This window comes from Dermacentor variabilis, unplaced genomic scaffold (assembly GCF_050947875.1).
Source record: "Dermacentor variabilis isolate Ectoservices unplaced genomic scaffold, ASM5094787v1 scaffold_17, whole genome shotgun sequence".
Taxonomy (NCBI): domain Eukaryota; kingdom Metazoa; phylum Arthropoda; class Arachnida; order Ixodida; family Ixodidae; genus Dermacentor; species Dermacentor variabilis.
In genome coordinates, this window is record NW_027460335.1 from 4,048,619 (window position 1) to 4,120,304 (window position 71,686).

General features: G+C 47.5%; 2 protein-coding genes and 4 non-coding genes across 8 annotated transcripts in view; all 6 read right to left on the reverse strand.

Annotated features, from left to right (window-relative positions):
- Positions 1-29,498: 29,498 nt before the first annotated feature.
- On the reverse strand, positions 29,499-29,570 carry TRNAC-GCA (transfer RNA cysteine (anticodon GCA)). Its single transcript has one exon. It is a non-coding gene; the product is annotated as a tRNA-Cys (tRNA).
- Positions 29,571-32,241: 2,671 nt separating this feature from the next.
- Positions 32,242-32,313, reverse strand: TRNAC-GCA (transfer RNA cysteine (anticodon GCA)). Its single transcript has one exon. It is a non-coding gene; the product is annotated as a tRNA-Cys (tRNA).
- A 4,751-nt stretch (positions 32,314-37,064) lies between these two features.
- On the reverse strand, positions 37,065-37,146 carry TRNAC-GCA (transfer RNA cysteine (anticodon GCA)). Its single transcript has one exon. It is a non-coding gene; the product is annotated as a tRNA-Cys (tRNA).
- Positions 37,147-40,237: 3,091 nt separating this feature from the next.
- TRNAC-GCA (transfer RNA cysteine (anticodon GCA)) lies at positions 40,238-40,309 on the reverse strand. The gene has a single exon. It is a non-coding gene; the product is annotated as a tRNA-Cys (tRNA).
- A 4,209-nt stretch (positions 40,310-44,518) lies between these two features.
- Positions 44,519-52,922, reverse strand: LOC142568125 (uncharacterized). 2 transcript variants are annotated; one of them, XM_075678194.1, is made up of 6 exons: positions 52,277-52,922; positions 52,058-52,143; positions 51,176-51,268; positions 49,610-49,657; positions 45,975-46,022; positions 44,519-44,615 (listed from the first exon to the last, which is right to left on the reverse strand). In XM_075678194.1, exons 1-6 carry the CDS (start codon positions 52,392-52,394, stop codon positions 44,538-44,540), a joined length of 471 nt encoding a protein of 156 aa, XP_075534309.1. In that variant the 5' UTR covers positions 52,395-52,922; the 3' UTR covers positions 44,519-44,537. The 2 variants fall into 2 exon arrangements, with proteins under 2 accessions (XP_075534309.1, XP_075534310.1); XM_075678195.1 differs by lacking the exon at positions 49,610-49,657.
- Positions 52,923-60,188: 7,266 nt separating this feature from the next.
- LOC142568143 (uncharacterized) overlaps positions 60,189-71,686 on the reverse strand; it is a 23,019-nt gene continuing 11,521 nt past the window's right edge. Inside the window, exons 5-6 of one of the 2 annotated variants that reach the window (XM_075678217.1) lie at positions 71,105-71,152; positions 60,189-60,400 (exon numbers count right to left, since the gene is read on the reverse strand). In XM_075678217.1, coding sequence (XP_075534332.1) covers positions 60,257-60,400; positions 71,105-71,152 — 192 coding nt within the window. In that variant the 3' untranslated portion in view covers positions 60,189-60,256. Of the gene's footprint in view, positions 60,401-68,834; positions 68,990-71,104; positions 71,153-71,686 lie in introns of those variants that run through there. The other variant, XM_075678218.1, reaches the window with a different exon arrangement.

A 71,686-nucleotide genomic window follows, 5' to 3' on the forward strand; every position in this document is an offset into this window, starting at 1 on the left:
TGTTTGCGTCAAGTTTTTGGTGTCTTGCCGCTTACATTACCTATTTCGAGCTGGTTTCCCCCCTTTTCCTCCACTTTGCACTTTTTTGCTTCCCTTTTCCTTCCTTTCTCCCTTTTTTGTTTGTGCTTTCCTTTTGCTTTTCATTTCTTTCTTTCGACAGGGAATGCGTGTGGAAAGCTCGCGGCAGCGTTGAATGCAAAGTCGAAAGTGCGTGCAACGAAAGTTCGCGAAGCTGTAGGATACAAAAGCCGCGGGCCAGAACACCCTGAAAGGGGTTGCGCTCAAGCGAGCCCGTCGCAATTTTACAGTCGCCTAGCTGCCCCAGTTGCTCCACGCTGCTATGAGAAGTTACAGAGTGATCGAACTTTAAAAGAGATGGAACTTTCGGTGCATGCCGAGAATGTTATCAGAGCCAGGCGCCCGGTTTTTCTTTTTCTCTCTCTCCCTCTTTCTTTTTTTTTCTGTCGCTTATAGAATAGGGTGGGTAGTGCTGTTAAAAAGTACGCGGTTCCTTGTTTGCTTGCTTGCTTTCACGGTGCGACGATCCAAACTTATATATGCAGCATTGTAAAATGTTTTTCTCTCACTCTCTCTTTTTCTAGAGGAGCATGCATTTAGTATTCTGTGGCCAAGGTATCTGACGTGAATTTTCGTTCGCTGAGGGAAAAGCCCCAGCCGCAATGTATTGCGGGAAACCCCGAGCTTCACAGAGTGGCTCTGTATGCTTATCTATAGTGGCCCGGTTAGCCCGCGATGGGAAGCAAATCTCTCGCAAAGTTTGCGAAGCAGAAGCCTCGAGTCGAGGGGAAGTTTTCATACTGTTTTCTTAGACGTCAGAAGCTATATTCCAGTCGGTCGTCAGTCTTAAAGAAAAGTCGCAGCGTCCGACTGTTCCCTATTAAGTTGCGTAAGCTGGAAAAATTTACCACCTCAAGGGACCGCCATCCACAAGTAAACAATAGTCAGCCATTATAGGCTTAATATAGCTGAAGAAAAAAAAGAACAAGAAAAAAAGAGTATGGAGTTTTAGGTGCCAAAACCACGATGTGATTATGAGGCACGCGAAATTGGAGGACGATAAGGTGCGCATAAATCGAAGCACAGGAGCGCTTTTGCGTTTCGCCCTCATCGGAATGCTGCCGCCGCGGCTGGGATTCGGACGCAGGACTTCGAGCTTAGCAGCGCAAGGCCATAGCTGGTACAGGCCACCGTGCCAGGTCGAACCAAGACAAAGAAAGAAAAAAAAAGAAATTAACGGCAAAAACAAAGCTCAGGAGTGCAGAATATGGGATGGTTTTCTTCGTGGTCAGCTGTAGTCGGTTAAGAGGACATGCAAAAGAACTATATCTAGGCTTGCCGTTTCATTTGACTTGCAGAATTTGCCCGAGCTTTCCTAATTATTACTTATTGTTTAGATTCTTCATCAACCCTTGATCGTTCGCTGATTTATTTTGTTCGTTGCCTGACACCATGGCACCTGTTCATCTGTTGTGCTCTCTGTTTTCTTTAATGGCTCGGGTTATTTAATTGTTACATTGAATTTCGTTTATATATATATATATATATATATATATATATAATGCTTGGTGTTTAAGTATTCACTTGTTTCTTCGTCAGAGCTTCCAGTGCATACTAACCCGTAACGACGACAGCGTGCGTAAGAATGACAACAACGGAAGCTATTCCTACAATTCATCCTTCTGCGGCTACGCCTGCTAACCTTTAGAGCAGTAGCAACTGCTACTACTACTACTGCTACTACTACTACTACTACTACTACTACTACTACTACTACTACTACTACTACTACTACTACTACTTCTGCTACTACTAACTGCCTAACTACTACTATCTATTACCCCTCAAGCGGCTTACTGCTGCTATCTGATTGGCGCACTGTGTGCATATCTTACGCATTAGGCTTCCTTCGGTGTTCGGAGCTCCACGTCTTTGTCGTGCTTTCACCGTGCCTCCAGCACTGCCCGCGGCAGTGATTTCCGTCACCCCCGTGCAGGTTCGTTAAATCACCCTGGCTTTGGACACGACCCACGCGGTGCTGTCAGCATGCCGGCGCCGAAGAACTCGCGCTGGCCGAAAGGATTGGTTCCGGATAAGTCCGCCAGATTACGGGGGAGGATTAACGGTCGGCAGGATGGATCCCGACGGCTTTCGACGGGGATTAATCGAAACTGTTTGCTGATCGAGCGCGTACTAATCCGGCTGCGTGGCGAGAGCAGGCTGACGGACGGTAATGTGCTGCAGCCCGTTCGGGTGTCGCTTCGAACGCTGGGGCACGCGCGGAAATTCGCGGCGTCTCCCTTAAGCTTACAACCATCGATCGCGCACCTACGTCGTCTTCCTTATATATGATGAGTGCCACCAGACAACGAGAATTCTGCAAACATAGCTATGCCTGTCGGCTCGTGTGGTGCCATGTTATTTCGTTCCTAACGCATCCTTGCTTCGCTTGGGTGCGTAGATGTCACAGGCGCATTTGTCGTGCAGCGGTAACGCAGTACACACTCGGATAAAGCGAAATATTCGCGATGCGGTGTTGAACACACGAAACTTGCTAATCGATTCTCATGTGAGACAACTCACTCGTAACGAACTGGACATTGGATGTATCAAGCTTTCGCGCCGGCGCCGTGAACCGGCATGATGCGAACGCACCGTTTAGGGCAGTAAATGTTTATTCTTGCCTTTATTTTCTGTCGTGCTTCTTTCTTTCTTTTTTTTTTGTGCATTCAGAAACCAACTGTAACCGTATCGAAGCGAGATGACGCAGCTTGGGGCCGTGCGTGGCTGGGGGAGGGGGAAGGGGTCTTTGGTACGCAGGTACTGTTTTTCCCAAATGAAAAGCAAACCATCAGCAAGCCTTGTCGCTGAAGAACAACAAACATATCGCAAAACCTCTGTTAGCTTCGTTGTAGGCTAGTTTAGTTGTATTAAAATTGCTTGTAGAGCAAGCTATCTTTAGCATTGTTGGTGGAGCTCAACAAATACGCGGACGCAGAGAAGAACAGGACACACACGCAGCGTTGAGTCAGTGTGTCTTGTTCTCTGCGTCCGCACATTTATCACGCTCCACAAACCAGCATTCAAAATGACATGCCAACGTGCCCTCATCTCCATATGTGGTCGACTAACTTAAGAAGACATGCCGGTTCGTTATTGCGAGTTTCGAGTGCATTTACATTTCGGCTATCCCCACAACCGCGGAAACATTACATGCGCGTCTACGGAGCGAGGCAGTTTTTAGTGGATGGCACACGATGCTATTGCGCAAGCTATCGAACGTAGTACCACTTGTCGCACAAGCAATCGCACCGAACAAGTATCGGACAGGATGCAGCAGTCGGAGCAGGGATCTTTCGGACGCGTCGCACGCGGTATTGGACTACGCGTGCCTTCCGCTTTCCGGTATGCGGTGCGGCGTCCCGATTTACTTAAACAGCAGCTGCAACAAAACTTTACTCCGTCTGAATTCGTTATAAGAAAGTAATGTATTATGTGTTGGATGCAGCCGTGGCAAAGCTGCAAGGGTGTTATTTGTTTAATCGTTTTTCATTGTGAACGTATACATATAGCACCAATGAGACGGCTCGTGCACCTGGTGGTTAGCGGCTATGACACGAGCAGCATTTCTTTAGGCCGTCGGAAAAATTAATTTGCAGTTGGCCTTCAAAGCAAGCTCCTCAGCCCTCGACTCTCACACCTTCATGTCCGCTGCCGTCTTGAAAAGAGGCTCACTGAAGCCCTACGCAGTTAACAGTTGTCGTAATGGTCTTTGGCGCCACGGCCCGAAGGCAGTAATGAGCCTAATGATAAAGTGCCGCAATCGGAGGCACCTGTTAGCAACGTGTGCAGGAACTGCATCAAATAGCGCCGATTACGGTTGCGAAATAATCGGCCGGGCCGGCACACAGGCATAATTGGATCTTACGGCATTCTTCTTTTATTCTTTTTTTTCGTCGCGCCGACACATAGCTACCGCTTGCTGATGGCCGGTTTAACTGCACGAATAGCTCACACACGCCACGCGGTAGCGTGCTCCCGGCGAGCTTGGTCTCTTTACGGCCATCGAATGTGCCATTCTATGCTGTAGACCGAAGAAGCCGGGTCGCCGGGAAGGCACAGTGTGCCCACAGCCGACGGCAGCGAAGTGGTGGAGTTGGACCGGGATGGATGGCGCCCGCTCCCGACAGACCCCGCGCGTCTTGTGTACTACGATACGAGCCCGTGGTGGCGAGGGCGGCCGCGTAATTGCGAGGCTGCCCCAATGGCGCCGGGAGGGAGTCGCACCACCCCATAAACGCGCGGGAAACGCCGGCGCGCGTCGAACACAGTCTCGCGGAGGATGAGGCTATACTATGTGTCGCCGTGGTCTCCCTGCGAGGGCCAGCACGGAGGATATATGCCTTCAGGAAATGGACAGACGGGGAGCACGATGTACGCGTAATCTCTGGCCTTCCCTTTTCGAAGGCCGTAAAGAGAGCCCGGCGCACCCCGTACGACGAGCACCCCCCCCCCCCCCATTCTAACGCGCGAAGCAGTGTGCGCACGTGCAGGAAGTTACGTGCAGCATACACCAGGCCACATGCCGGTTAGGTACGTGTTCGTACCGCCCGCGTGTCGTAAGCACGCATGGGGCGACGCGGCAGGTAGCGGAAGCAGGCTGGGCGCTGAGGAATTAGCCGGCGAACGCGTAGCGCTTGCGAAGGGTTGTGAGGGATGTGAAGATAAAGGGTCGTGCGGAAATGAGCACGCACCGAACTAATTGTAAATCATCGCCGTGGCCTATAGCCGCGTGTATCGGCGAAGGAAACGTTCGTGACTCAATTGAGGGAACTCGTAACGTTTTGACTTGTTCCGTGTGTTTATTTTCGGCCTGTGAGCAGGGTAGGCATAGGGAGACAACTAGAGCGTGCGCCTCATGCGGTTACATTACGCAAGGGGTATGTCCCACACACCATGCTTCTTTCGGCTGTGAAACGCCTTTCTGCAGGTATATATCTGCTAGCGCTCTGTTCTCATTTCTCTGCGATAAGGCCACGCCACTATAATGCATTAATATAAATTATGAACTGGTCCGCGCAACACGCTTCAGGCGGTAAAATAGCCCCATGGCACAGCGTAGGCGTGCTACCGTAAAGTGCGCGAGCCGCAGGTAATAACAGCGTTCTTATGGTAGTGTCTGAAAGTGCTCCCTGTATTCAAGTAAGACGTGCAGAACTTGATGTATTCATCATGTTTGTTCCACTTTCCTGTTGCCGTAGGCATGCAGGAACAACCTAATGATGGCTATCGTACTCGTACTTTTGTCTTTCTTCATTGTTTCTAATCCCAACAGAGTTTCTAAATACACTGCATAGATAAACATAGAGCTGCAAGATGCAGAAACTGCGCTGCTACTGTTCCCCTCTACGTTTCCCGTTGTACGCCTTCCCTTTGCTAAAACGATGCATTGCTGAACAGGGACCAAACACTTTCTGACACAACGAAAACCTTCGTACCTAGCTTTACAGTCCGTGTACTGGCTTCTGTCTTGGTGGACGATACTCTGCTTTACGTACGCCTCATCCCGGCTCGACACAAAATTCTCTGCACCAAACATGCGCGAACAGCTCACTGTTCGTCGGTTGTAGCGCGTCGTCCAGAACAGCAGCAGCAGCACATCAAACTGCCGCGCTGCCGCGAGCACTCCCCACCGCACACGATATGGCCCGACCCGTCGTTTTGGCCGAAGTATAGAACCGGGAGGGTAGGATATTGCTGTAGGCGGTGGAATCACCCTCCGGGGATAATAGACTTGAGGATCTTCAGGTAGGAGGACGCGTTCGCTCCTTGCGTGCAAACGAAGGCGCGCTGTTATTTCTTTTTTTTTTTTTTTGCCTTTTCCTTTATTGCGCCTTGGCCACACTTTATCTGTAGAGCACGTGATCAATCTTAACGCTTGCCTCTTACACTTCTCTCATTCGCTCTCCCACTGTCCTCCCCACGTGAATGGTAGCCAACTGGATATGGTTATATATCCAGTGACCATTGATATGGTTGACCTCCCTGCCTTCTTTTCCTTTACGTTCTGTCATATAGCCGACAAGAAAGCTTCCACGCGTGCTATAGCTTTCCAGAAGGACACTGATTTTCATGACTTCTGGTAACATATGCCTCAGGGCCATTGCAAGAGACTTTCAGTCGGGGCTGTCGCCATCTCGTATCGACAGGACGAAGCCGCCTGTAGCCACAATCCAACAATACCAATACGTTTCCTTCATTTTTCGCCTTCTGGTTATTTCACTGAGCCTACCGCGGCTTCGTCACCCATCCACGTGGAAGTGCAGCCTTCGATGCCGTGATTTGCTTCCTCACCTCTTAGGCAGGCTGAGAGGAGCGCGCACTCAGAGTACGGAGATCATCGCACTTGGGCCGTTCGGTGCACTACAGCCCTGCGCACTTATACGATCAGGTAAATGGGACCAGAGGCAAGCGGCAGATGGCGGGTGCCGAGCATAATTCTGCCTGAGTGGTCTTACCCGCCCCAGCTCGACGCTTGTGACTGTACTACTGATCGGCCTAGTGGGAGCAGGTGAAAAAGAATGACAGATGCGAACTGCCGGGGTCCGAAACTCAGGTGAACCGTACAGTTGCATGCGTCAATGGGTCAGGTCGATAACTTGATAGCGATCTGCAATTTCTTAATGTTGTCTCTCGTATTTACGGCCTTGAATCAGATTAATGAAAAGCAATCTCAAAGAGAAGCACACAGTTCGTTTAGTTCGATTAAATATTTTATTGTGAGGTATATTTTCATTTATTTAGCGGGAAGTGGGTGCTCAATAGCCGAGAAAATGGAAGTTTCGCGTTTTGAATTTTCGCATGCGAGCCATTGAGCATACACGTTTGTGTGATACCATGAATGTCGGTGGGCTAGCGCGGGTTTTGTCAATATATGCCCATGACAAGTTATCGAAATTAACCTGGCCTAGTGTTTCGCTCGTTTAGATTGCAATGACATCATTGTTAATTTAAATCAACTAACTTTTGATTATCCCCGAGCAGAGCCGGTTCAGATTTCATGACGTCACGACAAACTACATTACGTGAGAACTTCCAAGACAGTTCTTGTTACTTTCGCCTTTTCCGTGCTGTATACCAAGACTCCACCGGTCACAGTGAGTCTGGCGTTACGCGCATTCTTCAAGCTTCATTATGCGTTCCAGCTTAAACTTAGTATTCGTCTTTAGCGTCGCTTCGAATGTGCCGCGCTGTTGGGGAGTCCTCGCGCTTTCATGCATGTTGCTGTCTCGCTGTCGAAGTGGCTGGCGACGACCGCTGTTCTTTCCTGGAAGAAATGTGGCGCAGTGTCTCGAGTTCTTGGCTGTCGGTCCTTTGCGATTGTTCAAGGGTCTTGCGTGTTTGTTGTATCCCCTCTTTTGAGTGGCACAAGAATTACACAGACACGCGTAATACACCAACGGCTCCGCCCTGCAGAACAGCTCTGTCACAGCTGTCGTCATTCCAGCAAAAGCCGCCACTATCAAGTTGAAAACGAGTGTACTTCCTCCGCTGGGCTCTGTTCACATGTTAAGTGTTGCTGACATAATACATAGAATAATAAAACATCATCACCCTCTCCCACTAAGCACCAACTGAACAACTGTTTCAATTTACCGGTTGCCAGAAATGCCTACGGTCGAAGGCTAATAGAATTTCACGGCGCTCTCATTTGGAATGCCATGCCGACTGATGTGAATGCTGCACATAATTTTTGCGCAGCCATGAATCGTTTATTTTTCAGTGGATAAGTGGTATAATTGGACAAATGGTCAACTTGCTCGCTGTTATCCTCTGTATGATTGAATCATTTGTATTCTAATATTTGTATTCAGCTTTGTGTTCCTTTTGGCACTGTGGTAGCCTCTTGCCGAATTACGTAGGTACGTCGAACAATTGGTCCCGTTACTAGCCAGCCAGGCTATGGGAGCAAACAAGTTTCGCGAAGTTTTCTGTAATGTGAAGATCCAAGTGAGAACAATAAAAAAAAACGTCTCACTTGGTAACGCCCACGGCAGCATAACTCGCAGCGCTCCGAGATGCACTGCGCTTTACTGATGACGAACCAAATGAGCAATTGGTGTTCGAAATTACAGAGGCCATACAGCACCTGACTGAGAAAGGACACGAAATCATTTTTCTTTTCAGCGGCTAAAATGTCGCCGTGGTCCTATCGGCAATGAACATGCCGATAAAGCTGCTCGTTTGGCTCGTGCAGCAGACCGCCGTTTATCAATGCCGCTGTCAAAGGCAGATGCCGCAACGAAGCACCGCATACTTGCACGGCGATGCACCACATTGGAGCGGAGGGAACCACATTTCATGCATGCCCGTTTGTACAGCCTGGATCCAACCTTAAGAGGAAGCTTTAGCTCGGGCGCTCCTATCTAAATACATGTAAAAGGAGAATCCGTTTTTCTCGGCAACCACTGCACCAAATTTGACGAGGTTTGTTGCCTTTAAAAGAAAAACTTAAAATCTAGTGACTGTTGGTTTCCAATTTTTGAGTTCGGTCTTTAATTTTTTATTAAGAACTGGCAAAAATCGCAAATTTTCAAAAAAAGGAACTATCAAGTTTACAACTCTGTAACTTAGAAACGAAAAACGATAATACAATTCTGTGAATTTTATATAATAAGAAATCTAAAACGGACAAAAGTGATATGCTATACATGAATCTAAAAAAATTTAGTAATATGTAAATACAGCTTTTGCATAACCTTTGTAAACAGCGTAACAAATTCACGTAAGATATAAAATGACAAATCAAATTTGTCCGCTTTCAACGGTCTAATGGATGCCGTTTACAGAACTGCGATATGTGTTTTTGATGCAGAGTTATGAATTTGTAAACTTCGTTCTTCTATTTTTTTCGAACATCACAATTTTTGAAAATTTGTTTAACAAAATCCAGGACCTAAATCAAAATTCTGCTTCCAAGAGTCGCTAGAATTTGACTTTCTCTCACAAGTGCAACAAATTTTATGAAAATCGGTCCAGGGGTTATCTCAGAAAAACGTTTTTGCGTTTTACACGTATTTGAATAGGCCGCGTCGGAGTTGGGCCCGAGCTAAAGCTTCCTCTTAAGCCTTCAACTTCCTCCAAGACTTCCTCGAAGAGTCCCGACCATATTGCGTAGGCTATGGGCTGGGCGTCGCGATCACCAATGCCTACGCGTTATGCACAGGGATGACCGACACCGCAGCAAGTGGCCATTGCGGCGACGAGGAAACAATTCGTCACGTTCTGTGCCAGTGCCGGTGGTACAGCGTGCAGAGGCGATCACTTCGCGTCGTGCTCAACCTGCTGGACCACCAGCCTCTGTCGGAAGAAACATGGGACTCGACATCGCATCAGAGGGGCGTGCAAGCGCTGCTGCGGTTCTTGAGATCGACCGGCCTGTGTGAACGTCTTTCCTGTTACCTGTTCCCGTTCCTTTCTTTATCTCCCTCTCTTTTTGTCCTCTTTTCAATCCCTATTTCTCCAACCCCAGTGCAGGGTAGCAAACAGCAAGCTGCTATCTGGTTAACCTCCTTGCCTTTCCTCTGTATTTCTCTCTCTCTCTCTTTCTCTTGTGTAGCCTCTCATGTTGGCGAGTTCTCGTTCTTCGCGATGGACATTTTACGACGCACATTGAATTATGTTCAAGAGGGGGGAACTTTGGGCCAGTTGGTCCGACATGTTTAAGGATTATGTGACATGTTTAAAGATTATGATTTTAGAATTATGTGCTCCCACACTACTTGCCTCCGTCTTACAAACTCGTGGTGCCCTCCGCACACTCTTTCAGTGTATAAGCTCCGCGAAAGACTTCGGCTTTATGGCTGCTCCCGTTGCGCTCTGGAAAAAAACTGTAATACGGCTGTCACTCACAGAAGTCCATTTCATCTACAGGATGTTTTCGTTGATGTAAGGAAATTCGCTTTCGTTTTTAACCATTTCCGTCTCGAAGAAACTTTTCAAAACGGCGGTTCTATATACCATTGTCTGTGCAACAACAAAGTTCCGCCCGGCTTTCAGCCGTGATTGAGCATCCACGCTCCGCTCTCGGGCTTCTCCGAAGGCCCCCCCTTAGCACGTAGGCCTAACGTGTGGTCTGAGCGAGTCGCGCAGCACCTCCATCAAGTAGCTCGTTTCCAGCCTTGCCTTCAGCGAAGAAAAAGGATAAAACGCGGCGGTACCGGACCGCCTGAGGCGTAGGACCGGCATAGATGGGCGTGATGGGTGCCGGGCCTCGGCAAGAGAATCTTTTGCTCGTCGAGAGAGCGGGGAGGCAGGGATGATGCTGGCGCGGGAGAGATTTGTTTCTCGCGACGATTCGGTGTGGTGTTCCTCCTCTCCCCGTCTTGTTGCGGTTGTCCGGGGCGGTTTCGCCCTCCGCGTTGTTGCGCCTCGCCATTGTTCGGGCAACGCGCACAACGAGCGCGCCGCAGTAATGACGGTAGCCCCTGCAGATGGGCGGTGGCTGCGGTGATTGCGAGGGTGAGTGAGACAAGTAGCCTGATGGGGATACCAACACTTTGAAGGGTAGAGCGGGGACGAGCGGAAGGGAGGCGGGGAACTAACGTAAGAAGTTTGACAGATCTTGAAGAGACACTAATGAGATAAAGATAAACGTACATTGAACGAAAAACGGATGAAGAAATAAAAAGCAACTCCTGTGGAGCCTTCGTTCGAGCGCCCGCGTTAAATCTATTGTTTCGCTCCTCAGCGGGTATAATAACAAGTTGTCGTATATGGTTCCCGGTGGACAGTGGTCCCTTTTGGCAAGGTCCAGTCGTTGAATGTAGCGAATGAGGAATTACGAATATGAAGTTTTAACGCGAATTAGTATATTAAGTCACTGCAGTAGCAAAGCAACCACTTTTACCGTAAGAGTAGAAACGATGCTAAAATAAAAGTGGCGGTGCTCCTGCACAGCCTATAGCTGTTACCATAACCTCCGAGATCTTGTTGTGATTCGTACACAGCAAGCAGAAATGGGGAGGGGGGGGTGAGGGGGCTTGAGCATGATTTTTTTTTTTGTATCAGCCTCTGACGTAAATGAACGTAGCTGGCACATTTCAGATACTTTCAGTTCATTCCACAACGCGACTGCGATAGCGAGCTTGCGAAAATTGAGAGTTCTTCCCTTCAAATGTAACACTTGGATGCTACCTCGGCATACCGGCATTGCTGGCAATGACCTCGCCAACGAAGCCGCCCGGCTTGCCCACCTGGAAGCCCGACAAATTCCAATTCACTTATCCAGATCCGACGCTGCAAGAAAGCTTCATATCGTCGCTAAAGCTATGACACACAAATACTGGTATTCTCCAAACCTCCCGAAGTGACATCTTTATAGGCTTGATCCATCCTTAAAACCACAAGTGCCATCAAAGGTTTCCCACTCTGAGGCGACAGTATTGTGCCGCCTCTGGCTCGGGGTGGCATTTACGAAAGCGTACTCGCTCCGCATTGGAATGCAGGATACATTGTTCCGTACTCCAGGGTAGCGTATCGTACTGCTGCCGAGTTGTAGCGGCGCCTGCCTATCGAAGCTCGACCGACATTACTTATTGCGTAGCGTGGCGTTGTCGGCGGGCTGCAGGCATCTGGTAGACCATGGCGACCAAGCAAGGGCGAGACGATTTCTAGTGCGAAACTTGCACGGTTTATTCAAAGGGTGGTGAAAGAACATGAGAAGAGCATGACGATCAAAAGTACATTTCGGAGCCCCTTAAATAGGCTCTCTACAATCGTGGGAGGGATCTTGCTTCCGTCGACGTCACGTCACCGGCAGAGAAAGCCTGCTGCAAGAAGGAGGGCTCTTGCTTCCGTCGACCAGAAAGGCTGCTGCAAGGAGGAGACCATCCCGCCTCCTGGAATTGTAGACGCTTGTCCGTCTCCCTTGCGCGTTGCTGGTTCGTGGAAGTTCTCCTTTTGGCCGTTCGAAGAACGGGTCCCTCTAAAGTCGCACACACACACACACACACACACACACACACACACACACACACACACACACAAACACACACACACACACACACACACACACACACACACACACACACACACACACACACACACACACACAAAAGAGGCCTGTACAATGCGGGGCTTCCGCCAGACCGGCAGACACTCGAAATGGTCATGGCGAATTAGAAAGTCACGCTTCATTTCGACGAGTCCTGGTGGAAGAAGGTCGGGTGAGAGAAAGTTCTTTCTGCATGAGGTGCGGGACGCCAACCATATCAGGCGAAGTCACGCCTCATTTCGACGAGGCAGGGTGAGATATAGTCGGTTGAAATTCCTTTCTGCACGTGGTGCCAGACGCCAACCCTAACAACACCCATGTGCGTGTCTTGTGGAACGATAGGAATGATTGAACACATCCTAGGTCTCTGTCCTCAGTACGACGTCGAGCGTGAAACTCCCCGCACAGCATTGAACCGACTGGACTCTAGACCATTTTGGGAAATTAAAATCCTTGGACCATGGCCGTATGCGTCGATGGCACAGAGAGCCAAGAAAGCGTTTGGGAAATACCTAAAGTCGACAGGTCTTGGCAACCGGGTGGCAAATGTGCGCGAAAGTGTGCTCTCTCTATCTCCGCTCCGTCTCTGCTTCCCCATGCCCCTTCCCCTGAGCAGGGTACTAGACCGGACGCGCGTCTGGTTCCTGCCTTTCCTTACCTCTCTCTGCTCTCTCTCTCTCTCTCTCTTGGTAAAATCGACCTGATGGGCAGCAATGTGGGCACTTACGTAAACAGAGATGTATCGGGGAAGTGCGACACTCTGTGTTAATACAAGGTTATACGCTTCTACCGTATTCACATAAACGACGTTTATGCGCTAGACTTGCACGACTGAACTAACCCAAAAGCTCGCCAGGAGCCACCATACCGCGTTGAACATCCATGTTCAGTGTTGCCGGAACAAACGCGGACAAGTTGTGAAGCATGCCACGAAAATTGTTGCAGTTCCCTCGATTGCGAGTTCCGAGTCATGGGTGTTCCATGCTAGAACTATGTCGTGGTTTACTCGTAATCGTGTCGTCCCATTGGAAGTTCAAATAATGTGCGACTTCCTTCAACCATTAACTGGTGTTTGGATCGGACTGCTGGTACGATCTGTTGGGAACTCGGCGCTGACGCCCGTGGTTGTACCTGGGTCGCAAGCCCCAAGGGTAGCGTTGGCCTGGCGGCCTGGGGTACAACTGGAAGCATCCGAAGGTCCCGGCAAAGCATGAGTCGACTGGTAACAACGAAACAACTTGTTTATTTTAACATCGCAAAGAGTTGGCGGTCAGGTTGACCGAAGTAGAGAGACGGGAGAGCACTTCACTCAACAGAAGAAATCGGAGCCCTCCCTTTTGCGTCCGGGGCAGCTGTTTTTATACTCTCGCAGTTGAGGGCAAGAAGGAACCCCTCAAAAGACGAGCACGTGAATGTACAATGGGCTAATGGTGACGCACACTGTCGTAGCGATGCCGTAGCACCATGACGAGCACGATCTCGTAGCACCCTGTCGAGCACGATCTCGTAGCACCCTGTTGTAGCGCTGCCGGTCGGGCACAATGACTGTAATGAGAGGATGGTCCCTGCTTTGGCATCGCCTGTTTCGGGCACAATGACTGGAATGAGAGGATGGTCCCTGCTTTGGCATCGCCTGTTTCGGGCACAATGACTGGAATGCGAGGATGATCCCTATGCGGTCGCATCGCCGCAGTCGCGCTTGGAAACACCTGGCGATGAGCGTTGCGGCGACGACGATCGGGCCAAAAATGTCTGCCGCCCCGCCGCAGTCGCGCCGGCAAAACCACGTGTCGCAGGCGAATCGCAACAGACCGCCCCGCCGGGGGAAGGAGATCCCGATGGACAGGGGACTGCATCCGCTGTCCGGAGGGATGTCGCTCGATGATGCTCATAACCGAAGTCGGGCGTCCCTCGACGTTTCTTGAGCGCAGCGCACAGAGAAGGCCTCGTTCTCTTGTTCAGGTTCGCACGGGACACTGCAAAGTGACTTCGGGAGAGTTCACATTTTTGTTCTCGTTCCCGGTAAGCGTTAGAACTACGCTGAAACTCAACCGCTCAGTCAGCAAGCACGGCACAACCCTCACTAAGCCCTGCCAGGCTCTTTCCCCTTTTTATACCACTGCCTAGTTCCTTACAGTAGTCTAGCCTCACTCAGAACGCGTCCACAAATTGAAAACTTGCACTAGAAAGCATATCATCACTTTGAAACACTAAACAAAAGCAATATGTTAAAAAAATCCTGCCTCAGGAAAAAAAACATCAGTAACAAACAATTTTGAGGCTGATTCCTACGTTAGGGGCTTCGACTTAAGCCATCGGCGTTACCGTTGAGACTCCCCTTTTTGTAACGCACCTCAAAGGAATATTGTTGTAAAGCGAGGCTCCAGCGCAGGAGGCGGCCATTTTTGGGAGAGATGGTCTGCAGCCATTGGAGAGGGCAGTGATCCGTCTCAATGATAAACCTCGAGCCGGCTAGATAGCATGACAATTTCTGAACGGCCCACACGAGACACGCACACTCTTTCTCGGTGGCGCTATACGCCTGCTCACGACTGGTCAGCTTACGACTAGCATACAGGACGGGGTGTTCTACTTCTCCATTTTCCCGTTGGCACAGTACAACGCCCATGCCTCGCTCACTAGCATCGCACTGAACAATGAACCCTTTTGTATAGTCTGGCGATCGTAGCACAGGCTGGCTTGTTAGGGCACTCTTTAGGGCGCTAAAAGCTCTTTCCTTTGTCTCGTCCCAGACGACTGTTTGAGGCTCTGTCTTTCTTAGAGCATCCGTCAGGGGAGCCGCGATATCAGAGTACCTAGGGATGTACCTCTGATAGTAGCCGGCGACACCTAAGAACGACCGAATATCGGTCTTCGTGCGCGGTTGCGGAAAGTCTCGCACAGCGGCCACTTTTATCTCAGAGGGGCGGCGACGACCCTGACCAATCACGTGACCGAGGTAGACAACCTCGGCCTGTGCTAACTGGCACTTAGGAGCCTTTACTGTCAAGCCTGCTTCGCGCAGGCGGGTTAGCACTGCCCGCAAGTGTGTCATATGCTCAGACCAGGATGCGGAGAATATCGCTACGTCGTCTAGATACGGTAAAGCGAATTCTTGCTGTCCCCGCAACACTTTATCCATGAGGCTTGAAAAACAGTATGGCGCGTTCTTCAAACCAAAACTCAACACTTTAGGACGGAATGTTCCCATTGGTGAAATGAACGCCGCATACCTACTAGCCTCTTCTGTAAGTGGAACCTGCCAATAACCCCTGACAAGATCTAGGGTGGAAATAAACTGAGCGCTACTAACTTTCTCAAGGCGCTCCTCGATGTTAGGGATCGGATAAATTTGATCCTTAGTGATGGAATTAAGCCTGCGGTAGTCGACGCAAGGACGAGGTTCCTTGCCCGGTACCTCAACTAAAATCAAAGGGGAGGTATAATCACTCTCACCTGCCTCAATAACACCGAGCTGTAGCATTTTCTTTACCTCAGCCTCCATAATATCGCTCTGGCGGGGTGACACCCGATACGCCTTGGATCGTACTGGCTCTGGGGAGGTAAGTTCTATATCATGAGTAAGTACCGAAGTCCTACCAGGCCTCTCAGAGAACAGACCTTGAAACTCTTGTAATAGCTGGTGTAGTTCGGTTTTCTGCTCAGGCGACAGCGGTGCTTTACTGATAAGGTCACTAATGACTTGACCGGTGTCTTCCCTGTTCGTCACTGAGCCTAGTCCCGGAAGCTCGACCGGAAGCTCTTCAGGAACGTTTACCATCATGCACACCACTGCTTCCCTTTGTCTATAAGGTTTGAGCAGATTACAGTGGTAAACTTGCTGTGCTTTCCGCTTTCCTGGCAGACTTACCACGTAGTTAACGTCCGACAGTTTCTGAACAATTCGCGCTGGGCCCTCCCACTGCACGTCTAGTTTGTTGTTTAGCGATGTGCGCAATATCATGACCTCATCGCCAACCTCAAAACGACGGGCCCTGGCTGTCCGATCATAATAAACCTTGGCCCTCTGCTGGGCCTTTGTCATTGCTTCACCTGACAACTCCTGTGCCCTTCTTAAGCGTTCGAGGAGCTTAAGCACGTACTCCACCACGACTGGGTCGTCGCCCCTACCTTCCCATGATTCTCGAAGCATGCGAAGCGGAGATCGAAGCGAGCGACCGTACACCAGTTCAGCTGGCGAAAACCCCGTAGCTGCATGCGGCGCGGTCCTTAAAGCAAACATCACCCCAGGCAGACACACCTCCCAGTCAGTTCGATGTTCAAAACACAACGCTCTCAACACGCGCTTCATGACGGAGTGGAGCTTCTCAACGGAATTCGACTGTGGGTGGTACACTGAGCTGTGTAACAGCTTTACCCCACACCTTTCGAGAAAAGTTGTCGTCAAAGCGCTAGTAAACACGGTGCCCTGATCTGATTGGATTTCCGCAGGGAAACCAACTCGCGCAAATATGGACAGTAGTGCATTAACTATCTCAACTGAGCTGAATTCTTTAAGCGGCACTGCTTCAGGGAACTTTGTCGCTGGGCAGATCACAGTCAAAATGTGTCTGTACCCCGTGGCTGTTACCGGCAGAGGTCCCACTGTATCAATAACGAGCCGTCTAAAGGGCTCCGTTATGATAGGTACCAATTTCAACGGCGCCCTTGATTTGTCCCCTGGTTTGCCCACCCGCTGACAAGTGTCACATGTCCTCACGAAATGGTCTGCGTCCCGAAAACACCCTGGCCAATAGTACTCTTGCAAGAGACGGTCCTTAGTTTTCTTAACTCCTAGGTGTCCGGACCACGAACCCCCATGCGACAAGCGCAACAGATCCTGACGATAGCATTGAGGCACGATCAGCTGATCGAACTCCACTCCTCTTCGGTCTAGATACTTCCGGTACAGGACTCCACCTCTTTCCACAAAACGCGCAGTTTTCCTGGCGATACCTTCTTTGACATTGCAGCGCACGTTTTCCAGGCTGCCATCCTTTTTTTGCTCGGCTATCAAAGCCGTCCGGCTGACTTTTAGCAACCTATCAAGTCCGTCTGACGTAGGCGCGATGAGCAAATCAGTAGATAGCTCTTCTAACTTTCCCGCGTCGGGCGTTTCCTCTCCAGTATCTGGCGCCTTTAACGTTACAGACTCTAGTTTATTCAGTTCGGGCGTGCTCTGAATATCAGCTTGCTGCGCCTCTGACCCTTTTTCGTTGTTTGATAACGTCGGCCCCGCAACTACCGCCTTTGCAGCGAGCTCCCGAACCTTCGATCTGGTTAAGGCCTGAACACTAGCTTCACCAAACAAAAGCCCCTTCTCGCGCAGGAGGTGATCGGACCTGTTTGAAAATAGGTACGGGTACTGGGGTGGCAGCATAGATGACACTGCCGCCTCTGTCTCAAGCGCTCCGTGAGGTCCTTCAATAAGCACCTTTGCTACGGGCAGACACACGCTATGAGCTTCCACGGCTTGCTTGATCCACGCGCACTCGCCCGTGAACATATGGGGTTCTACGTAAGATGGGTGAACTACATCCATCGTAGCTGCGGAATCGCGAAGCACTCGGCACTCTTTCCCGTTCACGAGGAGGTCTCGCATGTAAGGCTCGAGAAGCTTCATGTTCTCGTCAGTGCTGCCTATTGAAAAAAACACAACCTTTGGTGTTGTTTCCGGACACTGCGCCGAAAAGTGACCCGGCTTCTGGCACGTATAACAAACGCCCGCTCGCCTCATCTCGAACCGCTTTCTGCGTTTGGCTGCCGCCGTCTCTTTACGTCTGGTCGGACTGCTTTCGCTCGCATCCGCACTACGCGTGTCCCCCTTTAATCTCATGGTTGTGAACTTCGGCCTCTCAAACTTCGAGCCAAATTCACCCTTTTGACCGTCCTTAGCTCCGCGAGCTCGACGCGTCACAAACTCCTCGGCTAGCTCAGCGGCTTTAGCCACCGTACAAACGTCTGGCCTATCCAAGACCCAGTATCGCACGTTCTCCGGTAATCGACTATAAAACTGTTCTAGCCCGAAACACTGCAGAACTTTATCGTGGTCACCAAACGCTTTCTCTTCTTTGAGCCACTCCTGCATGTTCGACATAAGCCTATACGCAAACTCTGTATATGACTCACTTCTGCCTTTCTCATTTTCCCGAAACTTCCGACGGAACGCCTCCGCAGACAGCCGGTACTTTTTTAGCAGACTCGATTTTACTTTGTCGAAATCCTCTGCTTCCTCTCTATCCAAGCGAGCGACTACGTCGGCCGCCTCGCCGGGTAACAAAGTGAGCAAGCGCTGTGGCCACGTTTCCCGAGAGAACCCCTGCTTCTCGCACGTTCGCTCAAAGTTAACCAGGAACAAACCAATGTCCTCTCCAAGCTTAAACGGCCGCATCAGGTCAGTCATTTTGAACAATACGCGTTCTCCTGCACCGTGTGCCTGACTTCCATTACGAGCGCGTTCCATCTCTACCTCAAGACGCTTCATTTCCAAAGCGTGTTGACGGTCACGCTCTTCTTTTTCTTTCTGCTCTTTAAGTTCGCGCTCCTGTTTCTCTTTTTGCTCTTTAAGTTCGCGCTCCTGTTTCTCTTTTTGCTCTTTAAGTTCGCGCTCCTGTCTTTTTGACCTCTCCTCAATAGTCTCAAGGCATTCCGACAGCTCGTCATCCTCAGCCTCTAACTCAAGAATAGCCTTTAGCAGTTCTGGTTTTCTTAGTTTGTCTGAGACATCCAGACCCAACTCTCTTGCAAGCTCCAACAATTTCGGTTTGCGCAACGACTTCAAATCCATGGCTGCTCTGAATGCTGCTTTCTCTACTGCTTACTATTGTCTTGCCGCAAACTAACCCGGCAGCAACGACAACCACAATTACCAGCTCTGTTTCTGACACTAACAAAAACCTGGCAAAGCTCAGAAGAAGAAAGTCCCGCACTCACCAAACCTCGCAGGCAGGAATTCCGCGCAGTCGTTCCGCTGCAGGCAACCAGTCGTCACACAGGGCTCGTTGCACTGCTCCCGGATCGTCGTTGAGCTGCTCAGCATACAGTCAACTGCATCTCTTCGCTGCTGGCCTCCGTTGTCGCGATCTCACCGCTGGCAGACAGTTGTTTGAAGTCGGAGGCGATCTCACCGCTGCCAACCAGATGTTTTGATCGGACTGCTGGTACGATCTGTTGGGAACTCGGCGCTGACGCCCGTGGTTGTACCTGGGTCGCAAGCCCCAAGGGTAGCGTTGGCCTGGCGGCCTGGGGTACAACTGGAAGCATCCGAAGGTCCCGGCAAAGCATGAGTCGACTGGTAACAACGAAACAACTTGTTTATTTTAACATCGCAAAGAGTTGGCGGTCAGGTTGACCGAAGTAGAGAGACGGGAGAGCACTTCACTCAACAGAAGAAATCGGAGCCCTCCCTTTTGCGTCCGGGGCAGCTGTTTTTATACTCTCGCAGTTGAGGGCAAGAAGGAACCCCTCAAAAGACGAGCACGTGAATGTACAATGGGCTAATGGTGACGCACACTGTCGTAGCGATGCCGTAGCACCATGACGAGCACGATCTCGTAGCACCCTGTCGAGCACGATCTCGTAGCACCCTGTTGTAGCGCTGCCGGTCGGGCACAATGACTGTAATGAGAGGATGGTCCCTGCTTTGGCATCGCCTGTTTCGGGCACAATGACTGGAATGAGAGGATGGTCCCTGCTTTGGCATCGCCTGTTTCGGGCACAATGACTGGAATGCGAGGATGATCCCTATGCGGTCGCATCGCCGCAGTCGCGCTTGGAAACACCTGGCGATGAGCGTTGCGGCGACGACGATCGGGCCAAAAATGTCTGCCGCCCCGCCGCAGTCGCGCCGGCAAAACCACGTGTCGCAGGCGAATCGCAACACTGGACATGGCAGGAGAATTGGTGCTATTCTTTCCGCGGAATGGTGGCGCCAAGTTGGGTTTTACCAGGAGTGTTCAAAGGTCCATTGCGCGGTCATGGGAGACTGTCGGCATTGGAAACGCCTTTATGCCCATTGGAACAGGTTAGCTGAGCAGCACGCGGACTTCTTGTGGAGGATGAAACTTCCAGAGCTTCAACAAAGTAAGAGATGTTCCACAACCTCATACTGGTGTTGATTAATCGGGTCGTCAAAGCCATTACAGACTTTCACATCTCACTCGGGTATCTGTATTTTCACTTCTCCTGTGTTTAACAAAATGTTCTGACTTTCCAGGTTGACCTTGCTAAAGATGTTGCGAATTGTCATACTCTGGCGTTAATATGAAGAAGCCAGTCGGCTTGTCTTGTGCGCCTGTGTACGTACGTGTGTGTGGGGGGGGGGAGGGGGAGAGGTTCCGTGCGTGCGCACACACGTTGTCACTCGCTTAGTCTAAGCGTTTCCCACATGAAAGCCGCCTACCTTGCGGAAGTGCATTTTCGCACTCGCCAACATCGCGCTGATTTGTGCGAAAGCTCATTTACGATACGCCGCATAAGCACCGTGCCATCGGGAACACTGCTCTAAGCACGCGAACCGGCGAGCCGTTCCACGTGTAGCGCACAACGGACACTTCGCGCGCGCTGGCACCGCGGCCTCCGCCGCTGCCCATAAAATTCCGGCTTCGTCCCCGCTGCTTGCCTTCGCGCTATAAGCCCGCTTCGGGAAATCGCTCTTCCACTGTTCCCCCTCCCCCGCCGTCGTGTTCGATGAATAACTGATGGATCCCTAATGACTACGGCGACGCCCCGAGTGGCTGGAGCGCGCACGTCCGGTGTACTTACGGCTAACCGAGCGAGTCAAGCGCTGGGGTGGTTCGGGCACGTCGGGGGATCCACAGTGTTTACTGCAGCGAGGAAGGGAAACGGCGTCGCGCACGAGTAGAGGAGCGAGGAAGACAAGGACCTTAGAACGCTACGCTCGAAGAGTCTGCGGCTAAGTGGCCCGAAGCGACCGAGGGCATTGAGTGGCGGCCCCCTCCGACGTCAGGCGCATCTTCGCGACGCGCCGTGACGTTGACGAATGAGCGTCGCCGGACCGCGCCGTAGTGTAAGCAGGATTAATGGGGATCCGCGCTTTCCCGGAGGGGCCAGCTCGCCGTTCGGAAGTGTCTCCGGCCGCTCGCTGGCCGCTGGGATAACGAGGAAAGACGGCGCGTCCACCCCGCGCGCAGCGTGGCTTCTTCCTCGCAACGGCCTCGACCGTCGCGTGCTTCCCGCTGTTCCCGCGCGTATGGAGAGACGCTCCCCTAACGAAGAGGACAAAAGGGATGTAAGGAAACGGTGTACCTCTCCCGCCGAAGGTGTCGCCCGCGGGGTGTATTGACTCGCCCGAGGAGGCGAGAGAATGCGCGTGTTGGAGGCTGGGCGTGATAATCGCTTCCGGCCGTGCGCGGACAAGGGCGCGCTTCCAGGATGTCCGCGTTGTCACGGCGGTGTTACTTCGCTGTTGTTTCATTTTTTTGTTTTATTTTTATTCTGCGCATCGACGGTGGTTTTCCTTCCGAGTGTACGTGCGATGGCATAATCAAGTTCGATGAACCCCGGCGGCTGGGACTCCGCTCAGTCAACAGAGGCGTATTTAGAGAAGAGTACTTATCCAGCAACGGCAGCACTGCTGGTGACATCTTTCGACGCTGGGATGAACCAAGATGTGCTCGAAACTACACACGGGCGAATGCGAAATTTCATTTCATTTCATTTACGTCACCTCAGAGGCCCGTGAGCGTTACATAAGGGGAGGTTTACATATACAGACGCGATATGCAGGGTGTTTCAAGTAACTTGAATCAAGCATTAAACAAAAAAAAAACTGGTTAGCTGCAGCTGAATGAAACCAACGGCGTATTGTTTGCCCTCATGTCGCGCTCCTTACAGTATCATATATATATATATATATCGCTTAATTAGTTAATTGACTGAGATAAACATACAAAATGTTTATGTTCACTTTATAGCCAAGTGCGTTTCGTTGCGTTGTAGAGGAGATTCAGAAACGACCGATCCGATTTTGTTGTGACAGCGCACATGCTGCCTGGCGATCTTTTTCGGCGTTCAAAGAAAGGGCGCGAAATATGAAATAAAACCACGTGACTGCGCTCATGCGTAATCGTGTCGCAGCGCTCTCAGCCGCGCTTCGTGCGAGAGGACCCTGCGCGCGGACCGTAAGCGAGCGGCCGTGGCTTTAGGCCTCGGCCTCACGGTGCGTCAGCATCTTTAGCGGCGCCACACGGAAAAGAAGCGTTGTCGTCCCTGATAAAGGATAGGCTCGAAGCACGGTTGAGAGCGCTGCAATATGATAGCACACGAGCGCAGTCACATGGTTTTATTACATACTTTGCCGGGCTGTCTGTAAACTCGGTAAAAATAAAAAGACGCCGCGGGGCATGTACGATACCACACACACGCACAAAAAAAAACTGTATCGGTCATTTTTTCGTAAGTGTGCCCCTTCGTTTCATCAAGTACCTATGCACCGGACCTACAGAATGTTTCCTTGATATATATATATATATATATATATATATATATATATATATATATATATATATATATATATATGTATTGCCGTGTTATGTTATATTATGATTACCGTGTTCTGGAGTATGACCCCGCCTATTGCAATTTTTCGAATATTACTCGAATACTAATAGTATTCGAGTCGTATTCGAGTCGTTAGTACTACTAATAATAGTAATAATACGTATAGAACATCGAATCCTATATCGAATAGTCAAACGTTAATACACTGAACGGGCGCGCTAAAGCTCACTAATGTGGCGCATGTGTAACAAGACCCGCAAGCTGATTGCATTTTGTCGGAAACATATAGTCAGTCTGGAAGCCGGATGTTGCTCTCATCTTTTGCTATTCGCATCACATTGTGTACATGACTTGCGTCGTGGGCGATGAAGCGAATCCTAAATTTCATTATGTTCGGGAAATAAGCACAGAGGAAGAACAACACACACATCATGAAAATTAGGATCAGAATAACTTGCCAATTTCACGTCCGCTGTATGACGAGTGCTTCTGCGAACTATTTCCACCTATTGAGGTGTCAGTGAAAGTAAAACGACTTCTTTATAGATAACAGAGAAACGAAAACGAACTGCGGTCTCGCAAAAGTTCGTAAAGGGCCACGCAAACGTATGAGCAAACCACGTATGCGCTGAGCATTGTTCTAGCCTATGCATACCTCAAAGCGGGAGCATGATTAAAAAAAAGTTGTGTGTTCTTGTAAGGTAATCAGTATGCACACAAGACGGAGCAAGTGAGAAAAAATAGCGACGCTATCTTTCTCAACACACATCAGTGCTCAAGGTCTAATGAAAACAACAACACAAGAGGAACCAAGAACCTCTTAAGCCATTCCTATGAAAGATAAGTTCGGAAGAACTAGCTCTCGCAAGTTGTGATTGGGAGTCGCAACTTGCTTGCGGATCACGGACAATAAGTTATTAACGAATGATTCTTTCTGTGTATCCCACGTTCGCTTAGACGTTCGCTTAGTAAAACGTCTGCAGACTGCCTCGTCGTCCAAATACAAACAACGAAATGGAGCTTATTTGCCCAGTGAGTGTCCCTAAATGTTGTTTTTACTGCCACGTAGGAAAGAAATGAAGGTGAGAATACACCTGCCTACAGAATAAAAAAAAAACAATAATACAGGCCACGTAGTGCCATCACGCGTGCATTATTAGGACGCAGTGCCCACTGGCCTACTTTTTGATTAAATTTTTGCCGCCGGCAGGAAGTAGCGGAAGAAATCGCAAAGCAGGTGCCTAATTACCGCCCTCGTTATTGCTTAAAGCGTGAACTTTCGTACTTTTCTCGGCATCCTGTTTTCGTCTGCGAATAAGGCAACCTGCCCTCGTACAGTATAAGGGTATACGACATTCGTTATGTAACGCTGCTAAAAATGAGCCGCCCGTCCCCGACAACTTCCTACCAAGAAAGCATTTGTTTACTGCGAACGCTTGTAACGCGCTTCCCACTTTCCCTCTGCGGAAACAAAACAACTGCGCCAACTTTATAATTGGAGTAATACGTGAGACAGACCGCGTGAAATCCAGCTGCGTTTCGTTTCTCTTGTCTCGAGCCACTTCACACCTGCTTAGAGGCTCGCGAATAGCGCGCGGAGGAGGACACCTGCCCCTTTTACATGTCTGCATGCGCCCGGAACGGGAAAGCGGATGTGAGCGCGACTCTTTTCTCGCTGCCTTTTCCTTCCTCACTTCCGGTGGGGCGAACGAATTAAACCCTTCCCCCCCCCCCCCTTTTCCGGAAGTGCCCAGTGCAACACCCGACTCGTGCGAGCTGGGACAATTGGCCCAACGACGACGTGCCCGCTTGGTGACGAACACGATCACGCTCCGGTGACGCTTGCAGCGGTCTTACCTTGTCGTGCCTTCCGTTTCAGTAGCGCTTTAATGTCGTTCTTCTTCGTTCGCTCCTTCTCGGCACTTCCCTTAATTTAGGTTACATAAATTTAGTGTAAGGCTGTATGCCTTCCATAACACCGGCAACCCCTCGTTGCACGGGAAAGAAAGAAAAAAATAAAGAAAGCATGGGAAAACGCTGATTACCGTCCTAAGAACACGAACGCGTGTGATGTTTCGCACGTGAGTAAACGGTGACTACGTATACTTCTTTTATTTTCATCTCCAAAAAGATAGAGGAGAAAAGAGGGAAGTCACAGAAAGCTATCTCAGCGCAAGAACATAAGCAGATAGTCTCGCAACGGCCACACGCACACTATTCAAAGCAGGTGCTGTCCACGCACTGTCAAATTAAAAAAAAAAACTGCTGAGGGCGCTAATATGCCTCTTTTTTATTGTTTTTTCATTGCATGTTTCTTGCCACTGCAGCGATAATTGTTTTTCATGCTTCTTCACAACATCCCTTGCGCTTTCTTCAAAAAAGAGTAATGGTACCACGGCATGTTTGTCGAACTTGCGAGTTCCTTGGTGCGGTCTAACAATCCTTCAAAGGAGAAGAACAGCGTTGCTAATTTCAACTTAAGGGCAGGGGGACATATACAAATAAAACACAATTTACCGTTCCCTAATGGTTCATAATCTATGGTTGATACTCGCATGTGTTCATTATAGAAATAACTCGCACTCACGCATTTTCAGCCGCTTTTGTTCAACGTAATGGTAAACCGCACCGCTGCTACTACGAAAAAAAAGCTTATATATATATATATATATATATATATATATATATATATATATATATATATATATATATATATATATATATATATATATATATATATATATATATATATGTATATATATATATATATATATATATATATATGCGTGTGTGTGTGTGTGTGTGTGTGTGTGTGTGTGTGTGTGTGTGTGTGTGTGTGTGTGTGTGTTTGTGTGTGTGTGAAGCGGTCTGCGTTGGGTGCATGAAAGAAAATGAAGTGGGCTAAGGGAGAAAGGAGAACGAAAAAGTTACCAGAAGAAGACACCCATCTCACTGAGACTGCCTTTTCTGCTGTCGTTCTACTTAGGCACCCTAGATTTTGCCGCATCCGGCAGCTTTTTAAAAACAGATTCGGGTGACGTTTTTCGTCGACTAGGCGTGATCGGGGTCTATTGTTTTCACCCGATACAAAGTGCACGGTGAAACAGCGACGAACCTTCCTCTCGAAGTTAGTTCTACCACGCTGCTCAAGGTGGTGCTGCAACAAGCTGCAATCAGCCACCAAGGCCTGGTGCAAACAGGATCGGTGGCAGTGAATCTACTGCTGCAGACAGTGAGCGAATTCGTTCTGGAATTCATACGACGTGGCACCCTCAAAGAGGAAACGCCTGTCGGGAAGGTGAGCCTAGACTTGACTGTAATAGAGCTGCAAAGGCACCTTATGCAACATAATGTAATAACGAGAACTTTGGTCCAAGCGCTTAATCGAGAACAATCAGCCCGAGGTGTTGCTGAACCGGGTATTTTTGAAGGAGACTCACTAAGCGCGCACTGCTGGCTGTGGTTTTTCAAGTACGCCTGTAACAAGAATATGTGGCACTCCGGCGACACAAAGATTTTGAATATGCGCCTGCTATTTGGGTGTTATCGCCAGAAAACAGTGCGATGTGCAACTCATGGATCGTGAACCAATACGTTGGGAACTGTGGAAAATAAAATTTTTAGCGGTTTTTTAAGGCAATGCCATAGAAAGGCGGGATGCTGCACTGTGGTTCAGATATACATGTGGCTCTCTGCTTGAGAACTGTCTTGAGAGGCGTCGGTTATTTCTTTCTGCATAGCCGAAGCTGTCGTCTCCTGCAGTTGTAGTGTTGGTAACGCAAGGGCTGTGTATAGAAGAAATCCGTGGTCATGTCCAACTGAAAGGTCCAAGAACATTTGGTGACCCGCTGAATTTTCTACAGACCTCATTGCCAAGAATTACGTTGAGGAGACAGCCAGATGGTAAAACAAAGCAACTTGATTCTCGTCAACTGAGTGAACGTCTAGAGTCGTTGCCGTCATTTGAACGTGAAGATAGCTTCATAAACAAACCCCTCGGAAGCGTCAATAATGTCTGTGATGATGGTGAAGAAACAATTACCACTTTTCACGACAAACTACTTCTTCATAATCTGACTACCGTGGATCACAAGTTCCAGAAAAATAGCTTCAGTGAGACAGTGTATTTGGTGTCGTCAAGCTCAATGTGTGCCCCTTTTAAAGTAGATGGCGTTGAAGTGCAGGCTGTCGTTGACAATGGAGCTTCTGTATCAATTATCAGCAAGAATCGAGTGGATACCGGTCATTTGCATGCTGGTAGAACGTTGCGCGTCGAAGCTTATGATGGGTCAATGACCATGCATAGCGAATGCATAGCATTGGCTATTGAATTCCAAGGGAATTGTCTTACTAGTGACGTATTGGCAATTCCCAATGTCGCCTATAATTTTCTTTTGTCTCGCCCAGACATGAACAAACTTAAGATGAACCTCTATTGGTAGGACCAAGCAATGGTCGAAGAAAACAAGTGAACAGAAGATCCTGGTGAAGAACCTAGTGCGTCAAGGCTAATTTTTCACAAGGAAGACATCAAGACAAAGTACCCAGAGCTTACATGCATTGGGAGCTACCCTCCAGCAATGAAATCACATGTCGTTCCTTACGAGCTCGCAGATAAAACAGTGGTTCGTAGAACCCCCTATAATATGTCCAGAGATACAAAGGTGTGGCTGAAAAAGGAGTTGTAAGATATGTTGGACGCAGGTATCATCAGGCCTCCTGTATCCCCATTTTCTTCTATATCTATTTCACCAAAAGAAGACGGAATATTCCGCCTCTGCACAGACTTCCGGGCTTTCAATAGTCAAGCTTAATTGATACCTTATTCAATGCCGAGAATCGACGGCATTATGGACGAAACTGGTCGTTGCGATTGTTTTTCACGAATGAATATCCTCAACGGCTTGTGGCAGATTCCACTAACTGAAAAAACGAAAAAGAACACCGCGTTCATAACACCATTTGACTTGTTTGTGTACAACTGCCTACCATTTGATTAGGAAAACTCCCCTGCGTGGTTTTAGAAGATTATGACCGACATTCTGAAACATTCCTTGGGCACATTTTGCAATGTGTGTATCGACGACATCCTCATCTACTCAAAACCAAAGGAAGGGCACCATAGACATCTTTGATAAGTTCTTCACGCTCTCAGCCTTGCCCAACTCTAAATCAACTTCAAGAAAAGTACGTTCTTTCAAGACAAAGTAGCATTTCTTAGCAGGGATTGATGGACGCACTAAGAGCACTAAGCAAGAATCGATAGAGAGAATCTCCAAGCTGGTGAGGCTTTATGACGTGCACTCCCTGCACGTTTTTCTTGACCTAGCAGGACATGCACTTCAGGGCGTCTGCCAAAGACTATGCACCGAGAACAACATGCCTCAGACGTGCCTCGCACAAGAAAGTCACGCCTTTTCAATGGGACGAGGAGTGCGAAGGTGCCTATTGTGAGCTTGTAAAACTAATATCGTCGTACACCCTCTTGCGAACAGCGGATGTTTCGCTGCCTTTCGTGCTGAACACGGACGCATCACACTATGCTACCGGGGCAGTTCTATACCAGAAACCCTCCAAACAAGCTGATCGAACCAAATATCACGCTTCCGAACGTTTCCTACGTGCCTTCATGCAACATCGCGTACGTACCTGTGCACGAGTTAAAACACGCCAGTAATATCAGCGGACCAAATAATAATAATAATAATAATAATAATAATAATAATAATAATAATAATAATAATAATAATAAACTTAAAAAATCAACGAGTCAATATGGATAGTGCTAGTCACTCATGTCTCGTAAGGAATACAGGTCAACGCGTTTCTCTTTATGAACTAAAAAATAATAACATGCAATATGCAGAAGCATCGAAAGTTGAGCGCTGCATGACTTAATTGTTTCAAAACAAAGCAAAGAAACACGTGTCCACTTTCAACGCCTTGTATTGCCCAATCTTCTCCTAGTAAGTGTTTGCTTGTGCTGTTACGGATGACGCGCATACCTGATATCGATCATTAAATTTGAAACCTGAAATACGCTTGGAGGTCAAGCTGGAAAAGAAGTCATTTTTGCACAAATCGCGAGATCATGAGGTGTGCTGTTGTACTGGAGGTACGCAGCGGGCTTTGTTTTCCATACCGTTATCTTTATTAGGGTTATCCAGAAATAGTTTTAACTGCCCCTCCTGAAGTGGGGGTAAAGCATAATTGCTGTTTCCACTCAGGCCGTATCTTTTTATTATGTACTCATTAATAATTCGGGGTGAGGTAAGAGAGAGAAGCTGCAAGAAGGTAGCGGAAAGCGCTTTCTATTCTTCGCCCTTGTCTGTCGTTATGAGTGAGAACATTTGTGTTCTCCTTTCTTTGTTTGTTTGAACACTCGCTCCACAAGTGTGGTCTTCAAGCCGCGTATTGTGTCACACTCGAAAATAATAAATGCAATGGCTACTGCAACATGTCTGGCAGGAGACCTTCAAAAGCACCCGCGCGCTTAACGGCTCGCGTGAGTTTCGAGCGGTTGCCGCGAGATGGCGAGACGAGTCCGGGGAGGGGATGTCGATCCGGCGAAGAGCGCGTGCAGCATTCTTCCAGCGTGGCTTGCCGCAGGCGCGCCCTTTCTCAACGCGCATGACACGTTCGTCTGCACACAAGAAACGGTTGAGTCTAGAACTGGGATTATTGCGATTATCACATTGGGTGTCCTCGTTATATATTCGTTAAATGACAAACTAGTGTTGGTCACGTCAAGTAAGATATTAACCGTAGCTAATGCTGTGTGTTGGGAGCGTTTGGGCAACTTGTTTGCGGTTTTCGGTTGAATTTATTCAGTTCGGTGACGCCACCAAAAAAAAAAAAAATAGAAGAAAGCGAGAGAAGTGCAAGCGGAAAAAGGATCAAGAACAGGGGGCACCCGGGTTTGAACCGGGGACCTCTCGATCTGCAGTCGAATGCTCTACCACTGAGCTATACCCCCTTATGTTTTCTTCTTCTTTATTACTGACATGGCAACATACAAAACAAGACATTTTAACAATACACAACAGTCACGACAAGAATCTCTGCCATGGGGTCGCAGTCACGGGGCTAAAAACGCTTGAAATTCGCAAGCTCAGTCATCACTTTGAGACATGTTGGTTTTCCTTTTTGCAAATTATACATTTCCTTAATATAACAAATGCTTTCAATGAAGTATTCTGTAACAGGCAGGGCGTCTATTTCGGCATGTCTCACGGCCATGCTTACATTTCCTTAATATAACAAATGATTTCAATGAAGTCAGTTCTAACAGGCAGGGCGTTTATTTCGGCATGTCTCACGTCCATGCTAGTTTTCCATAAACTATGCAAGGACACCAACATGGACGTGTCATATGGCACATCGTCTTCATTTAAAGTAGGCAAGAAACGAATCCCATATGGTTTAATCGGCAAGTCCTTCTTTAGCGTTCTCTGTAAGATGTCCCAATGGTACACAGCATCCCAGCAGTCAAGAAATATGTGTTCAACCGTTCCGGTTTCCGGCATAGTAAACAGTTGACGCTCCAAGGCGCAGAAAGTCTTTTTTCCTCTAGCGCCGGTTTCACAGGTAAAGTATTGGTGTGGAGCTGGAAAATAAAGGACTTTACCGACGGGCGTACTGGCATTCGTATTACTCTTTTTAGAACGTCCTTTTCAGGTCCAATGCAGCAAATCGAGCGACACAATGGCACCGGCAACATTGTGTCTATCAGCTCCTAATGTAAGACCTTTCGTAGTACCCTACTTGAGTATTCCAAGGAAAACCCAACCTTTAACAGCTGAAAAGCCCAGACTACTTGTTTTTGGAAACCACGCACTCTGCCTTGACTGCGCCAACGTGACGGCACAATGAATTCAGGTATAGCTTCGCACAGCCTTGTTTGAAATATAGTTAACAAAAATGGGTCATTTTGATCCCGTAAGTAAACAAACCTGGACACAATCTGCCTAATGTACAAATGTGTCAGACCTAATCCTCCACATTTAACGAAACGAAAGAGCTTAGTGCGACTGGTGCGCTCCCAGCCTGAACCCCACGTAAACCCTGCGAGTGCTCTGTGCGAAGGTTGTATGTTAGCCCTTGACGTGCACAACGCCTGAAGCACGTAAGAAATTTTGGCAACGGCAAACAAGTTGCGCACCTTCGCACGAGCAAACATTGGGAAACTGCGGCCTCCCCATTTAGGTGTACACTCACACACCCTCTCAGCTTCGGCATTCCAGTAATCAACCGCGTCACGGTAGTGCTCAAGCGGCACCCCTACTTTGCCGGCGTCACTGTCCAGCCGATATTTGCAAACGTACTCGGATGGTGTTCCCAGGGGCCGATCCATACACCTAGAGATTTATCAAAGTTGATGGCACTGCCTGTCATTCTGCAGTATGATAATGCTTCTGCGACCGCGATTTTAAGGCTTTCTTTACCCCGACAAAACAACGCGATGTCGTCCGCGTACGCGAGCACTTTGACTTCCGTGGATTGCACTCTGAAAACGGATATTCTGTTGTCATTTTTGATTTTCCTACAAAGCGGCTCTAGGTATATTACGTACAAATAAGGGGACAAACCACGCCCCTGGCGCACAGATGACCGGACGCTGAAGCTTTTGGTAAACTCCTTGTTTATAATGAGGCTGGCGGTACAGTCTTGATAGCACATCTTTATCCCATCTATGATCAAATCCCCTACATCTATATGTTCTAGAATACTGAAAAGAATTTCATGGGCCACACGGTCGAAAGCCTTCTGCATATCTAACTCTAAGTACGCTTGGCGGGGAAACTGGAAGAGAAGTGGTTTTTGCATAGACCGCGAGATCACGAGGTGTGCTGTTGTACAGCAGAAACGCAGCGGGCCTTATTTTCCATGTCTTTATCGTTATTAGGGTTACGCAGAAATGGTTTTAACTGCCCCTCCTGAAGTGTGGATAAAGAATAATTGCTGTTTCCAATCAGGCCGTACATTTTAAATTATGTGCTCATTAATATTTCGTGGTAAGGTAATTAACACACAGAAGCTGCAAGACGGCAGCGGAAAGCGCTTTCTATTCTTCGCCCTTGTCTGTCGGTGTAAATCAGAACATTTGTGTTCTCCTTTGTCTGTTTGAACACTCGCTCGACAAATGCGGTCTTCAAGCCGCGTATTGTGTCCACACTTGAAAATAATAAATGGAACGACTACTGAAACATGGCTGGCAGGAGACCTTCAAGAGCACCCGCGCGATTGACGGCTCGCGAGAGTTTCGAGCCGTTGCCGCGAGATGGCGGGACGAGTCCAGGGAGAGGATGTCGAGCCGGTGAAGAGCGCGTGCAGCATTCTTCCAGCGTGGCTTGCCGCAGGCGCGCCCTTTCTCAACGCTCATCACACGTTCATCGACACACGAGAAACGGTTGAGTCTAGAACTGGGATTATAGCGATTATCACACTGGGTGTTCTCGTTACCAATTCGTTAAAGGACAAACTAATGTTGGTCACGTCAAATAAGACATTAACCGTAGCTAATGCTGCGTGTTGGGAGCGGTCGGGCAACTGTGTTTGTGGATTTTGACTGAAATTAATCAGTTTGGTGACGCCGCCAAAAAAAAATAAATAAGAAGGCGAGAAAAGCGCAAAAAAGGAACAAGCAGAGGGGGCACCCGGGTTTGAACCGGGGACCTCTCGATCTGCAGTCGAATGCTCTACCACTGAGCTATACCCCCGTGCGGTTTTTTCCTGCGTACGCGGCGAACAGTGGCAGCACGTGCCAAAGCCTATCGCACCGCATTGTGAAACACAGCCATCGAACACAACACATCCACTCCGGTGCCCGCTCTTGCACCACATACGCACTATGCATACACGATAGAGTTTCACGGAAAAAATGACCTTGTAGACCTCGGACTCTCAGCTTATCGGTTCCACCTCGCACCTTTTCATGATAAGGTAGGCCGAACGAGGTGAACATATGTCGTTGAAAGGCCGCCATAGTGTTACAACGCAGAAAACACGGTTGAGTTGCACGTATATGTCCTTCGTACTACTGCAGGATATCTGCAGACACGCACTATATATATATATATATATATATATATATATATATATATATATATATATATATATATATATACGCAGGAAGGAGACGACGAACTTTTTGGGAGACTTCTTTTTCTTACTTAACGTTTTCGGCTGGTGGACCAGCCTTCGTCAGAGTACAGTGATATATATCACTGTACTCTGACGAGTACAGTGATATATCAGAGTACAGTATATATATATATATATATATACCGTAAGACACTATAAAACAAAGACTGGAAGGACAACATAGTGGAAATTACTTGTATTTACTAATTATTGAATTAAAGAAAAGATAAAAATAATGTAAATGAAGATGGATGAAAAAACAACTTGCTGCAGGTGGGACACAAACCCACGTTTAAGTGTTGCGCGCGCACGCTTAATGCGAAGGCGTAATGCGTAATATATCTATATATATATATATATATATATATATATATATATATATATATATATATATATATATATATATAGACGGGTGTACTTGTTCGGGCGACCACGTTTCACCACCCAACAAATGTTATCGCAGAGCGCAGGACGTGCCCGCATGTATCGGAAGTTTCTGGAATGTTATCGGTGGTTCCATTCGCAGTCTGCCACCGAACCTTGTGTAATCGGTTGCTTGTATGCACGACGAGAATAGTGTCATTCTTTGTGGAAGACACGTGGGTCACAGCGGTTACTTTCGAACATTCGACGACTGATGCATAAAAGCCGACTCGCTTGACCCGCTGATCAGATTTTCGAAGATCGCCAGCTGTGCTCGCCACTATCGTTGCGCTGTAAGTGTAGCCTGCTTTTGTGGGCGCATGTACGCCCGATAAAAGATAGATTTCTCTTTCACAGTATTGCTACTGTGTTTTTTAACGTCACATCTGGAGGAGGTGCTTTGCGTTCATGTGACGGGCTCCCCCCACAAATCCGTGACCCAAGCCCGAACGCGGAAGACAACACCAACGTCGCCAAGAACCAGCGAGGTAGCCGCATACTGCAAGGACTGCCCTCGGAGCACGGACTTTTGTCTGAGACGACCAGGAAGATCGTCGCCCACTCAACCCCAACGGCAGCCCCAGCGTCCCCCGTCGTGCTACAGCAGCCCAGGGAGCCTCCGACGTTCCGCGGTTCAACATTCGACGACCCGGAAACCTTGCGTGAGACGTATGAGGGGGTCGCTGCATTTAACAGCTGCAACAGCGACGACAAACTTCGACATGTCTCTTTTGCATTGGAAGACGCCGCGAGGACGTGGTTCGAGGACCGAGAAGCCGCCTTAACGACGTGGGACTTGTTCCGAAGCGGCTTCCTGCAGACATTCACATGCGTCGTACGCCGAGAACGAGCCCAATCACTACTAGAAACCCGAGTGCAGCCGCCTAATGAGACCATCGCGATCTTCACGGAGGAAATGAGCAGTCTATTCTGCCACGCCGACCGGAAACGTCCGAAGAGAAGAAAGTCCGCCTACTCATGCGTGGTGTAAAGGAGGAACGTTTAGCCGGTGTGGTATGAACACCTTGGACGAGTTTCTTCGCGAGGCCACCAGCATCGAGAAGACACTCGAAAGGCGGAACCGGCAATTCAACCGCCGCGCCAACTCAACAAACTGCGCCGGAGTTCAGTCACCGGCCACCGACGAGCTGCGCGAGACTATCCGAACGGTCGTGTGGGAGGAGCTACAGAAGCTGTTCCCTTCATCACAGCCTCAAGTGGTTTTGATTGCCGACGTCGTACGTGAGGAGCTGCAACAACAACTCGGAGTAGCCCCTGAATCACCGCAGCCTCAGCCACAAGCGATGACATACACCGCTGTAGCCCGCCGTCACGCTCCCCCTTCACGCCAACGGCAGGTCCCAGTGACGACACAGTTCTGTCGCGCACCACCAACCCCGCCGCCAGCACGCCAACCTGTCGCCCCACGCAGCATTCCGAGGAAGACTAACGTTTGGCGCGCCCCCGACCACCGCCCGCTTTGCTATCACTGCGGAGAACTCGGGAACATCTACCGCCGATGCCCATACCATAGAGACAGCAGTCAGACAACCGTAGAGAAAGAAATTTCAACAAGAGCGGACACTCCCATGGAGCCCAGCTGCCGAATTGACTGTACCACACGAAGTGGATGGTAAAACCGAAACCCTTTCCGGTTTCGGTTTTGGGTGTGCGCGTTTTGAACGCCAGTTCGTAAAGGCCAAGCCGGCTCCGCTGATCGGCTAGGCATTTTTTTTTTTTCGCTTGTACTGCTGAACCACGCGCGGCCTTGGCGCGGAATCGTTTTAATATTTAGCAAACATGGTTGCGAACAATCTTTACAAGCCTCCACTGAATCTGTGTCACGTGGAATTTCATAAAGAAAACGGAAGGCGTATTCTGAAATGATGAAATTTTTACTTTGCTCTATATAAATGCTCGTTCCCGGCTTTTTGTGCATTCATCCAAAGTTGTGGCACCAGGTAAGCAGCATTGGTTGCCGTACGAAGCTCCACCGGATGCCATCAGCTGAAAGAAAAAATTAAATTACAATCATATATCATTTCGGTATAATGAACTAACAGCAATATTGCGTGTTCAGGCGAAACGTACGTAAGTGGTGAATGAGCGGCATTACAATTCACTTTTACATACATTTCGTAGCAAATAGACTCCTCCCAAACAATGCCATAAAATCTGAAGAAACATCCGATTGTCAAGCATCCCTCCCTTCCCGGGCATTAGTTCCTGCACTTTAACATCACAAATGCAAAGTGCAAAGCTTGTTTTCAGTCGCTCGGAAGACAAATGTGACATTGTCGAGCTCCTCGGCGTTATCTTTTACGCGGCGCAAGCAACACACCCACCTGTTATCACTCTCTGGAATCGCTCGTCGCGTTTTAGACAAGCGCGAGTACCGAAATAAGGTATATATTGTTGCAGGGCCATAAAAAGAGTCACAATCTTGTCCCACTAAAATCCAGTACACGCAAAACTCACTATGGCTGGCTCGCTTTTTTTGCTAAGAGCTTCACAACCCCAGGCGCGGCGAGCATGCCTCAAAAGTATCCAAAAAAGTTACGAAATGAATTACGATAATTTTTGGGGTCAGAGAATGCGTCACGAACTTCTCCGAGTAAGATTCAGGACACGCGAAACTAACTGCGGCACACAGCCGAGCTGCTTTTCGCTAACTGCGCCACTACGCCGTGCGCGGTCACTGTGCTTGAAAAGTACCCCAAAAAGTAGCGAAATTAGTTACAATACAGTCTGGGGTGAGAGAAAGCGCCAAAACTTGTCCAGGTAAGATTCCGTACACCCGAAACTGCGTCACACGGCCGAGGTGCTTTTCGTCACAAAGCCAGGTGCGGCGAGCGGGCCCAAAAACTACCTAATTAAGTTCTAATGCTTGGCTCATTGAAAGCGTCGCAAACATCTCCCAGTACGAGTAATTAACTAAAGTTAACTAGGCCTGGACGGCGGAGCTAGGTTCAGTTTGTGCAGTAAGCCTAAATATGCTTTAAGTGCGTCGCAGACTGCTAAACAAAATTCCTCACCTTGCTGTAGTCCAGTAGCGCAGCGGTGCCGTGTCTATATGCAGACGGAGCACAAGAGAACACCGGGAGCCCCCCAAAAAAGTGGGCTACTTCCAAAACAGACCGGTCGCCGAGCACGCGAGCTTCTCATGCGCAGCCCACCTCGCCCGCTCCTGTGGCATGCCTGGCGCATGACGTATGCAAGTGTGTTTAGTGTGCCGCTAGCTTGTTGCTAGGCAACGCAAGAAAAATTAGTCGCAAAGTAAAAGTTCACTTACACCCAAAACTTTTCTAGCTTTAGTGGAAAAGAATAAAAAGAAAATGAAACGTTGCGGTGTAAGTTCATTTCACATTCTTTTTTCCCGGTGCTCGCGTCAAATAACGGATGGAGTTGAAACTAGGCGTGACGCGTTTCCTTTTGCCAGTGTTTGCTGAGTGTCCCCTCTTGTTGAATCTCTATGCCCATACCGCGAAATGGTACTACGAGGGTTCGCCGTCAACGCTCGGCGCCTGCAGCAAGGCGAACGCCCACGTGAGGATGTCGAGCCGGTGAAGAGCGCGTGCAGCATTCTTCCAGCGTGGCTTGCCGCAGGCGCGCCCTTTCTCAACGCTCATGACACGTTCATCTACACACGAGAAACGGTTACGTCTAGATCTGCGATTATTGCGATTATCACATTGGGTGTCCTCGTTACCAATTCGTTAAACGGCAAACTAGTGTTGGTCACGTCAAATGAGACATTAACCGTAGCTAATGCTGCGTGTTGGGAGCGTTTGGGCAACTTGTTTGCGGATTTCGGTTGCATGTACTCAGTTTGGTCACGCCACCAAAAACAAAAAAAGAAGAAAAGCGAGAAAAGCGCAAGCGGAAAAAAAGAAACAAGTACAGGGGGCACCCGGGTTTGAACCGGGGACCTCTCGATCTGCAGTCGAATGCTCTACCACTGAGCTATTTTTTTTTTCTTTATTGCCGACTTCAACACGTCAGTTTACAAAATCAGTCCGCGCGAAGAACACAACACGTATGCTAAAAATACGTCACCCTCACTTGGGGTTACGTGATGAGATTAAAATTCACGCATGTGTAGCAAAGCTTCCATTCTTGGAAGCCACTCAGGCACTGGGTCTTGTATCTTGTATCCTTCAATAGCTCTGCTAACAGATTCACAAAAATACTGTCTTATCGGCCTGGCATCAATGTCTGCGTGGCTGACCGCCATCCTGGATCGCCAAATACTGTACAGGCCCAATATCATAATCATGTCAAAAGGAACCCCGTCTTCACTCTCGACGGGCAGAAATCTAATTCCGAAAGCATCCACCGGTAAGTCTTTTTTAATCGTGCGTTGGAGAATGTCCCAAAAGAAAAGGGCTCCCCAACAATCTAAGAAAACATGTTCGATAGTTTCCGGCTTCCGGCATATGAAACAATGATTTCCCCAAGGCACAAAGAAACCCTTCGCTTCCAAATACGTCTTGACTTCAAGAGTGTTCGTATGGAGCTTAAAGAAGAAACTTTTAACTCCGCCTGGTACAGTCATTCTTTTCACACGTTTTAGAACTGACTGCCATGGACCTGCACAGTACAACGACCTGTACAACGGTACCGGAAGAAAGACCTCACACAGGTCCTTATAAAGTTTCTTTCGCGACACCACTGACAAATATTCAAACGAAAATCGCACTTGCAAGACGCGACATGCCATGTATACCTCTTTAAGGAAGCCAAAAATGCTCCCTTGCATACTCTCCGAACTAACAACCAAATTTGGCAAAACCCTGCCCAACCTAACCTGACACACAGTTCGCAAAAAGGGGTCATTCGTGTCACGAAAAAACATAAATCGGTTAACCAACTGGCGCAGATATAGATGGGCCAAACCTAGTCCTCCAGAGCGGACGCGGTGAAACAGATTGGTGCGTCGTGTCCGCTCCCAAGTGCTTCCCCACACAAAAACCGCAAATACACGGTGCAGCTTCTGCACATTGACGCGAGAACAATGAATTGCTTGCAAGACATACCACAGCTTGGTTACAAAAAAAAGGTTACAAATTGTGGCACGCGCGAAAATAGACCAGCTGAAGCCTTTGAGCCTGTCGGCCTTCTCACGCATTTCAGCAACTTGGCATTTCCAATATGGCTCACTGTCGCGATAATTCTCCAGCGGCACTCCTAAATATTTTACTGGGGTTGCTGTCCAAGTCATGTTTGCGAAATTCGTTGGGGTTAAGGGCCAGTCGCCGTGCCAGAACCCCAAACACTTAGCCCAGTTCACAGCACTCCCGCTCACAGAACAAAAGTCTTTCACAATTTGAACCACAACACGAACGCTTTCGTAGTCAGCACAGAATACGGCACGAGCTATACCCCCGTGCGGTTTTTTTCTGCGTACACGGCGAACAGAGGCAGCCCGTGCGAAAGCCTACTGCACCGCATTGTGAAAAACAGCCATTGAACACAAAACACCCACTCCGGCGCCCGCTCTTGCACCACATACGCACTATGCATACACGAAAGAGTTTCACGGAAAAAATGACCGTGTAGACGTCAGACTCTCACCCACCTCGGACCTTTTCATGGCTACGTAGGCCGAACGAGGGGAACATATGTCGTTGAAAGGCCGCTATACCTTTAAAACGCAGAAAACACGGTTGAGTTGCATCATGTATATGTCTTTCGTACCACTGGAGGATATCTTCACACACAATGTATATATATATATATCGTAAGACGCTATAAAACAAAGACACGAGGGACAATATAGGGGAAATTATTTGTATTTACTAATTGTGGAATTTAAGAAAATGATAAATGAATGTAAATGAATATGGATGGAAGAACAACTGGCCGCTGCCGGGACGCAAACCCACGTCTACGTATTACGCGCGCACGCTTAATGCCAAGCCGTAATGCATAATATATATATATATATATATATATGTCTACCTTGGTCCTCAACAATAATCGCCGGCTACATATCGGGTATTCCACTTTATTCTTCATTGATTTTATATGAAATTTTATGCACTGGCTACATTCCTGTCAGAAATACTGTGCCACGCTGGCACTCGCGTGCAGTTCATGAACTGGAAACAGTGGTGGAGCTGCGTTAAACAAAGGGAACGTGCGCGAGACCGAGTACGAATACCGTTTGGCGACAAGCTAAGGTCCATGAGGGGCAACCTTTTCTTGGAGCACGAACGAACACTGGGTCTCACGAGTGTAACAGTGGAGCAGATAAAATGACTGATCCGACATTCTGACATGATGGTATTGTGAGAAGTCCGGAGTGCAATATGGCCAGCCTGTGAAATAACCAGGGATGGATTTTAGGAAACGGTTGTCAGTTTCCTTCTCTTTTTTATTGAGGGGTAGGTTGCGGGGGCGTCAAACGACATTGTAGCTGCTAAAATGAAAACAGAACGATACCTGAAATGTTCGGCCAAAGGCTGGGGTGCTGGTTTTAGCAGGACGTATTGCTGAATCATAATGTGCGAGGAAAGAACTTACGTAAGCGAGCTGTTCTTTGGTTTTAGTTTCATTTATTTTTCTATTATAACTCTTTAAGATCGACTCGGCATGTGTAATTCGCTAACAGTTTATGCATGGTACAACACGCGAAACTAATTATTTCAGACATATCACGCCGAGATGCTTTCAAATGTTCCCGCGCGTTACCCCGACATGTTTGCAGCCACTGCCGCTAGATGGCGGGACACGTCCAGAAAAACGAGCGACCAGACGAATGCTTGCAGCCAGTCCAGTGTTGCAAATCCTCAAATCTTACGTTTACAGACAACCCCTTGCGGCACCATTTACTATTCGGTGCCCGTTTGTGCTGTCAGGAATTCTCGTGGGCTATGCCAGGGTGGGACTCGTGCAGGAAAATGTGAAGCGAGGCAATGGGCGTTTCCAACGGTACATACTGGTGCGGAGCCTGCGCTGTTGGGTAGAACTGTTTATTCGTTTATGTGTGCTTCAATTATTGATTTGCGCAGTAGTGTGCGCAGTACTGGGCACAGAAAATATAATATTCAAAGAAACAAAAACGTTTTAAAAAAGAGGGGGCACCCGGGTTTGAACCGGGGACCTCTCGATCTGCAGTCGAATGCTCTACCACTGAGCTATACCCCCAACACGCACGGCGGAGTTTTAACGAGGGCAGATGTACATACGATATTTCTTTACGTGGTGCTACGTTTTTAATTTCTGTCAAAATGTTTTCGTATGCGCATAGCTAATAATATATCACTGAATTGCGTCCACACTTTGGTCGATTTAGTGGTCTTTTTCTATCGAGAACATGTACAAGCTCTTAAACGCTAATGATAGAAACCACGTCGTGGTTTTTACATTTCCTATGTTTGACTCATTCAGCGAGCTAATGGCTAGTAACGGTCGCACAACGCGAAGATCCGGGGCTGCAATTTCTGATGACCACGTTTCATTTGTCCATTCTTGTCGCTTTTAGCCTTCGGCTTTCATGCCGCCGCGTCTTAGTTATCGTTCCAATCAGCCACTTGGTACCACGCATTATCAAGACGAAGTGTTTGCACACCCCCAATAGTCTGGAAAACGCCGCGCGGCGTGCGGTGCAGAAAGTCGTGTACCTTCGCCGCGCGCGGACGCGCGCTCGTACCACTGCTCAGGCGTTCGTCGTCTTCTTCCCCAGCTGGCTCCGATGGCGCTCAACGTGCCAGCGCTCCCATACTGCCCCTCGCGCTCGTGCCCATGCTGTCCCTTAGGGCACATTCACACCGGCGACTTGAGGAGGTCGCGCGACCATTTGCAACTCGCAATCAAAAAGCGACCGAAGGCGACTGATGTTCACACCGGCAAGCCCGGCTGAGCGCGACCCGCAAGTCGCAATCCCGGAGATTATCGTTCTCAGCGAGAACTCTCGGAATCTACGCGGAATTTGAACGCGACGCCAGAGGAGGCCGGATGTAGACACACGAAAGATCACTTCCGGTGCGCCGCTGATTGGTTTATCAGTTTTGCGACCACGGTCGCGCGACTGAAAAATCGCGCAGAGAGCGACTGGCCCAAAATGGTCGCTTTTCAAGAAAGGCGACCGTTTGCGACCATTTGCGACTGGTCGCTTTGCGACCAACTTGGTCGCGCGACCACTGTCAGTCGCCGGTGCGAATGAGCCTTTAATCATCTTCTTCCACAGCTGGCTCCGATGGCGCTCAACATGCCAGCGCTCCCATACTGCCCCTCTTGCTCGTGCCCCTGCTGTCCCTTTAGTCATCGTCTTCTTCCACAGCTGCTTCTGGTGCCGCCCATCATGGCAAAAAAAAGGCAACTCAGGCACTCGAACCCACGACCTTCGGTGGGAGTCAAACCCTCAGCTTATGTGGAAGTCGAACCCACGACGTTTGGTATTAAGGCGAAGTTAGTTAAGGCACTGTTAATTAATATAGAGGTAATCAAGGCGCTCGAACCCACGAGCTTTGGTGGAAGTCGAATTCATGACCGTTTGTGTTAATTAGGGCGAAGTTAATTAAGGCACAGTTACTTGAGGTAGCGTCAGTTATGACACAAAAACCCACGACTTTTGGTGGGAGAAAACAATAGGAAGTAACAACGCATTCGAATGAGAATGTCAAGTAATTTAATGACTGTCTCTTGAATGAGCAGGCGTTCACTTTCACCCTCTGTGGCGTATGCTAAAGTGACTGTCATATTTAAGAAAAGAGTGGAACATCCAATGGAACGTTGGGAAACAGGGGTATAGATGTGTCTCGCTGCGTTGGGTTTGCCAAAGGTTCAAGTGTTCTCCCGCGCGCGTTGCACTAGCTACCCGGCTCCATTGCTACAGCGAACTGTGTGTTCATCTTTAAGTGAAGAGCTTTTTTTTTTTTTCTAAGGGGGGGTGGGAGTGGGGGAGGGTCTCTCTTGAGCGTTTTCATCGTAGCTCGCAGTTAGATACATCGTTGGTCGGGACTCTGTAAGGAAAAACGTTCCTTAGCTTACCCTTGCTCTCTCTCGCTCACTCCCTCTATCGCTCTTTCGGTCGCTCGCTCGTGCTTTCGTGAAAACAACTTGCCGCAGGTGGGGAACGATCCCACATCTTCGCATTACGACGTGGGATCGTTCCCCACCCGCGGCAAGTTGTTTTTTCATCCACGTTTATTACCATTAATTGATAATTTCTTTAATTCAGTTATAAAGTACAAGTAATTTCCGTTAGGTTGTCCTTGGTGCCTTTGTTCGCTTCTCATTATATATATATATATATATCATGACGTTGTCGATATATTCAAAAGGTCGCGGGCCCAACTCCTTGCGCGGCGGTGGGCTCAACGTAGTAGTTGTGGTTCAGTTACGGTTCCGACCAAGTTTACAAACTTAAGCGTGATGTAATCGTGATACATTGTAGTCATCTGATCTTTTTCCCAGAAGTGTCTGTATGTGATTAGGATTTGTAACTTGAGGGATACAGGCCCCTTCAAGTTGAACCTTAGAGCGTTAGCCTATACGCAGACATTTCTAACTATTGATGTCATAATAAAACTCGTTTGAGTTGATTTCGAGTAAGCAAAAACACTTTTGTGCTCTGCTTAGTGTTTACTTTAAATGACCCTAGGCGGTCAAAATTATTCTACAGCCTACACTCTCAGGTGTAGGCTGTAGCGTGTAGCATGTCGACTGCGTAGCAGGATGTGGAGGGCGTTGGCTGCCGACAATTGCTCCACCCCACCGCCGCCTTTAGGCGGAGATTAAAAGGCGACTGAGGAGAATAGTAATTTAAGCCGTATTAGTGAATCAACCTTCTACGCACCAAACAAGCTTCTATCACTGTAATAGGAGGCTCGGTGAGCGAGAAATGAATCGAGAAGCGGGTGGCTTAACGTCGCCTTGAAATTCCGGCACCAGCTCACCGTGACGTGATAGATTTTGATGCCACCGGCCAGGGTCCAATTAATTTTTATCAAAAAAGGTGGGACTAGTCGTACTCTGAAGCAGCCGAAGAGAAAACTTCGCAAGTTTGTATAGTTTTTCTCTGCGCCACAGTGACCCAAATCCGAGAAAACGCTTTGAAAGCGGGATGTCGCGCTAGTGTACGGGCGCTGGATTTTTGGCTCAATATTAGGAAAATGCACGTTCTTTTTTTCGTCTAGTATTCAGCCTCCTTACTGCAAAATTTAAAAAAAATAGCATTCTCAAATGATACTTTGCCGATCTGAAGTCATCCATATTTAGTCATCGATATGTATTTTCCTTTAGTGCCCATTTCATGTTTTTCTCTTCAGAATGGTGTACTGCAACAAAACACAAACTAAGCTTTTTCAAACGCTCCAAAAGCAAGAAATTGATAGTAAATGTTCGCTTTTTTAAGCGCCGCATCATACTCCGCAACATACGAAATAAAGATCGTCGAAAAGGGCTACCACTATCGGCATTGAAAATCTTGCATTAATACCGATTAGATACAGTACTCTTACACAATAACGTAACTGATATTCTAATAATCGACCCACTACCGCAAAAGTGACAAAATATAGCTTTGATAAAAGTATTCCATTGCATTCAACTGATTTAATTGGCGTTTAAGTGACGCTTTAAGCGTCAGCGCTGAGCTCTACTTTATACGAAAGTCCCTGTATAAAAACGACCTTAACTATGCAGAGGTGACTCGATGACACCATTGGACAATGGATGCATCGAGGCGTCCTACGCTCTTTGTACTCGAGGAATAGTAGCTTTGAGTCCAGGTCTCTTCCAGGATACGGGGATAACCTTTGCACGTTTGCAATGACATTGGGAATGTTAGCGTAGATCCGTAGCTGAACTGAGCCGGCGCGAAACGATATCGTGGACCGCAGTGCAATTCAGAATTTTTTTTTCTTCATCGCATGGTTTGCCACACGGCACACTATGGCTAAATAAATTCGTGCAGTCCTACGTGAAGAAGCTGCATAAGAAGCCTGCGGAACTTACTGCCTATATTTAATTAAGTCTGCCGGTTTGTCTGTCCGCATCCCGGCTTCTCTAAACACTTCCTCTTTTAGTGCTCTTTGTCCCTGAACATAGCCACAGCAAACGTGGAGGCTATTGGGCTATTCACGAGATCTTTGTGCGCCGCACCCTAGGCCCAAGTTATGCAAGGCGCAAGGGCCAGCCCAGCCCGAAATTTCCGGAGAGAGGCTTTCTTCACCAGAGTTTGATTTACAATAGTACGAGGAAGGGAGCAGATACAAGGGTGTATTAGAGAGGTTGCATTCGTAGCCCGAAAGTCTCGCGCCCAGTTCATGCATAAAGCAGTCGTCCCTTGTACACGTTCAGAAAAAGTAACCCCCCAAGAATAAAAGGGGGTTCGTAGAAAAGCGTGGCGGGCACGTTTCATACTAGAACTTTATTTTGGCTTTGTTGACCCGCCGGTAGGCGCCGTCGTAGTTGTCATCGAAGAATTGAATAAGCTGACCATGCAGTTCTGAAATGCCAAAAATAGCGATGAGCGCGTTGGATCACTTTGTGCATAAAAATGGAATCTTTTCAACTATCACATCATGCCTTCGCTTTTGTTTTCTTCCATTAAACGAGCCCAAACCTAATTATGTACAATATCCTAATAAAGCTCTGCATGTAACAGCTTACGATGAAATTTCACGTCGCAAAGCTGCGCTAGGACTGTGTAGGGTCACGAACTTAGCGCTATAATGTCCGAGGTATCAGTTTTTGCTACGCTTACTTTAACGCCTCAATATTTGGATAGAATCGTGCGAAACATCACGCACAGCCTACTGTGGCGTTTCTCAAACGCTGGAGTGAGTTTTGACTGATTCCTGATCTATTATTTACTACACTAATAAAGATATTAATTAGATATTGTTTCATTCACGTTTACGGATTTTGCTCCTCGTGGAAAGAAAAAAAAAGCGGTTCTAATTTGATAGGCAACTATGTTTGGACATTACAAGGTTAAGGGATTAGTGTACAGGTTAATCTACGAATCCCGATCACAGTGACGTCATCGCGAATGACGATGCTGTTTGCATAGACGCACACCAAACAAAAACTATACTCACACATCAAGGAAGCCTATATGCAAACACAGACACACGCACACGCTAGCCCGATTATGTATTCGCGATACCATTCGGAGTGCTCTCTTACTGGCATACACTCCATTTCAAATGTCTATCGTTATAGTTACATAAACTGGCTAGACTGAAGGCCGTCTTCGGAACTGAAAGGCCCCTGGACCGCGCCCGTGAGCGCCTGGTGCAGAAAGCAACGAGGGCATTGCTAGGGTAAATCAAGTCGACAGATCTCTGCGACCGTTTACAGGCTCGGTGCGCATCTTCAAGTGTGTGCGCAGGTAGTGCTCTCTCTCTCTCTCTTCGTTCTATTGCCCCTGTCCCCTAGTGTAGGGTAGCTAACCTACATGACCACGCGCTTTTAAAACAATAACGATCACTTGAATATTTTATATATACGTCTCATCGTTTTACTCAAGTTTTAACTAATTATGCAGAACTTCTGCAAATACTTTTTAATTTCAAATATATATATATATATATATATATATATATATATATATATATAACACTATATCTGTTTGTCTGGAACGCAGTTCGACACGGTTATATATAGTTATTTGTATATAAAAAGTAAGTATCTCAATTATACTAAATGCCGTTTGACATATCTTGCGGCTTTACCCTGTGGGACCCCGTTCCATTTGTGCAAGTGGAAGATAGGTGCAAAAACAAAAAAAGTCAAGTTATAGCTGTATAACCACACGTGGAACGAGAATATATAGGAGTGCGGAAATCAGCGGAGACCTCACCTCATATACTGAGACCAGTTCCTCAACAACTTCCACGGCCTCTGGAGGCTGCACAGAATTAAAGCAACGTAATCAACCGTAATGGTGTATCAAAGTGATTTAACCCGTCAAACAGATATCCCAGTCACAAAACTACCGTCAACGCGCCACTATGGTAGCGGTGGTCATAGGGGTGGCGATATCTGACGACGCTGTGACGGATCAGACTGGCGCTAAACAGGTAGGTGTCTACACTGCATGTCGCGCTTCGGTGCGAGCAAGTGCGAAAGAAAAAAACGGGAATGACGTCGCCGTAAAACATTTATTTACGTAACACTTAAATAGAGAAGCAAACCACCGACACGCATATAAATTAAAGGCTGCGCTATACAAGAAAACTTTGTTTTCTTGTATATTTGAAAGTTTGTTTTCTTGTATAGTTGAAAGTTTTGAGAGACGCTTTTTGGTCCAGAACATATATAGTTCTTTTTTTTTCTCCTTCATCTGATAGTGCATTACAGTTATTTACAGTTGTTTATATCATTTTAGTTCTCGTGTCAACCGCAATGTAGGCATGCCTCTTCGCGTAGTCGATTTCGTACGAATCTTTCCTGCCATAGAAAAATCTCGTGGTTGACAACACCTCTGTATTAGGTTTTGCGACTTCTCTTTCTTTTCTATTATTTCTATTGCATGTTATAGTCATTATTGACGTATCTGTAACTCTCATGCGGTCCTCTTTTGTTTGTTTATGGTGGCGCGCGCTCTTCAGAGAGACTGACATCACAACGCAAGTTTATAGCAAATGTTGCGATTCAAGCGTGCTAAAGTACCCAGGGGTTACTCGTCGACATTTTGTGCGCTCCCTTGTGCGGGCTGTCGATGGAATCGCGGCGGATTAAAAAAAAAAAAAGCTTCAGTCTAAAAGTGAAAGCTCAATATCAAGAGAGAGAGAGAGAGAGAGAGAGAGAGAGAAAAGGTGACAAATGAAAGGCAGGGAGCTTAACCAGGACTAAGCCCGGTTGGCTGCTCTACACTGGGGAAAGAAAAAAGGGGAAGGAAATATTAAGAGAAGAAGAGAAGTCCACTGCGGTTTTCGCTGACGTGGTAACAGTTTTCTGCTTTACGAGGTGTTTTGCGTAAGTTGCTTCAAACTTTAAAAATGTGCAAATGCCACGTTGCTGGACCGAACCAAGGTTGCGTTGTTGCTGTCGCTTGGAGATACTGAAATTATTATTTTTTCCATACCGCCTAATTACACGATTAGTCTTAGTTAATTAATCAGCTTCTCGATTATTAGAATTAGATTAAACGTGTGCAAGGGAAAATTGTAGAGAGGCATGAAAAACTTCCGATACAGCTTTCTGTGACTCAGTTCGTGCTGCATAAAAGTGTTCTTCCTGTAGCGTGAAAGAAGCCCGCGAATACGCGCAGTATTGCCGCGCGACTGGCCGCTCGAAATATACCATAAATTTCTGAGTAGGGATTTTGCAAAAAAAAAAAAATTCTAAGCGTTGTAGCTCTTTTACTTAAACTATTAATTCGTATGACCAATTTGCGCGCCTGATATACACTAACAGGTGCAGTTGACAGAACTAGGATATCTGTTTTCGGGGCAGAGTTACCGACTTGCAAACTTCGCGCTTCTATGTTCCTTAAACTTTCTGATTTCCGGCAATGTACAAAAAACCATGAGCCACTCCACTCTGTGAAGGTGGATGATCAGCGAAGCTGTGCAGAACACGACACAGAGGTGCCACATAATTTTGAACAAAGTTACGAACGCATTTGTTGTCTTCATCGATGGTCATCATGACGAAAGGCACGCACGAACGCACTCTTAATTTTATGCATTCTCGCTCATTCGTGTCATACATTCGTTATATACATTCGTTTTTTTTTTCCTATCGCGATGTATTGAGACGAAGAATTCGAGACCGAAGTGACCGCACCGACTGGCAGTGGGCCATTGCCGTCAGCGCCTTCGCAGAGGGAGGAGGCAGTACGGGAACGCTGGCATGATGAGCGGCATCGGAGCCAGCTGGGAAGACTGCAACCACGAACGCGCGAGCAGTGGCGCGAGCCATTGTTGATGATGATAGTTTTGTCTCGCAATTGAATGTAAACAAGAGAAGAGAATCTGGCATGACGAGATGGCGGGGCAACGCCAGCTGCCGGAGTCAGTTAGCTTCACAAAGAGTCAGCGCCCCTACTTTGGTTTTCCTTCCTCCAAGTCCCCCCCCCCCCCCCCCCCCTGCCACCCTAGCAGGCCCCGCCGACGAGCTGCGCGGTCTTGGTCCTGCGTCACTTCCGGCGAGCTGTTATGCCTGCATTCTCTTCAGTTTTGGCATCAAAAAAGTCTATACTCGCGAGATTTTCGTGACACACCCATTCGCATTTCATGTCAACCCGCCGGGGCGGTGCAGCTGCTTCGGTGTTGCGCCGCTGAGACCGAGTGCGCGGGATCTAATCCCGGCCGTGGCGGCCCCGTTTCGATGGGAGGCGAAATAAAACAAAAGAAACATCCTTGTACCGTGCATTGGACGCCGACTAAAGAACGCCAGCTGGCCAAATTAATCCGGAGTCCCCCACTGCGGCGTGCCTCATAGTCGTATCATCGTTCTGGCAAGTAAAATGCCAGCATTTAACTTAAATTTCGAATCTAAAATGTCGCACATGGGCTGTATGTATGCACAGTATTTGAAACTATGCGTTCTTACGCCGTCCGAAATTTCGTTGCAGTTATGCGCACCACAAGCGGAAAATCGCTCCTAAGAGATTTAATATTGAAAGGATACACTCGCTTTGGGCGTGATTGTGTTCGCCGCACTTAATGCCCAGGAAGCAATGCGCTTGGCGGGCGTTTACTTGGAAGTTGCGGTGCTTATTCACAGGTGGAAGCGAGAGGCGAATGTTAAATGGCACTGGCTTGACTGACCCCACGTGTTTATTTTTCACCAGTTTGAGCGACTGCCGACTCTGATTACGCAACTGTTCCGATCGCGGGAATAGATTCGAGGAAATAATTTTTGCCCTCACGGATAAAACGTCTCTTGCGCAGGGAAATACAGTCCGAGCCGCTTTATATTGAAATGAAAGAAATTGGCACAGCCAGATTGAACAGAACGAACTGAACCGAAAATATGATTCGCCAAGTTTTATTTGCGGTCGCGTTCCACTTCTATAATGAAACGTATATATAGCAGGACTTGTCGGTATAGACAACATCGACGCATGTTTTGTTGCTTTGTTTGCTTGGAAATTTTGAAGCCCATTACAAAATAAGAACATAGTTTGCATGCCTTCTTCATAAATGAACTCTTACATTCATTTTTGTCATCAGGCGCACATAATAGGTGTTTTCGGAGATTGTGCCAACCATCGGCAGCACATGAACAGGTGGAAACCTCAAGCAGCACATAGTGCCTTTTGCGCGTGAATATTTGAATCTCCTTCATGGGAACGTAAGTCCTGACAGAGAATGTGCTAGGAGCACGTTTCTGTAAATGCATTCACCCGCACCGTTTGATCTGTATGTATTCAATACAACGTACAAAATTCTGACCTCACTGCGTCCTGTGTACATCGAGGTTTAAGCGTAACAAATATTGCGAAAACAGCAAATGCAATAACACAGAAATAGGCCTCAGTCTTACCGTGAAGTCCATGATAACTTCCCTGTAGCACTGCAATGCCTTTTTAAACTTAAAGAAGAGAAAAACAATGAAAAAAGGAAAGGAAAAGGAAAGGCAAAGAAATACTTGTGGTAACCATCACCAGCCCGGCTGACTATTAGGACAATGACATGGATATCGACAATGGTAACCACAGCAATGATAACGACAATTTAGAGAATTTTAGTACGTCCGGTATTCCGGCAAGCGCGGGCGGTTTGTCGGATCAGCGGAGGCGTAAACGTGAGCGGCCAGATTAGTGGCGCCAGCTGGTGGTGCAAAGCTCAACCACCTAAACACAGAGCCAATTACTATATTCTTCTTAGTTGGGGTGTAAGTTTTTGACAGCGGCGTAGTTGTGAACCAATTACGTCGCTGCCGAAAATTTGCACCAGCAGCGAAGCAGAATAAAGTAGGTTACTGCAATTTTCGATCTGTGTTTGTCTGGTTTAGCCCTAAAACACCAGGCGGCCACACCGTTCCAGCCGCTCACGTTTACGCTCCCGATCATCCGATAATCCGCCAAAACGCCCCCGTTTGCCGGAATAGCAGACACGCTAAACCTATCTAATGTAGCGACAGCATGTCCTGTAAGGGTTGAAGTGATAGGGCACAGCAGCATATCATTACCAACTGTCATGGTGTCGTCCTAACGCTAGCTTTGTAATTACACATTCACAACTGAGCAGCGTGAAATAGTTGCTTAGAATGAAAATAACTTTCACCCTCACCACCATCAATCATCGTCATCACAGTCGCCTTCTTTTATGTCAAATCTGCGATCCAGTGATGCCTAATTGCTCCTGTTTCGCCTCAGCTGATTCCACGTCATGCATCACTTCACGCCACCTTATATCTATCTGTCTCCCTCGACCGCGCTTCCCTTTGCAGCAGTTCTGTTTTTCTCAGATTGTCTCCTCTACGCATGACGTGGCCTACGCACTTCCATACTTATTTCCATTAATCGCCATTTATGTGAACAGTAGCTCTGCACCCAACTGTAGCTCGAATGTCACGCCGGCTTCATCACTCGACTTACACGGAAAGACAGTCTTTTCACTGTGTTTAAGTTTCGCGTCTTTTCTGTATCTCCAATCTTCGTCTGGAAGATGATCGCAGATTCCGAAAAGAAGCATAATTTAGTAATAGCCTTGATGCAACGTTACCCTTCGTAGTGCCTTTAATTTGCTATATAGTATACGGTTAACGTCATCGCTTGTAGGAACACGTGATATGCGTTACTCTGCGACACGCTTAACATCATTTCATTCAATTTTGCTCGCGGCTTTAAATTTGATGTTTTAGTGCGCAACGTCCTTAAAGGACACGAAAGATTAAACTAATTTGAGCTGTATTAGCTTATTTACTTTCATTTAGTACGTGGCTGTTCTAGGAAATGTTGCGACCTTTCTTTATTAATTGGATCCATTTTTCGAATTTCCCTACAAGATGCATCGTGCCGTGTGAGGTGCCACTAGTCGCGAACGTGTCGCGACAAGGACAACTTTACAAACGTGATTTTAACGTCGAACCCCGCAGAATGCTTACCGTCTCTGCTTCATCGCAAACTTTGTACATGTCTGCTACGGACAACGTGCTCTCTACGCACTCCAGTACAGCTCCCCCGAATGTCTGTCGGGGCTGGAAAGCAAGCGTAAATAATAAAAATTAACCTTCGCTCCATCCACGCATCTATCTATCTATCTATCTATCTATCTATCTATCTATCTATCTATCTATCTATCTATCTATCTATCTATCTATCTATCTATCTATCTATCTATCTATCTATGTGAAAGCATAGATACACCTGGTGGCATTAGAGGCGCAAAGGAGCCTGCCTGAGAGCGAGATAGCGCCTGCGAAAAAGTTATCTGTTCGTCACGGTATCTCCTCAACCCAGCGCAGGGTAACAGACCGGACATGCGTCTGGTGAACTTCCCCGTCTTTCATTTCTTCGATTTCTCTCTCTGTGTGTGAGGAAGTTGGCGGTTATGCTGCGCGCTACTTCCTTACTCGGTCGTGCAATTTTTCGTCTTCCTGGCATGCCTTTCGGTTCGCCACACCCAATTCGCCGTGTCCGCGCGCACGGTAGCAAACCGCATGCATTACTGATGCTGTCAGGGCCTATCGAACTGCAGTTGTGAAGACGCCGCTCTCGCACTCAAAGACCACTATCGTGTAGGTGCGCCAGCCAATTACGTTCACTCATTTCCTTTACGTCACGGTCAAGCGAGCTTCTTTCAATATCGATTGCCTGTTGAAAACCGCTCGCGTTTTGGAGGTCGGAGGAAAACAAGGCACTTGCAGTTCAGATTGGTAACGTAACTTGTACTGAATTATTAGGTCGTCACCGCGGCTGACATTTCTTTTGCTTTGTCTTCGCGTTCACTTACCCTTAGTTTCTAGCCAATGGACACGTCCACTTACCAATAATGGCCTGTACTTCCCTTTATTCTTTTTGAACGTCTCGCTTCTCGCCACTACCTCGTCACACGTTGCGGATCGGTCGACCACTGCGGCAAAATGAGAGGGGGAGGGGGGGGGGTAGGCGGAATGAAGAGAGCTGTCGGAAATTGCGCGGGTTGTTTTCCGAGCGCTTGGCTAGACGTAACGAATTTCTCCTGCAGAGGTTGTAAACCAACTTACCCTTCTTGCACATTTCCTTAAGTTCTTGCTCATTTGACCACGGATACGGTAGCGAAATCCCAGGGCCAGATGATACGATGCAGAGTAATACGGCGTGCAGGACAATCTTCGTCGCCATGACGGTCTCGGCTCCCTTCTGCGTTCCAAGGCGACTCTCTCGCGTTGTTACGTGCGTCGCACTTACTCTTATCCTTTTCGTTCCTTTTTATTTATATTTGTAACGTTTTGCTTAAGCTAACGGTATTCTATTAGGGAATAAGCGCGAAACTTAGCTCTGTTGCCCTGCTATCGCACGCACGATGAAGAACAGCTCAGAAGGGCCACGTGTGGAACCACGGACACTGGAATGTCTAGTCACGGATCCACAGTTGCGCTTATCTTGCAGCACCAATTAAGTGCCCTTATACTGAGAGAAAGACTATCTGTAGCCCTGGCGCACACACTTAGAATGACGCAGTACGTTTCGCCTCGCTGTCGATGAGCTGCGGCAAATCCTTCTCAGTCGACGAACTTCTCACGGTGACCGGATGTACGGACGCGCTCGGAAAACGGTGACCGCGAAATGCGCCGCGCTCATTTCAGAATGCTGCGTTCATGCAAGGGAGGAAACACATTTGCTTGACCGTACCCAAGAAGATATGCGATGACTTCAGCGGACCCTTCGCGACTGGGGCAACCGAAAAGAGAGATTGCAACGAGAGTCAATTTTACTTCTCAAGTTTTCTTGCGAGATCACAGCACGTGTTGCTACACAAAGAAAAACAACTCTTTTTTCTTTTTCTCTCTCTCGCTGTCGGCACTCTGAGAAGGGTACAGATGCGGCTGGTCACGGATTTCCTTTTACTAAATATTCTACGAAACGCCCGTACGAAACAGTTGTTCTAGCGGCGCCGCAGACGCACCAAGTTAATAAAATTAGCTATATTTGGCACGAACTGGGCCTCTCACAAGCCGCAAAGTATATGTTTCACGGCATCTACGAGCGCGCTTAATACGAACATGCGTACCAGGCGCTTCTTGCGACTGCTGGCCGGGAACGAAGGCCGCTATAGCGACTTGCAAATTTCCTAGAAACAGGCGCTATAGCAGGAACACACAGGCATTCACTTAATATAAGGCGTGCACGTAGTACTTGCTTCCGACAAGACGAATAAGCCAGCCCTCGTTCTTTTTGTCGTGATGCGAGATCCCCAATATAGGCGCACACCGAGTCAATATTCATCCATGTAATGACATCGTTGGTTTTTTAGCTTGTCAAAGACGTGTTAACGTGGCTGCATTCACCAAGTTTGTAATCATCCGGAATATGTTATGTTGCGTTCACCAGGTTCATTCCGACTTTTAACGGTGACTTACTCAAGGCTCCGTAAACGTACGTACGAAACTGCAGCATGCTTCGAAACTGGCTGCGGAAGTGATTGGGCATCCTACTGCTATACATATATGAGATTACACCCGACAAGAGTTCTCATAAAATCAATCCTTATCGCGTTTCAATTTCTACTGATGCTAACACACATGTGAGCAAGATAATCGTCCTAGAGACAGGGAATTTGTTTGTGTATGCACTCAATATATGCATGCGTTTGTACTATGTAGGCGATTTTTTCTTGAGCGCATGACACGGAACACGTCCGTCCGTCCGTCCGCCCCTTCCGAAAAATGAATGAATGAATGAATGAATGAATGAATGAATGAATGAATGAATGAATGAATGAAACTGCTTGCTGTCCGCTTCCTTATTGTAATTGTATTTCTAAGCAAACTAAGAACGAAAAAGTCTCGATTCCTGTTGTTGAGGATACTTTATTGTCTCTTTCCGTCCGCGCTGAGATGATCATCGCTTCTCTTTATGTAACCCGTCGCTGAATAGAGCGACACTTTCTTGTTCTGCTCGAACAGTGATTGCATGCATTCCTGAAAAAAAAATGAAGGTGGCCTAAGCGGTGACTCTTATTAGCCTATGCAGCTAGCACTGGTAAAGATTCAGGAAAGTTCACATGGAGGCACAACTTTTCACATACATATTGTGAGCTTCGCCTACAGTAACGGCATACAGGCTTTTTAAGTGTTTGCCGTGTGTCTTTGTCTTCGAGTCGTTAGCATCGATGGCTTGATGCGCCTGCTTGCAACCTTTCGTTGACAATTTTTTTCAGCTAGAAGTACGCCTGAGGCAACTGTGGCGTCCTGGTAGTGGCATTCTATCCATAATATTTGTTGTGCTTGCCTACTGGTATACCTAACAGATGAGGACATAATAGCGAAGCGAGGGAGCTTGCGATGGTACGCAAGTGATCACATGGCCACGTGACATTGGGCGTCAGTACATTTCCATATCTTACTTAAGAAAACTGAAGCAGAAAATTTTTAATTAAAATAAATTGAAAGCTTTAAGAGTACGAATTCAGAACGTTGTCGGCATATTTGGTCACCTTTAATTTAAGTCTTGGAGTTCTTTCTTTTTATGTTCCCTTGTTTTCTTATCTTTCTTGCGCCTTATACCCCATCCCCCAGTGCAGAGTAGCCAACCGGACTTTTAATCTGGTTAACCTCTCTGCCTTGCACCTCTTGTTTTCCTTCCCCTCCTTGTATGGGGGTGCGTGGGATTCACTTGGTGTAATAAAATTGCTTGCTATGTATTTTTTGTCGGCTCTACTTTAACCATGCAATAGGGAGTTACCGACGCAGCATGGGACGTGTTTCAGCATTTAATTTTATCGACAGCATTTGTTTAAAGAAAGAAATTGTCGGGTTTTACGTGTCAATGTCATGATATGATTGTGAGGCGCACGCCGTAGTGGGGTACTACGGATTGATTTTGATCGCCTGGCGTTCTTTAACGCGCACCCAATGCAAGGCAGAGGGGGTTTTCCATTTCGCCCCCAACGAAATGCGGCCGCCGTGGCCGGGGGTTCGATCCCGCGACCTCGCGCTTAGTAGCGCCAAAGCCACTGCTCCACCCTGGCGAGTGACTGCATTTGCCTTCGTTTTAGAGCGATGGCTATTTTTGCCCCGTTATTTCGTCTCAAAGTAATCCAGATACCTCTTGTGTAGCGTGGTGTGTGAAGTGGTTGAGATCAGTTATTTAGAAAAGGGGAGTTATTTTAAGTGCTGAAGCTTACCCAGTATTTGTTGTATAATGCTCGAACGCGTGCTTTAAACCTTGGTGGCTGCAAACACAATCACATGGGACAGTTAGGTTAGCCAGGCACCAGAGAGGGCTACAGCGTAAGGCGAAATCAGCTCAGACTAATTGAGTCAACTTTTGAAAACACTATCTGCATTTCTTCGGGGCTAATTAGAAAGCGGGAAAAACTCATTACCGACTTCTTTCTGGAACTGAAGTCCCCACAACAATAACAATGACATCAGATATCTCGCGCTATGTTAGAGTGCGTGAGTCGTTCCTGTTAACGGTCAGTTCGCTTAGGACGCTGCCTTGTTAAGCTTTGTACCGAATGTAATATTTTTGGTTCATAAACTGCGAACCTGCCTTATGCAAGCGCCGTGCGGTTGCATGATGGCACAGAAAGGTGATGCGAAAAGTTCGATGTGACGTCGCCACTGGTATTTTGATTTTGCGTTGCCTCTTTCTCTCTCTCTCTCTCTTTCTCCTTCAAACACGCGGAATTCATGCTGCAACTTTCAAGCAAGGCCGAATTAGCGAAAATTGCACGAAATCAATGACTTACCCCGATGGACGCCGCTACTTTCCTGATGCATATTACGGCCTTTCTTGACTGCATATTTTGAGAAAGGCAATATATGGCATAGTTAAGTTAGGACCAGAATTAGAGGACTCTCACTAATGAATGCTACAGTTGTACCTGTCCTGCACTCAGATTGTTTCTGACGTAGCGACGGTTGACAGATCTGTTGATTTCTCTATTCTGGAATTTTTGTAAAAATGAAACTACAATGGTTGCTGACAGATATGCCGCCAGCCGGCAATAGCTATCAATGAATTGCGTGGAGGGAAGCTCATGAAACATTTTCCAACGCGTGTAACACAGCGATCATAGAGTTTCTGAAAATGTCATTTAGGGCAAAGCCGGCGCTGCGACGCCGTTGTATGCATGGGAATGCCGGGAAATGGTTGTTTCGGATTATCTTTCTCGGAAACCCTGGACAGCTTGAAATCGTGCCTGTCTAGCAGCATTCCGTCTTTCACTTTAACTCATTTTCTACGAAAACGTCACCTCAAAAGCAGTCCTAACTTTAATATCCCACAGGAAAGCGTTTCATTGAATTTTGAGGACTTGTGCTTGGATCTACAATTATATGAAGCGGAAAAAATGTTGGCAGGCCGATAAAGTACTAGTACCGATGACAAGGTCCGCGTTCGCGTTTCGACAGTTAGCCTTCCGTTATTGCTTTTCTTCGCTTGATTGGGCACTGCGGGGGAGTAATTAGCGTCATTGAAAGATGTAATAGGGATGAATGGTAACCTTTAATGAAGATTTCCTTTTCAGAAAACATTATCTGCGCACCCATATCCAAGTGTTAGGCGAAAGCCTTGTTCGACACCAGCCAGCACAAGCCTCGCGCACCCATATACCGTCCTTCCGATGACGGTACAGAGCGCGTTAGGAAACTCCCATGGACGGTGGCGCCATATTTCCTTCTAGGGAACATTGTGAGAAACTCTACGACAGCAATGGTGCACGTCTTGTATACGATGGAGGGAGCTGCCTGCATGTATACCGCTTTCTTCATAGGCGATGTTTGAGGCATGCTTGATTCAATTAACTTTTAAAGAAAGAAATTTCGGAATGCTAATGAGGGCCAAGAAGCTCCTCATCAAGATTTATTCAAGGCAGCCAGCGTAACGAAGGAACGTCCTTATAACGTACACTGTAAACGAAAATAAACCCACCTGGGAGTTTTTAAGAGGTGATGTGCCCTAAAACCTCCCCTCTCAAATATTTACTCCGATGTATGGGAGCAAAACACCGCCATCCCCTCGTTTCACTCCGCTGGCTAGCTGCGGGAGTATTAAGGCGACATGACGCGATTTTACTCCGCTTAAAAATCTTGTTCTCCCGTGAAACTCCGACAGGGAGTTTTAAAAAAAACTCCCATCCGCCGATACAGGTTGGTCACGTGGCGCTTCCCATGAGGCTGTGCGCCTCGCCAGCGACCGGGCGCGTTCGGCGGAGCGGGCAGTGCTCATGGCTGACGGTTTGTTTACGTCTGTGAAGTGTCGTTCCGCGACAGCGTTTCGTCAATTTGTTTCCCGTATTTCCTTCCAGAAAGTGTTATTGGCATGCCTGAAGCTCACTGTATCTCAGCATCAAGTACATTAGCTGTGATCGCTTTGCTGACAACGATGATTGCAAGAACCACGTTTTCAAGTGCGGAAAAAGGCTTAGGTATACCTCGAAGCTGCTCACTGGCTCGTGATGTCGGCTCACGTTCTGGCTGTGTTTTCGTGCAGCGTCACCCTGTCTTGTGTTCTTCAGTACGTGAAATGCGACTTCTATGACCTTTTAGTACATGCTGACAACGTCCAGTGTAGTGTTTGAAAGGACCGCGTAGCAATGGCAACAATAGCCACTGTTCGAGCGACGACATCCGTGCTAGTCGCGCATGAATGGCGTAACCCAAGTTCGTTGCGGTGCTGTGTTGCCAGTGAGAAAGACCGGAGTGCAAGCAACTGTTTTTATGTATCTGTGAACGGATATCCTCGCCCGAAGAAAAACGGTAGGACATAAGTATGCGTACTGAAAATAAAGCTTCTTATTGAGCGATGTGAATCGAATTGTTATCGCGCATATATGTTTTGGTCACGTCGTTGCTACCTATATTGCATTAACATTACGCTCTATCCGAGACATTGATTTAGACGCATGCCTGCTGGCTCCGAGTTTAGGGATTCACTCGACAGATCAGCGATGTAGCTCCTTTTCGCAACCGAGACAGATTGCTCGGACGCAGAGCAAGTAGTGCGGTGTATAAAATGTATGACTGCGCATTTCTCGGTGTTAATTATGTCGGCTGCTGCGGGTCATGCTCAAACGTAATAATTTCTTGCTACGCTACCACTATATCGCAAAAATTTAATTTTGCTATGCAACACATGCACTTACATTTTTCTTGCTTACTGTAACTAACGCACTACTTTTTGGCCGCGAACGCCGGCAGTGTGCGAAGTCGCTTCAGCACTCACAGAATGGCATGATAATTTTGAAAAATTACGCCATTAACTTTTTCTCTCTCACTATTTTGAATTAACAGTTTTGTGTTGCTTAAGGTATTCTGTTAATTTCAGAGAGAGAGAGATCTCGTATGAACGAGCATGTGAGTCGTAATTCTGAAAACAGCACAGCTGCTCCCTAGGCGGTTTCGAGGCACACAATATCGTGGCTATATATACTGGCACCGTTGCTTCTTGAGTATCGCGTGTACGTGTGATGTCTTTCAAATTTCTGCATTGGGTGTTTCTGAAATGTTTATGTATGTCATGATATATGTGCTTTCATTGACTTGTTCCGTCGAATTCGACGCGGTCTCGTGTGCATATTTCGAAATTTGACCAGCATCCTCTGCATGTAAACATGTTCGCGCAAACTCACGCGATGGCTCTTTTTATACTCCCATAGCACCTCGAAAGAACTCCGTCAATAGCAAAGCAAAAAATAAAGAAAAGACAGAAAAAAACTCCCATAATTCCACGCGAAAATTCCGCTCGTACGGAGTAAAAATTCTACTCCGATCATACGGAGCAAAAAAACTCCGAACCGGGGGGTCGCTATAGGACAAGCAGTATACTCCCACCTCGGAGTTATTTCCGTTTACAGTGTAGCCGCTAATTGTAATGGGATGTCTCTCTCCTTTATTTGAACCTAGCTTCGCAGGAAGTCGACACCCACGGCTTGGGTTTCCGCATACATCTACTTCAGTGTGATAATATTGGTACTATATAATTCAGCACTGCTAGAACATCCAAATTATGGTTACAGCGACGAGGGAATAACTTTCTGTGGTGAAGGACCAGTCGGAAGCGCTGCAGGCTTCATTGGTTGCATAAGTAGTGATGTCGGCATTAAAGAGAAATAGATACAGAGAGTAAGAGGGAGATATATAAAGAAGGAAGGTCAGGAAGGTACCGCATTAAAGATAACTGTGAGGCCGTCAGACAAAGTACTCGTTACATTGTAACGTTGGCTGGCCGAGTACTCACAAACTTCATACTGTCGCATAGGTAGTGGAAGTCTATGGAGGTCATCACCTCCACGGCGCACGCCCTGACTTTAGCCCGGAAATTGTCTCTCCCCTGAAATGAGGTGATAATTTCGAAGGTTTAACTAACGCGAGCAAATATGCGAACACGCACATGTAAAAATATGAAAGATGCCACATTTCCGATGGTATAAGTACGCGAGAGTAACAAAATAAATTTTTAAGAAATGGGGGAAAAATTGAACCGTTAGAACTGTACTTTGTGTTGCAGCTAGCGTTAGCCAATCTGTTAAAGAAAAAAATATATGAAGAAAAAATGACGGCGCAAGGAGCACTTATAAAACCTAACGTGTTCGTTTGTCACATGTCTTAGGACCTAACACAGTAAGTACTATATACCGTACATTCCACCATGTCTTTCTCTTCTTTGTTTTCATCCAATGACAGCTTGGCTAAAGGCAACTGGGACACCATTTATTGTCACACAGCCTTTAGGGTGTAGCCTTTAAATTTTTGATTAAGTCGTGACTCGAAGAAGGCTTTTTTTACATGAATCAAGTGTGTGCTATGGGCTGAACTTTCAAGGAACACCTTATTGGTATTCGGGCAATGGCTGTAACTTAGGTAAAGACATCAAGACCTGCAAGGGACCTGTTCTTTAATAAACAACCGCACCATATAGAATACCTTTCTTCCGACAAAGCAGGTGAAAGGCCGAAGTAAACCTCGATCTTGAATACTAATTGTGTGCCGCTGTTGAAGTTCGTCGAGTGCATAATGCATTTTCAAGTGCCGGCGTTAATGCATTCGAAGATGTTGCCTGCAGACGCTGCACCCAGTATACGCTACGTACCGAGGGGCTCCGTTCGTAAAGTTCTTGGAGTAGCCTGTACACACGGCTCGTCCGAAGCAGTTCTTCGCATTTGTTCTCGTATGCGTTGCCTGGGAGAGGGGAATACTGAAATGAGGCCGTGTACAGGGGGCGCGCAATGAGCTTACGAATCGAACCTAGCGCTTTCGAGAAATTAGCTCTTCGGCCCCAGCTATCGCTGTAGAAGAACGAATCAGTGAGCACAACACTCGCCGAGCCCAACAATCCCGTGTACCACGAAAACGCGGTACTTTAAAAGGAGAATTTTGGAAGAAAATAAACATAAACCCGTATAATGAAATGCAGAATTTTGCGAGAAGGGTATTCAGTTTCACCGGCTATATCAAGCACACGCAAGCACACTGCCGCTGCTTAACAATGGTGCTCGCACACAGAGCACGGCATGTGAAATGTGATAATATTTCCAGTCTCACCAATATCACAGTGCCATTTTACAACAGCAGTGCCACAATTTTTGTCTTTTCTTTTTTTTTTCCTCCACACTTCCTTGGTATTTGATTATTTTTCTACGGTTCTGTTGTTGTAAGCCGGCCTACTTGAGGAGCATTTTTTGTCTTGAACGTAATCGGCACCATTTATCTTGTGATGCTCGAATAGAAAAAGAAATGAATAATCTGCCTTAAAGGCCAATTGCAATTAAATTCTACCTTGGATAAGTTTGTTATAATTAAGCAGTATATGCCACTGAACCAATCTTGGCAAAGCCGCCTGACTAGTAATTTTGTCATATTCTTGTTAGCAGCCTTTAAACGACACCTAAGCAGACGACGCGCGCACCTGGTGGTTGTCGCCAATGACGCAGTACCCAGCACGCCGCCTTCAAGATTTTTCAACGCGTCGGGGGCAGCCGCGAGCGCTTGGACTAGCTGGCGTCGCCACGCCTGGAGAGACCAGTCAGAGCACGTGGTTGTCCGAATGCCTCGGCGGCGAGAGAGCTTCTCGCGGCACCCTGCGGTGACTGCGGTATCTACGGTTTGCTACAGCGTGGCCTCCGAGATTATAGGATTCCACGCGCAGCAGACGCAGCTGCGCGCAACTGTGCACGGCCGAGCTGCTGTATACGGAAGGAATAACTGTTGGGCTAGTTCATCTGGCATGATGAATTGAAAACTAAACGCGAATAAATTAGACAGAGGCACATGGAACAGACGAGGACAAGCGCTACGAGGAGTACGCTCTCGCACTCAGTCTGGCGATGCTACTTTGCGCGGACCGGCTTTGCCCTGCACCAATTCGACCGACGGATAGTAGCCGAATCTAGATGGCACGTTTTGAAGCGCTCTTGGAAGGTGGTGTTCAAAACCCGAAGCATGTGGCGTATTTCCGGCTCCCAAAATCGATCCCGGTGCATTCAACCAGCAAAAGCACAGATTGCGTATAACATCCCATTTGAAATCCAAAGGGCGCCACCCTATCGAACGTGGATTTGGACAGCACCTAAAGAAAGCGTATGCGTGGCCTGGATCTCTGAGGTCATACCGAGGAGCCGCACAATAATTCACGCGTCACTTCTGGCGAGCGATAATGGCGTTTATTATTATTTTTTATTTCAGTATCGAAAACGGCTATTTTTGCGAGCTCTTCGTGACGCTTCCGCTCATAGCTCAAATGTGAAATTTCGGACGCAGGCTCCATGTATCTATAATATCTTAAACTAGGATGTTTCAGTGGTCTAAAATTTTGTTGCGACAGACCTTTAAAACGGGACCTCGGAGTAATCCTTCGTAGCTTTACGAATATTTCACTATTATTGTACGTCATGCCACATAATTTGTTATGTGTGGTAATTTGCTCTCCCGTGCCAATTTATTTTGATAGGAAGCGCTTGCCCTTCTGTAGACCTTGCACCTGCAGGGCATACATTATCCAAACGATCGCAAAACTAAAAAAAAGTCATGCAGATACCACATGCAAATAGCTCCGCAACCTTCATTCGAAGAAGCCTGTGCTTAGGTCTCAAAACATTTTTCCTCGGAAACAATTCAGATATTCCCTTTAAGATACACAAGAAACACACAAACGTTTCAAAATGCCATCTACTGAACGTTGCCAACTTGCTTTCTTTCGGTACATGTGCCTTCCGGCGAACCTCTCAAATAAAAAGAAAATTTGCTAAACGAATTTCGGTGGACTTTGCTACATTTAAGGTCATCCAGTGGATATTCACGGTCACATAATTTTAAGCTGAACAGCTGGGTGTTGTTAAATTAATATAAACAGGGAGCTTTTTTTTTTTTAGATCACAGATTTTTATGTTATGGCTATAAGCTCAGCGGACGTGCCGTTCTTTTAGAGGAGTTCCTAGGCGAGGTGGACATATCTTTCTGCTAATAACGTGAGCTTCGGGATAATAATTAACAAAATTATTAATTAACTTATTTATTAGTGCGCCAGAGACGGTTGCTTAAATGGCGAAATTGAAGGCAGACACACATTAATGCACTCTAATTTTTTAAGGATCGTGAAAATTGCACATAATTCGGGAAGTTTCTCCCCTTCGCCGTAGGGCTCGTATGCAAAGATGACAGGTGTATCACGGTCATAGATTTTTTATAAAAATGTGTATTGTCTAAAGAAAACACCCTGTGTAACGGTAGGACTTTATACAGGTAGTAATGCGAAATATACGAACTATATATTCTGCAACAAGAACAGATAACTTGGACATGTAATTTGCGCCTCCGAGCATCTGAAGCTGACTAAATCGATGCATTAAAAATGATTTAATTAGATGTAGTGTGAACGTGCTGACAACTATTTCATCGCCATATTTCCCGCAAACCTTATAAATGTTCAATTATTAAATCAAGAGACAATGATTAAAGTAAGGCATATTCTTTCGTGTATCATCACTTCTCATCGAATCGATTCTCTGGCTTCTAACTAACCACTCATTGTTATTGTCTACTCACGGCCAAAGCACCCGGAGGGGAGTCTCAGCCCTTGGTTCCAGTATAAGTCTCCTGCTGCGACTCCGAAAGCTCCGAGCAGCATCAGGCATACGTTGGCCGTTCTGCATCCCATCCTGCACTTTTTATTGTTGTTATTGTGGTTGTTGTTGTTGTTGCACGGTATCCATCGCCATTCTGGCCATTTCACCCTGCAATGCCTGCCAGACCAACAAAAGGTCCGCCTCCATTCCGCCCTAGGAAATTGAATGTACAGCGAAGCTGGTGTCCGCGTTAGACAAATACGCCCCCCCCCCCCCCCCCCACAAACTGACGTTAGACGACATCACACAAGCACCACGAGCACAAACGATGTGCAACACGCGCGCACGCACGGGTGGTGCGCAAGTGCAGCATAGATCCTCATTCGGGAATCCTGGCGCAAGTGCAAGTTCAACGTGCAGACAAGATAGCGCCGGATTGCAATTCGAATATACGAGAAAACGCAATTCCTTTAGGCGGAAAATGAAACACAAGCCCCTTTTCTATCCGCCGGTTCTTGGGTGAGCACGCCACCAAAAATACCCGACTAACAAGAGGCTAGGAGCTTCGCTGTGGAAAGACCTACGACTGTACTGGTTGTTTCTGCGATACGTTGAATGTTGCAGCATGGCTCGGGATAAGTACGAAATAGCTTTTGCGTATAAATGAAATAAAATACCCGGAAGCGTACGGCTTCCAATCTCGCCAGTAAGATTACATTTCACCGTACCCTACGTACCGAGGCCAAGTAACTCGCTGACTTGCAACTAAGGTTCTTGCTGCAACCCAGAAATGTACTGTAACACATACAAACAGTTTATGCAACGACACTCTAGTCATTGTATATTGTTTATAAAACACTCAATCCATCTACTCGATAGGGTGTCCATGATTTTATCAGTGCTGCTGGCCGGTACATTTTACTTAGTTGCTCATCTGCTTGGAGTCACGTATACATAAGCACTGGGGCAGTAGCCATCTTTTATACTCTACTCAATAGCTGACTTGGCGACTGTTAAAAATGTGACTTGATAGGTGTTGTCTGCTGATAAGTAAGCCGCGACGTGACGCTGTTTAAGGCGGTGTTATGGAAGGCCACTAAAGGGAAGAACAAAAAACAAATTTTCATCGACTACTGCGGTAACAATTCTACACCACTCCTTGTAGCTATATTGAGTAGCGTTAGTGTGTACCAACTACTTTCAAGAGCGCTGCTGTCACGCACGCGAAACGCACGTGCGCGGGTTCACTTCCGAATTCCTTTTCGCGGTTTGCCGCCATTTTCGCAACTCGGAAAAAGGTAACTTGGGAAAATGTAACGAGTGCGAAACCATTGAACAACGTTTTCAAATGCGATGCGCAATTAGACATTTTACCCTTACGCAAGCAGGCAACTGTTCACTATTATAGATAGGCACATACCTGTTTGTGCTAGTTAGCTAACCAATGATAACAGATTAAGATGTATGCAGATCCCACGCGCTGCAGTAATGGATATCATGCGAAGCGCACTGCAGCTCGCTGGCTATCCAGCGCCGTGGGAGGTGCACACTTCAAGGCGTTACCAGATGTACCGACGTCTAGCAGCAGCCTGCGTGTATAGCGGCAGGAGCGAGCAGACGACGACGACAGCTTTGTTTTACTCCGGCGTATAGAAACGTTACAACCAGTAGATTTACAACCCGGACCGACACCGAATGCATAGGAGAGTGCGGGCCGAACCTGAAGGTGCAACTACAGCGTAGGGTCACAAAGCGTTAGCTGCCGCCAGGCAACACTGGCAGGAAACTGGCAGGCTCGTGACGCGCGGAAAGGAGAGTAGCGAGTAGGACATATGCCGGGCCAAGCCGCACCCGGTCATTACGGAACGCCAGCTTCGTTGTGGGCCCTTTGCGCTCTTTTCCTGCTCACTTCGAGTTATTTTGTACGCCCGGCGACTCTGGTTCTTCCAACGCCTTGGGCACCCTAGAGCTCCCTACTGCTAAGCATGTGGCTGAAAGGGGAATTGCCGCTCTCTCTCTCTCTCTCTCGTGCTATGTGAGGTGAGACACGCGCCAGTCGTCTCAAAAATTGTACTCCGTTCCATGCCTAGCGTGCAACAAGTGGAAGCTACGCGAAAACTTTGGTAATCAAAATGTGTAACTTCGCGCATTTCGCGTTAATGTTTCGCGCTCGCACATGTTTGCACGAGCGTACGCGTGATGCTCCGCGGCGTGCTGCGAATGAAGGACCTGAAAAAAAAAAGAAAAGTTGAAGAACGCATTATGTTCTAAAAACTCGGAGGGCGCTTAAGCTTACCCTTCGACAGTGGAACGCGAAAGCGTTATCGGAGCTTGTTGACGTCGACACCGACACCGGATATACTACGACACGGGGGCCGATAGATAACAATGATAGGTTGATCACGGCGACAGTGCAGGGCAGAGCGGTGGCTCTTACCCAAGTAAGCAAGGACAAATGGGGTTTGTGTTTGAGCTTCCGCGTAGCAGAATTATGCTTTTGCGTATATTTAAATTATTTTCTCGTATATTCAAATTACAATCCGACGCTATCATGTCTGTATATATAGGTTGTGTGCAAGTAGGACTTCCCAAATTTTCGGACTCATTTTACGGGGAGAAATTCAATTGGTTCAGTAACGCCTTTTCGTCATGCGGAGGGCTTTCGCGGTTGTGGTTCGGTATGATTTTTTTCTGATGCACAACGCCGCCGACGGTAGACGCCGACACCGGATTTTCTGCGACGAGGCGGCGGGGCGAGCTTAACGCTTTCGCGTTAGAACAACGCTTTCACGGCCGTTTTACGCAGTTCATTTCCAAAGTATGCATCTTTTTGTTTCATTTATTATTGGGCCTAAAGTAAGAGCAATTTCATGTAATTGCTGGTAAAAACAGCGAAATATTTCTCATCGGGAACACGGCTACTGCAAGAAGTGGTGCTAGCCTGCACAGCTCTGCTGGCTGTGTACGGAACGGCCTATTGTCGGCGTTGGCGTGAGTAAAACATACGTGGGATCGAATCTTAACGGTTAGAGCATAACGCGCTGCATTCTTACTATAGCTTCGATCGCACCCTCCGACATGAGGTTATTTCTTTAATAGGCCCGAAATGAGGCGACACAGGAACAAACCTACCGACCGCAAAGTGCCTGCGATGAGCCAGAGAATGTTTAGAATTAAACATTATCAAGCTTGCACAAGGCCACTGCTAACAAAACGCCGTTGGTCTCATCGTCGTATATCGCAGCCGCCCTTTGTTTTTTAACAGCGGAGCTGTTCTCAGTCGGGCCTTCACCGTCCGGCGTCCGGTGTCACGCAGGGGGCAGGTTCCGGAGCTCACCGCCAGAGGGCGCGCCGAAGGAGGGGGAAGGAGAAGGGTATAGGAGCATGTGTTTTGCCGGCGCGCGCCCTTTCGCCCGATGGAATCCGCTCGGCGCGAGCGGCAGCGGCAGCTCGCACGATAGTGGCAGCGCCGACGTCGCGCAAATCGCGAGCTTCGAGAGCGATAAGCGCAAAGCATAGGCGCCAGCGCAAGGGAAGCCGCTACCGCCGAGGATTGAGAATGGGAAGCGTGGAGGCAAGGCAACCCAAGCGCCAGCGCAGGCAAGCTAACCCCCAACTTCGACAGTAGGAGGCCGAGCAGAGACGTCGACGCAGAGAGATTCCGCCCACAGAGGGTGCCGATGGACTGCTCAAGAGAGAATCCCTCGACCGTGATTGCGGCCAGAGCTGCAAGCGGTGTGACAGACTGTCGTTTGATGACAACTTCATGCAACTGAAGAGTGTGCGCAGTCCGAAACCGAATTTCGAATCTAGGAAAACGACGAAAACGAGACAAAAAACTTTCGTGAAAATCGCGCGAAACACTGATTCAAACTTGAGAAAACGACCACCAGCTTCGCTGTTTTGACAGATTTCACTGTGTGCAACTGGCTTTACTTCTTTAACAGTCTTGTTCACGTCAGCTAGGACACCTATAGTATGTTCTGCCTATGAATAAAGTACCAGTTGATAGTCAGCACGTGTATTGTTCGTCATCCTTCGTTCCGGGGTCTAGCTCTCTTTCTCGGAATGTTACTTATACAGTTCTTAAGAACAACATGTGTGAGATAAGATGAACATTTTTACCCGTGAATATCTCCAGCAGTTCGGGACATAAAAATTTAGGTCTTTATTGGAAGTAAAATTGACAGTAATGTAGCGCTCACTAAATATAGATATGTTAATTCTTTGCGACACCTGCTGCAACTGCGGAATTCAAGCCGCTTTGTGCTGGAATCTTGCCCACTTAGCCAGAGTGTTGAGACCGCCACTAATTTCTGCCAATGGAGGAGGAGCAGGAGGGAGTCATATCTGTTAGTCCCAAAGCAACTAATGCTCCAGTTCAGGCCACTTAGTTGTGCTCAGACTCTCTGGCCCGGCCGATTGTACCGCGAGGCCACCATATATTTCGAACTTCCCGTGGCGCACTGGTCCATTCCGCCCAGCTGCCGGGGGCGCCTGTTCGGTGGTAGTTTAAAGAGAACTGTACTTTTGAAGATGGAGATGGGCATTGGAAGCCCTGAAACTGTTTCTCATGAATACGTACATCGCGAGTGAATTCCTACCCCGAATTAAATGTTGCACACTAGGAATGTGAGTGTTTTAGTCCTGTCTTAGCTCCAGAGGAGTGCTTCTTTCTCACTCAAGAATGGGTAAGAGATTGTCCTTTTAGACCGCCTGCTTTGTCAAGAAATTATGTGGGCTTAAAAAACAGTCCGCTGAGCGAAAACGAACTTACCCACAACTGCCGCAAGCAGGCGTGATCACTTCTTATGTACTTCCCCCTCTCTCGCGTTCATTTCTAAGGCTCAGAGCCACAGCTGCTCTGAAGCCAACTCTCAATATAATATAAGCGTTTTCTTTATTTGCTACGCAGAATGTTCCCGCGTAAGTACTTCTTTATTATCATTATTATTTCTAGGGTGGGGGTGGGGTGGAGGGAGCAGGGATGGTCTGAAAATGAAACCGCGCATCGGAGTGCTCACAAAGCATTTAAAGTCACATTTCACTGCGCATTTATGCCCGCTGTATATATGTGCGTGGTTTCTTATTTCATTTCCATAATGTGTTTTAGCTTCGGTTACACTTTCCGAGAAAGCGCGTTCCTCGGTGTGCTCAAAGTTCGAGAAACGCCTTTGTATAGCTAGCTTTAGGCGCGCTAAAGAGGAACGTTAATTAAATTAAGCTTAATCGGTAAACTGCACTCCAGTTCTGGATCGTGGAGGAATTTCAGGGGGCATGCGAAGCGCTTTCCCTCCGAAATATCCAACGCACGAAGCAACCGTGCGGGCAGTGCCATAGCCGTGGCAAGGTGAGATCGATGGCGTACGGCGTAGCAGAAAGCACTCGCCCTGAAGAACCCTCGCGCGCTTGCACAGAGTGTCCCCGATCCCGCCTTTATAAGACTTGCATGCCGCGCGGTCGATGCTCGCGTGTTCTGGTGTGAAATATTGGAGAGCCTATACGCACCTGCTGGAAACCGTTTACCACAAAGCCGCCTCGCGCTTGTTGGGTAGTTATATAGTTTATTTCACGTGCGATGTGGTTATAAAATAAATGGCAAAACTGGACCAATTGCGCTTCAGTCGCGCAAAATGGGGGCCCTGGGAAACATGATTTCTTCGTCGCTCGGGTCGGGTTCGGGCGTAAACTTCTCCAGGAAGCATTTCTGAAAGAGACGAGAGCTCGTTCACCGAGGAAGTCCATGTCGTAGTGTAAAGGCAATAAAACAAGATGCTATTCGTGTTTTTTTATTCATTTGCGCGTTGCCTGCATCGCCTTTGCAGGCACTACAGTGGGGTGATACAGGAACCGCCGAAAAGTCGATAACAATAAGTATACGGAGTCAGTGAATGGTAGTAAATGACATTGCGTAGATCATAAACATTAGGTCGTAGAGCCGTACGACCTCTTATCGCGGCACAAACGAATGATAAGGGCATCGTTTACACCTAGTTGAAATTTCTCGCATTTTAATCTTGTCACAGCTTCATCGCAGTATATGTAATGGTTCATCAGTCTCATGGCCAAAGGTAACCTTATTCAAGAAGGCAGTATAGAGGACTATAATGAGCTTTAATTGAGGTTAATGGCTTTAATTACGTTTTAGACTTTACATACGTATTAAAATAATGCATATAAATATACTACAGACGAATACATAGTTAAATCCCAAGTTCATAACGTAAACATTCATAAATCACCCTTAACCTCCCCCCTCCCCTTTTGTTTTCCTTGATTGCAGCCAGTATAAGATGCATTTAATGAACCCTGGAGTGGTTTGCCTGCCGGCATACCTAGCCAGCTACATAATATTAATGGTCTCGAGTTCATTCGCACAATGCACTCAACTCAGAATTCATTGTGCGCAACTTTTGTAAATGTGAGAAGGTCTAATAGATATTAGCCTTGCGACATGCGCGTCACTTCTGTACATGAACCTTGAACGGTTTGGGCTGGGAAATACCTTCAGAGGAGAAAATTCGTCGAATCGAGGCCACATTTTGTCTTTGTTCACTGGGTGTGGCGGTGCTGTTATATGAAGGGTGCGCAGTTACAATACTGACAGCTAAACACGTATATGGTTTTGTTGCATGGCTGTACAGTGTTTTTTCTCAATTTTCATTGCTGTAACAATTACATACACACTCAAGGCAACTTTTTTCTGTCCCTGTGATGTTCCGTATGAAATCCAAGTGCGATAAGCTCGCGCCCAGCTCACCGTATTCCGTGGGTGCGAGGGAAAGCGTACGAGGGGCAGCCGAGAGTGATGTTGCTTTGATGCGCGCTGACTTTCCGCACGCCCAATGTTGGTGGTCACGTGATCGAGCACGTGCAATAAGAAGGCGGGGAGATAGTTCAGCTCTCGGTAACGTGATCTAAAACTCCTTAAACTTCGTAAAGTAGCGACACTCTACTCCTCCGCCTTCAGTCCTCCTCGTTTCTCCTCCCACGCTCCCTCCTCGACCGTGGCATCGCCTACACTGCTCGAGCGTAGCAACGGCGCCAAGATGCGCTCCTCGCCACTCCGTAGACGCTTCTCGAGCAAAAATGGCTCTGATACACGGCGCGAGGGCCCACGTGATGCTATTAGGCCAATAGCGACGCGGCGTCGGCCTAGGCCAGAACGCGCGAGGAGGAGGCGGCATTCTTCAAAGCGTGGCAGTACTTCACGGAGTTTAAGGGGTTTTAACGTGATCTAGAGCGCGTCTCCTCCTCTATCCTAAGCCTTGGTTGCGCATCGCTGTCTGCTTGGCTGAGCCCATACGCGGACCGCGCGCCCTATCTTTGAGCTGCTCTTCGACGGTTAGAATAGTTGGCAAGCCAAGATGGTTTGGTGGCTTTATGTACGCTATCTTCCCGCGCGCCTAGTGTTACATCTTTGTAAGTTTCGGTAGCACATTGAAGCGAGAGGCAGCATGAAGCGCTGGCTCCCCGCTATCGGCGCTCATCGTGCCAGCATCGTGAAAGCTAGTGTTCGCGGTATCGGGTGAGATCGGTTCATGTTTGCCTGTGCGGGCGGTACACCTTGCTTGTTAAAATAATTACTAGACAAATGTTAACTGGAATTTACATGGCCGATAAAACTGCGAACCGTACTTCATGTAGTTCTCTAATTCTTCGCTATCGCTACCATTGCGACGCCTTTCGAGTAAAATGGCATTTTTTTTTTTACATGCAACCATTGTGTTCAACCCAGACCATGCCACTTTCTCTTAACAAATTTCGATGTGCGTGCCCGCGTTAGAAATAACGTGCGGGCTTTGAGCTCCGCTGAACTCACCCGGTATTCCCTGAAGATTTCTTTCGTGGCTTTCCGGGAGGTTTTTGGCTGTGGACAATAAATATCGTGGTTGGCAACTGCGAAAATCGCACATGCCGGCGATGCGACTGTGTATACAAGAAAACACTTAAAGTCGACGTAAAGCTGGAATCCTGTTCCACTTTCCTAGTTCAAACTTATGCCAACAGCAGAAATATTTTGATTAAGCAATGAACATCAGTTAGACTTTTGGGCGCTCAAAACAAAAATATTACTCACTCATAGTAGCGGTATGGTATTCGGTATTTCGCATATTTTCGAAAAACTGACGAAATTTGCACGATAATGACATTCTTAAGTTACAGCTTCACAAATCCGTTATTTTTTGTTATTGCAATATAGCATATATATTTAGCAAATGTCATTTTGCACATAATTTGTGCGTCAGTAACAGGAATATCGCAATTTCCACGTGCATAAAGTACCACGGTGATGTAAGGCTTGATGTATATACTTCTGTCTATTTGAGATGCCCTAGTAGATGGAGGAGAGGAAGAGAGAGAGGGAGAACGGGGAGGTTAGGCAGCGTATTGTTTGGCTGGC

Excerpts from the sequence above, each read along its gene's own strand:
- LOC142568125 (XM_075678194.1), bottom strand. The coding sequence starts at position 52,394 with ATGGCGACGAAGATTGTCCTGCACGCCGTATTACTCTGCATCGTATCA. Across the intron at positions 51,269-52,057 it reads GGAAGTACAGGCCATTATTG|CCCCGACAGACATTCGGGGG; the intron begins GTAAGTGGACGT and ends CTTGCTTTCCAG. Across the intron at positions 46,023-49,609 it reads AAGTTATCATGGACTTCACG|CCTCCAGAGGCCGTGGAAGT; the intron begins GTAAGACTGAGG and ends AATTCTGTGCAG.